Source organism: Saccopteryx leptura, chromosome 6, assembly GCF_036850995.1.
Source record: "Saccopteryx leptura isolate mSacLep1 chromosome 6, mSacLep1_pri_phased_curated, whole genome shotgun sequence".
Lineage (NCBI taxonomy): Eukaryota > Metazoa > Chordata > Mammalia > Chiroptera > Emballonuridae > Saccopteryx > Saccopteryx leptura.
Window position 1 is genome coordinate 94,199,893 of NC_089508.1, and position 72,089 is coordinate 94,271,981.

Here is a 72,089-nt window from a genome sequence, read left to right on the forward strand (position 1 = left end):
CATAAGAATAATAGGTATATCAGAGGGAGAAGAGAGAGAAAATGGAATGGAGAACATACTCAAACAAATAATAGATGAGAACTTCCCAAGCCTGTGGAAAGAACTAAAGCCTCAAGTTGAAGAAGCAAACAGAACTCCGAGTTTTCTTAACCCCAACAAACCTACTCCAAGGCATATCATAATGAAATTGACACAAACCAACAGCAAAGAAAAAATTCTCAAGGCAGCCAGGGAAAAGAAGAGTACAACATATAAAGGAAGGCCCATTAGATTTATCATCAGATTTCTCAGCAGAAACTCACAAGCTAGAAGAGAGTGGACCCCCAATATTTAAAGTCCTGAAAGAGAGGAACTTTCAGCCACGAATACTATACCCATCAAAGCTATCCTTCAAGTACGAAGGAGAAATAAAAACATTCACAGATACAGAAAAGATGAGGGAATTTATCATCAGGAAACCCCCACTCCAGGAATTACTAAAGGGGGTTCTCCAATCAGATACAAAGAACAAAAAAAAAACAGAGCCACAAGTAAAAACCCCAAGAAGAACACAATAAAACCAAATTTAAACTGTGACAACAACAAAAAGAAAGAGGGGGGAGAAGATGGAGATTAACAGTAGCAAAGGACGATAGAGTGCAAAAGTACTCACAAAATAGTTCACTACAATGAACAGGGTAGGGACCCTTTTCATTACTCAAAGGTAACCACCATTAAAAAAACCACCACAGAAGCACATGAGATAAAAAAGATAGCAACAGAGGAAAGATGTATGGAATACAACCAAATAAAAACAAAAGATAGAAAAACGAAAGAGAAGGATCAAACAAGACATAAAACTAACAGAAAGCAAGATATAAAATGGCAATAGGGAACTCACAAGTATCAATAATTACACTAAATGTAAACGGATTAAACTCACCAATAAAAAGGCACAGAGTAGCAGAATGGATTAAAAAAGAAAATCCAACTGTATGCTGCCTACAGGAAACTCATCTAAGTAATAAGGATAAAAACAAATTCAAAGTGAAAGGCTGGAAAACAATACTCCAAGCAAATAACATAAAAAAAAGCAGGTGTAGCAATACTCATATCGGATAATGCTGACCACAAAACAGGAAAATTACTCAGAGACAAAAATGGCCATTTCATAATGGCTAAGGGGACACTGAATCAAGAAGACATAACAATTCTTAATATATATGCACCAAACCAAGGAGCACCAAAATATATAAGACAGCTACTTATTTTTTTATTTATTTATTTTTTTAAAGATAGTTCTAATTTCTTTTTTTATTTTTTTATTTATTCATTTTAGAGAGGAAAGGGTGAGACAGAGAGAGAGGAGAGACAGAGAGAGAGAAGGGGGGGAGGAGCTGGAAGCATCAACTCCCATATGTGCCTTGACCAGGCAAGCCCAGGGTTTTGAACCGGCGACCTCAGCATTTCCAAGTCGACGCTTTATTCACTGCACCACCACAGGTCAGGCGACAGCTACTTATTGATCTTAAAACAAAAACTGACAAAAACACAATCATACTTGGAGACTTCAATACACCGCTGACGGCTCTAGATTGGTCATCCAAACAGAGAATCAACAAAGACATAGTGGCCTTAAACAAAACACTAGAGCACCTGGATATGATAGACATCTAAAGGACATTTCATCCCAAAGTGACTGAGTACACATTTTTCTCCAGTGTACATGGATCATTCTCAAGAATTGACCATATGTTGGGCCACAGAAACAACATCAGCAAATTCAGAAAAATCGAAGTTGTACCAAGCATATTTTCTGATCATAAAGCCTTGAAACTAGAATTCAACTGCAAAAAAGAGGAAAAAAATCCCACAAAAATGTGGAAACTAAACAACATACTTTTAAAAAATGAATGGGTCAAAGAAGAATTAAGTGCAGAGATCAAAAGATATATACAGACTAATGAAAATGACAATACGACATATCAGAATCTATGGGATGCAGCAAAAGCAGTGATAAGAGGGAAGTTCATATTACTTCAGGCATATATGAACAAACAAGAGAGAGCCCAAGTGAACCACTTAACTTCCCACCTTAAGGAACTAGAAAAAAGAAGAACAAAGACAACCCAAAACCAGCCAAAGAAAGGAGATAATAAAAATCAGAGCAGAAATATATGAATTAGAGATCAGAAAAACTATAGAAAAAATGAATAGAACAAGGAGCTGGTTCTTTGAAAAGATCAACAAAATTGACAAACCCTTGGCAAGACTTACCAAGGAAAAAAGAGAAAGAACTAATATAAACAAAATCCAAAATGAAAGAGGAGAAATCACCACGGAACCATAGATATACAAAGAATTATTGTAGAATACTATGAAAAACTTTATGCCACTAAATTCAACAACCTAGAAGAAATGGATAAATTCCTAGAACAATACAACCTTCCTAGACTGAGTCAAGAAGAAGCAGAAAGCCTAAACAGACCTATCAGTAGAGAAGAAATCGAAAAAACCATTAAAAACCTCCCAAAAAATAAAAGTCCAGACCCTGACGGCTATACCAGCGAATTTTATCAAACCTTCAAAGAAGACTTGGTTCCTATTCTACTCAAAGTCTTCCAAAAAATTGAAGAAGAAGCAATACTTCCAAACACATTTTATGAGGCCAACATAACCCTCATACCAAAACCAGGCAAGGATGGCACAAAAAAAGAAAACTACAGATCAATATCTCTAATGAATACAGATGCTAAAATACTAAACAAAATACTAGCAAATAGAATACAACAACATATTAAAAAAATAATACATCATGATCAAGTGGGATTCATCCCGGAATCTCAAGGATGGTTCAACATACGTAAAACGGTTAACGTAATACACCATATCAACAAAACAAAGAACAAAAACCACATGATCTTATCAATAGACGCAGAAAAGGCTTTTGATAAAATACAACACAATTTTATGTTTAAGACTCTCAACAAAATGGGTATAGAAGGAAAATATCTCAACATGATAAAGGCCATATATGATAAACCATCAGCTAACATCATATTAAATGGCACTAAACTGAAGGCTTTCCCCCTTAAATCAGGAACAAGACAGGGGACAGGGTTGTCCACTCTCTCCACTCTTATTTAATGTGGTACTAGAGGTTCTAGCCAGAGCAATCAGACAAGACAAAGAAATAAAAGGCATCCATATCGGAAAAGAAGAAGTAAAGGTATCACTTTTGCAGATGATATGATCCTATACATCGAAAACCCCAAAGAATCCACAAAAAGACTACTAGAAACAATAAGCCAATACAGTAAGGTTGCAGGATACAAAATTAACATACAGAAGTCTATAGCCTTTCTATATGCCAACAATGAAACATTTGAGAACGAACTCAAAAGAATAATCCCCTTCACGATTGCAACAAAAAAAATAAAATACTTAGGAATAAACATAACAAAGAATGTAAAGGACTTATATAATGAAAACTATAAACCATTGTTAAGGGAAATCGAAAAAGATATAATGAGATGGAAGAATATACCTTGTTCTTGGCTAGGAAAATAAATATAATCATGATGGCTATATTACCCAAAGCAATATACAAATTTAATGCAATTCCCATCAAACTTCCAATTATGTTTTTTAAAGAAATAGAGCAAAAAATCATCAGATTTATATGGAACTATAAAAAACCCCGAATAGCCAAAGCAATCCTAAAGAAAAAGAATCAAGCTGGGGGCAGTACAATACCTGACTTCAAACTATATTATAGGGCCACGACAATCAAAACAACATGGTATTGGCAGAAAAATAGACACTCAGACCAATGGAACAGAATAGAAAGTCCAGAAATAAAACCACATATATATAGCCAAATAATTTTTGATAAAGGGGCCAACAACACACAATGGAGAAAAGAAAGCCTCTTCAATAAATGGTGCTGGGAAAACTGGAAACCACATGTAAAAGAATGAAACTGGAACTCAAAATGGATCAAAGATCTAAACATAAGACCTGAACCAATTAAGTACATAGAAGAAGACATAGGTACTGAACTCATGAACCTGGGTTTTAAAGAGCATTTTATGAATTTGACTCCACAGGCAAGAGAAGTGAAGGCAAAAATTAATGAATGGGACTACATCAGACTAAGAAGTTTTTGCTCAGCAAGAGAAACTGATAACAAATAAACAGAAAGCCAACTAAATGGGAAATGATATTTTCAAACAACAGCTCAGATAAGGGCCTAATATCCAAAATATACAAAGAACTCATAAAACTCAACAACAAACAAACAAACAATCCAATAAAAAAATGGGAAGAGGATATGAATAGACACTTCTCCCAGGAAGAAATACAAATGGCCAACAGATATATGAAAAGATGCTCATCTTCTTTAGCTATTAGAGAAATGCAAATCAAAACTGCAATGAGATACCACCTCACACTTGTTCGATTAGCTGTCATTAACAAGACAGGTAATAGCAAATGTTGGAGAGGCTGTGGAGAAAAAGGAACCCTCATACACTGTTGGTGGGAATGTAAAGTAGTACAACCATTATGGAAGAAAGTATGGTGGTTCCTCAAAAAACTGAAAATAGAACTACATTATGACCCAGCAATCCCTCTACTGGGTATATATCCCAAAAACTCAGAAACATTGATACGTAAAGACACATGCAGCCCCATGTTTATTGCAGCATTGTTCACAGTGGCCAGGACATGGAAACAACCAAAAAGCCCATCAATAGATGACTGGATGAAGAAGATGTGGCACATATACACTATGGAATACTACTCAGCCATAAGAAATGATGACATCAGAACATTTACAGCAAAATGGTGGGATCTTGATAACATGATACGAAGCGAAATAAGTAAATCAGAAAAAACCAGGAACTGTATTATTCCATACGTAGGTGGGACATAATAGTGAAACTAAGAGACATTGATAAGAGTGTGGTGGTTACGGGGGGGGGGGGGAGGGGGCAATGGGAGAGGGAAAGGGGGTGGGGAGGGGCACAAAGAAAACAAGATAGAAGGTGACAGAGGACAATCTGACTTTGGGTGGTGGGTATGCAACATAATTGAACGACGGGATAACCTGGACTTGTTATCTTTGAATATATGTATCCTGATTTATTGATGTCACCCCATTAAAAAAATAAAATTATTAAAAAAAAAAAAAAAAGACTGCAAAGACTGCTACATGCATACGTCGAGCCAAACATTGTCAGTAGTGCAATACTCACAGGCTGCAGTGTGTGATATGTGACAGGAAGCACATTCCAAGTTTTGACAATTAGCTGGTCTGCAGGTTGGAGTTTTTTCATTTCTCCCCACTTGTGTTTGCTCGCCAATTCTGCTTGATGTTGTGCAAGTCTTTCCAAATCTTCATTCAGTGACTTGAACTTATTCACCCACAAGTCTGAGGCCTTCAGGTCAGCAGCTTCTAGCTCAAAATCTCTGACAGAGACACTGGGGATGTAACTCAGGTCGGTGCTGTCCACTGCACACTCATATGGATGGGTGATGAACTTAAAAAGACAAGTGCGCTCATGAAATTCTCCAAAGCGTGCTTTAAATGACTACAGGAGATTAGATGTGAAGCCCGCTAGCTGCTGGAGATCAAGATGTTGAGCAGGGTCACTTGCTGTGCATGCATCTTTAAACTCTCCCAGTTTTTCAAAGTGTAGTAAATGACCTGTTTCAATGTCGGCGATGAAGAGTTCCAGCTTTTTTTCAAATGCAAACACTGCTTTTTGAAGGCATAAGACTGTATTTCCAATGCCTTGCATTTTCATATTGAGCTGGTTCAGATGTTCAGTCATGTCCACGATATAGTACTTTAGAAGCCACTCAGTGTTAGCTAACTCAGGATGCTCGACATTATTTTATTTCAAGAAAAGTCTGGATTTTGCTCAAGCAAGCTGCGAAACGGCTGAGCACCTTCCCTCTTGACAACCAACGCACATTGCTGTGCAGAAGCATACCAGGATAATTATTCCCAACTTCATCCAGCAGTGTTTTAAACTGGCAATCATTTAAAGCTCAGGCAACAATAAAGTTGACCACCCAAATGACCAGTGACATCACCTCATCAAGCTGCTCGCTACACATCTGAGCACAAAGCGCCTCCTGATGTAGGATGCAGTGCAAACTTAAAATGGGTCTCTTTTCATGTTCACAAAGAAGTGCTATGAATCCTCTGTTTTTTCCCACCATGCACAGAGCACCATCAGTACACATCGAAATAAGTTTATCCATCGGTAGATTTTTTTCTTTAGCGAACTCAGTGAAAGACTTGAATAAGTTCTCCCCTCTTGTTGTTTCTTTCATAGGCAAAACAGCAAGACTTTCCTACGTAGTGTGTCACCGACAGCATACCTTGCAATCTCACTGAACTGGGATAAATGGCTTATGTCTGTTGACTTATCCAAAGCTAGAGAAAAGAATGGTGCTGCATTTATGTCCTTCACTTGTGTTGCCTGAATTTGATTTGCCATCATGATGGTATGATCGTGAACAGTTCTTGCCAACAGAGGCATGTCTTTTATTCATTTGATTATCTTGTCTTTATCAGAAAAGTCATCAAAAAGTTTATTGGCAACATCAAGCATGAATGTTTTGCCATACTCCCCATCTGTGAATGGCTTTCTGTTTCTCACAATTGCTAAAACACCAGCAAAGCTAGCCAAATTCCAGTCACCTTGTTGGGTCCAAACACAGAGTTGCTGCTGACCAGCTTGCACTCTGCACAGTAGCTCTTGACATGCTTTCTTCCTGCTGTCTCCCGCTGGATATTTTGATACAAATGTAGTATGGCGAGTGTCAAAGTGCCACTTTATATTTGACCATTTCATCGATGCAATTTTATCATTGCATATTAAACACACTGCAGATTCTGCTTTCTCCACAAAGGCAAATTCCTCTATCTATTCCTGCTGAAAAATACGATACTTCTCATCTTTTTTTTCTTTTAGCCATCTTTTTTTGTCAAAGGGTTTCTGCAATTAGCTAGCTGACTACTTGATTAAAAGAAGGAAAGTTTACTTCCTGACCTCACAATGACCTGTGTACATTATGCATTATCCAATAAAAATTTGGTATTGTGTCGGAGGACAGCTGTGATTGACTCCAGCCACCTGCAACCATGAGTATGAACAGTAGGAAATGAATGAATTATAATATATAAGAATGTTTTATATTTTTAACGTTAGTATTTTTTCTATTAAATATTTGTCTGAAAGCCAGATGCAGCCATCAAAAGAGCCACATCTGGCTTGTGAGCCATAGGTTCCCAATTTCTGCCCTAACCCCTGGGCTTAATCATGCCCCATATCTAAAGTGAACATTTTTTCTTGAAATAGCAACACCAACAAAGGGAAGAAATTACCCCCCCCCCCCCACAGGCTCTCCTGCTCTAGTCAGAACAAAGAATGGCTTAAAGGCAGGCAGCAAATTGGAGGCACAGGTAGTGAGCACTGAGGTCCGAGCTACACCACCTCCCCACGCTGCTGAGTACTCTCTGGGGGTGGACAGGCCAGTGGTGGAGGGCCTCGGTTGCAGGAGCCAGGGCGGTCCAAGCAAGCGCACACAGGCCTACCCGCGAAGGTGGAAGCCACCAGGGCTACTGCTGAGGTTGGGGCAAGTGCATGGGCCTGCCCAGTGCTGAGCCTGGGAGACTGCAGACGCAGTCCAAATGGGCACACAGAGGCCAGCCTGTGGAGCCAGGAGCCACAGTGGCTGCTGTGGAGGTGGGAGCTTGCACACAATTCCACCAGCCCTTGGAGGCAGAGGGGGCCTAGACAACAGTGGACGTGGTCTGAGTGGCTGCATGCAGGCCCGCCCATGAATGGAGAGGTTGCGGTGGCTGCTGCGGAGATTGGATTCCACATGCAATTATGCCTGTGGTGCGGGCTAGCCCCTGGCAGCAGCTGAGGCCGAGGCAACAACAGAAGCAATCTGAACAGGTGCATGAGCCTCCCCGTGGCGGAAGCCACTGTGGGCCCCAGCAGAGGTCTGAGCTTGCACGCAATATAGCCCCGGGGCATAAACCCACCCTAGGCTGTAGCTGGGGTCCGGGCGATCTCAGGTGCAGTCCAAGCAGGCATGCACAGGCCCGCCAGGGTTGGTGGAAGCAACAGAGGCTGCGGAGGCAGGCTGGCACCTGCATTGCAGAGCCCAAACACCCAAGGTGGCAACAGCAGTGGGGGAGGTGGGGCGCGGTGGACAGACCACGCTTCAGGAGCACAGAGGCCACATTCACTGGTCCCCTGAGACCACACCCTTCTGAGTGCTGAAAAAGAAAAGAAAACAAAATAAAATAAAATAAATAAAAAGTCTGGATAGAAAGACATCTGAGGCTAAGGGGCAAACTACATCCAATACCATACCTAATCACTGAATTATAGTATTAAACACAAAAAGCAGCCAGCAATAAGAGGCAGCAGAAAGTGGATCTCAGGGGAACTTGAACTTTTTTTTTTCTTCTATTTTTCTGAAGCTGGAAACGGGGAGAGACAGTCAGACAGACTCCCGCATGCGCCCAACCGGGATCCACCCGGCACGCCCACCAGGGCGCGATGCTCTGCCCCTCCAGGGCGTCGCTCTGTTGCGACCAGAGCCACTCTAGCGCCTGGGGCAGAGGCCAAGGAGCCATCCCCAGTGCCCAGGCCATCTTTGCTCCAATGGAGCCTCGCTGCGGGAGGGGAAGAGAGAGACAGAGAGGAAGGAGAGGGGGAGGGGTGGAGAAGCAGATGGGTGCTTCTCCTGTGTGCCCTGGCCGGGAATTGAACCTGGGACTTCTGCACACCAGTCCGATGCTCTACCACTGAGCAAACCGGCCAGGGCCAGAACTTGAATTTTTTTTTATAATAATAATTTTATTTTTTTAATGGGGTGACATCAATAAATCAGGATACATATATTCAAAGATAACAAGTCCAGGTTATCTTGTCGTTCAATTATGTTGCATACCCATCACCCAAAGTCTGATTGTCCTCTCACCTTCTATCTTGTTTTCTTTGTGCCCCTGCCCCTCCCCCTTTCCCTCTCCCATTCCCCCCTCCCCCCCGTAACCACCACACTCTTATCAATGTCTCTTAGTTTCACTATTATGTCCCACCTACGTATGGAATAATGCAGTTCCTGGTTTTTTCTGATTTACTTATTTCGCTTCGTATCATGTTATCAAGATCTCACAATTTTGCTGTAAATGTTCCGATGTCATCATTTCTTATGGCTGAGTAGTATTCCATAGTGTATATGTGCCACATCTTCTTCATCCAGTCATCTATTGATGGGCTTTTTGGTTGTTGCCATGTCCTGGCCACTGTGAACAATGTTGCAATAAACATGGGGCTGCATGTGTCTTTACGTATCAATGTTTCTGAGTTTTTGGGATATTTACCCAGTAGAGGGATTGCTGGGTCATAAGGTAGTTCTATTTTCAGTTTTTTGAGGAACCACCATACTTTCTTCTATAATGGTTGTACTACTTTACATTCCCACCAACAGTGTATGAGGGTTCCTTTTTCTCCACAGCCTCTCCAACATTTGCTATTACCTGTCTTGCTAATAATAGCTAATCGAACAGGTGTGAGGTGGTATCTCATTGCCGTTTTGATTTGCATTTCTCTAATAGCTAAAGAAGATGAGCATCTTTTCATATATCTGTTGGCCATTTGTATTTCTCCCTGAGAGAAGTGTCTGTTCATATCCTCTTCCCATTTTTTTATTGGATTGTTTGTTTGTTTGTTGTTGAGTTTTATGAGTTCTTTGTATATTTTGGATATTAGGCCCTTATCTGAGCTGTTGTTTGAAAATATCATTTCCCATTTAGTTGGCTTTCTGTTTATTTTGTTATCAGTTTCTCTTGCTGAGCAAAAACTTCTTAGTCTGATGTAGTCCCATTCATTAATTTTTGCCATCATTTCTCTTGCCTGTGGAGTCAAATTCATAAAATGCTCTTTAAAACCCAGGTCCATGAGTTCAGTACCTATGTCTTCTTCTATATACTTAATTGTTTCAGGGCTTATGTTTAGATCTTTGATCCATTTTGAGTTAATTTTTGTACAGGGGGATAAACTGTAGTCCAATTTCATTCTTTTGCATGTGGCTTTCCAGTTTTCCCAGCACCATTTATTGAAGAGGCTTTCTTTTCTCCATTGTGTGTTGTTGGCCCCTTTATCAAAAATTATTTGGCTATATATATGTGGTTTTATTTCTGGACTTTCTATTCTGTTCCATTGGTCTGAGTGTCTATTTTTCTGCCAATACCATGCTGTTTTGATTGTTGTGGCCCTATAATATAGTTTGAAGTTAGGTATTGTAATGCCCCCAGCTTCATTCTTTTTGTTTAGGATTGCTTTGGCTATTCGGGGTTTTTTATAATTCCATATAAATCTGATGATTTTTTGCTCTATTTCTTTAAAATACGTCATTGGAAGTTTGATGGGAATTGCATTAAATTTGTATATTGCTTTGGGTAATATAGCCATCATGATTATATTTATTCTTCCTAGCCAAGAACAAGGTATATTCTTCATCTCATTATATCTTTTTTCGATTTCCCTTAACAATGGTTTATAGTTTTCATTATATAAGTCCTTTACATTATTTGTTATGTTTATTCCTAAGTATTTTATTTTTTTTTTGTTGCAATTGTGAAGGGGATTATTCTTTTGAGTTCGTTCTCAATTGTTTCATTGTTGGCATATAGAAAGGCTATTGACTTCTGTATGTTAATTTTGTATCCTGCAACCTTACTGTATTGGCTTATTGTTTCTAATAGTCTTTTTGTGGGTTCTTTGGGGTTTTCGATGTATAGGATCATATCATCTGCAAAAAGTGATACCTTTACTTCTTCTTTTCCGATATGGATGCCTTTTATTTCTTTGTCTTGTCTGATTGCTCTGGCTAGAACCTCTAGTACCACATTAAATAAGAGTGGAGAGAGTGGAAAACCCTGTCTTGTTCCTGATTTAAGGGGGAAAGCCTTCAGTTTAGTGCCATTTAATATGATGTTAGCTGATGGTTTATCATATATGGCCTTTATCATGTTGAGATATTTTCCTTCTATACCCATTTTGTTGAGAGTCTTGAACATAAAATTGTGTTGTATTTTATCGAAAGCCTTTTCTGCGTCTATTGATAAGATAATGTGGTTTTTGTTCTTTGTTTTGTTGATATGGTGTATTACATTAACCGTTTTACGTATGTTGAACCATCCTTGAGATTCTGGGATGAATCCCACTTGATCATGATGTATTATTTTTTTAATATGTTGTTGTATTCGATTTGCTAGTATTTTGTTTAGTATTTTAGCATCTGTATTCATTAGAGATATTGGTCTGTAGTTTTCTTTTTTTGTGCCATCCTTGCCTGGTTTTGGTATGAGGGTTATGTTGGCCTCATAAAATGTGTTTGGAAGTATTGCTTCTTCTTCAATTTTTTGGAAGATTTTGAGTAGAATAGAAACCAAGTCTTCTTTGAATGTTTGATAAAATTTGCTGGTATAGCCGTCAGGGCCTGGACTTTTATTTTTTGGGAGGTTTTTAATGGTTTTTTCTATTTCTTCTCTTCTAATAGGCCTGTTTAGGCTTTCTGCTTCTTCTTGACTCAGTCTAGGAAGGTTGTATTGTTCTAGGAATTTATCCATTTCTTCTAGATTATTGAATTTAGTGGCATAAAGTTTTTCATAGTATTCTACAATAATTCTTTGTATATCTACCGGTGTGCCGTGGTGATTTCTCCTCATTTCATTTTGGATTTTGTTTATTATGAGTGTCTTTCTATTTTTTCCTTGGTACGTCTGTGGCAAGGGTTTGTCAATTTTGTTTGATCTTTTTCAAGAATCAGCTACTTGTTCTATTAATTTTTTTCTATAGTTTTTCTAGTCTCTAATTCAGTATATTTTCTGCTCTGATTTGTTATCTATTTCCTTTCTTCGGCTGGTTTTGGGTTGTCATTGTTCTTCTTTTTCTAGTTCCTTAAGGTGTGAAGTTAAGTGGTTCACTAGGGCTCTCTCTTGTTTGTTCATATATGCCTGAAGTGATATGAACTTTCCTCTTATCACTGCTTTTGCTGCATCCCATAGATTCTGATATGTCGTATTGTCATTTTCATTAGTCTGTATATATCTTTTGATCTCTGCACTTATTTCTTCTCTGACCCATTCATTTTTTAAAAGTATGTTGTTTAGTTTCCACATTTTTGTGGGATTTTTTTCCTCTTTTTTGCAGTTGAATTCTAGTTTCAAGGCTTTATGATCAGAAAATATGCTTGGTACAACTTCGATTTTTCTGAATTTGCTGATGTTGTTTTTGTGGCCCAACATATGGTCAATTCTTGAGAGATGATCCAAGTACACTGGAGAAAAATGTATACTCAGTCACTTTGGATGAAATGTCCTGTAGATGTCTATCATATCCAGGTGCTCTAGTGGTTTGTTTAAGGTCACTATGTCTTTGTTGATTCTCTGTTTTGGATGACCGATCTAGAGCCGTCAGCGGTGTATTGAGGTCTCCAAGTATGATGTATATTTTTGTCAGTTTTTGTTTTAAGATCAATAAGTAGCTGTCTTATATATTTTGGTGCTCCTTGGTTTAGTGCATATATATTAAGAATTGTTATGTCTTCTTGATTCAGTGTCCCCTTAGCCATTATGAAATGGCCATTTTTGTCTCTGAGTACATTTCTTGTCTTGTAGTCAGCATTATTCGATATGAGTATTGCTAAACACCTGCTTTTTTTTGATGTTATTTGCTTGGAGTATTGTTTTTCCAGCCTTTCACTTTGAATTGTTTTTATCCTTGTTACTTAGATGAGTTTCCTGTAGGCAGCATACAGTTGGATTTTCTTTTATAATCCATTCTGCTACTCTGTGCCTTTTTCTTGGTGAGTTTAAACCATTTATATTTAGTGTAATTATTGACACTTGTGAGTTCCCTATTGCCATTTTATATCTTGCTTTCTGTTAGTTTTGTATCTTGTTTGATCCTTCTCTTTTGTTTTTCTATCTTTTGTTTTTATTTGGTTGTATTCCATACATCTTTCCTCTGTTGCTATCTTTTTTATCTCATGTGCTTCTGTGGGTTTTTTTCAATGGTGGTTACCTTTGAGTAATGAAAAGGGTCCCTACCCTGTTCATTGTAGCGAACTATTTTGTGAGAACCTTTGCACTCCATTGTCCTTTGCTACTGTTAATCTCCATCTTCTCCCCCCCTTTCATTTTGTTGTTGTCACAGTTTAAATTTGGTTTTATTGTGTTCTTTTTGGAGCTTTTACTTGTGGCTCTGTTTTTTTTGTTCTTTGTATCTGATTGGAGAACCCCCTTTAGTAATTCCTGGAGTGGGTTTTTCTGATGATAAATTCCCTCATCTTTTCTGTATCTGTGAATGTTTTTATTTCTCCTTCATATTTAAAGGATAGCTTTGATGGGTATAGTATTCGTGGCTGAAAGTTCCTCTCTTTCAGGACTTTAAATATTGGGGGTCCACTCTCTTCTAGCTTGTAGAGTTTCTGCTGAGAAATCTGATGATAATCTAATGGGCCTTCCTTTATATGTTGTACTCTTCTTTTCCCTGGCTGCCTTGAGAATTTTTTCTTTGCTGTTGGTTTGTGTCAATTTCATTATGATATGCCTTGGAGTAGGTTTGTTGGGGTTAAGAAAACTCGGTGTCTGTTTGCTTCTCAACTTGAGGCTTTAGTTCTTTCCACAGGCTTGGGAAGTTCTCATCTATTATTTGTTTGAGTATGTTCTCCATTCCATTTTCTCTCTCTTCTCCCTCTGATATACTATATTCTTATGTTATTCTTTTTGATGGAGTCAGATAATTCTTGTAGGGCTATCTCATTTTTTTAATTTTTGAGTCTCTTTCTTCTTCTCCTCTGTTGTGCCTCAAGTTACTTGTCTTCTATTTCACTAATCCTCTCTTCTATCTGACCTGTTCCATTAGCTAGCTTGTTACTTCGTTTTCAGCTCGTGAATTGAGTTTTTCATCTCTGTTTGATTTGTTTTATAGTTTCAATTTCCTTGGACATATATTCTTTGTGTTCATTGAGTTGTTTTCTGAGCTCCCTAAATTGCCTTTCTGTGTTTTCTTGTGTATCTCGGAGGATTTTTAGGATTTCTATCTTGAATTCTCTGTCATTTAGCTTTAAGGTTTCCAATATATTAAATGTTTTCTCCATAGATTTTTCCTCATCTAGCTGTTACCTCTCTTTCTTTTGTATCCATGATATTCGATTTTCTCTTCCTTAATGGCATCTGAGGGTGGTTTTGTTGATAGTATTAATGAGATTTAATAAAGAATAAAAAGTTAAAAAAAAAATCGAAAAGAGTTTTTTTTTTTAAAAAAAATTAGTAATGAAATAAAGAAAAATAAAATAAAATAAAAATTTTTAAAAAAGGAAATTATTCCCTTCCTCCTTTTTTCCGCTCCTCTCCTCTCCCCTCTTTCTTGAGAAAATCTTGTGGTGAACTGTGAATTATAAAACAATGCCTGTAATGGGGGGCCTGAATTGGGGAAAAGTAATAAAGGGGCAAAAAAAAAGAAGAAAAAAGAAAAGAAAAAAGAAGTGGTTATGGACCCACAAAAAGCAAATAAGGAAAAAATTTGGTTCAAGAATAAAATGATTTGCTTTTAGGTGTTGGTTGACTAAGAGTTATGATGAGAGGAATAAGAGGAAAACAAAAAAATGGGGAGACAAATTAAAAAATTACTATTGTATTTAGTGGAACAAGAACTAGATAAAATGGAGAGCCATGGATGGGAGCACTGCTAGTGAGTTAAAAAGGTGAAGTAAAAACTCCCCAAAATGCCACAAACATAAGTTTGAGTCCCAGATAAGATAATTTGTTTGTTATTGAGGTTTGAATGAGAGGAGACGTAAAGGAGAAAGGAAGAAACTAATATAGAGGGAGAAAAGAAAGAGAGAGAGAGAGAAAAAAGAGGGAATCACTAAAAGAAGAAAAAAGAAAAAAGAGGAGAGAGAGAGAGAGAGAGAGTTAAGGGTTTTGGAGTGCAACCCTAATAGAGAGAAAGGAAGAGGAGAGAAAAGATAATTTGAGATGTAATACTTATGGGTAGTGTAGTTCAAGAAGAGGAGAGAGTAAGACCGGCAGACAGTTAATCGGCCAAATTGGAGGAGGAAAGAAAATATCAAGAATGAAGATAAGAGAAACAAACGAACAAATATAATAAAATGGGATAGGTTATAAAGTCTGCAGATTATTCTTGATTTTGAGAGGTTATCTTCTTGCTTTTTCTCTTCTCTCCCTCTTCCTGATCGGTGACTCAGTACCCCGGGTTCTGCCCCTTTGGCACGCTCAGGTAGAGGTTTGCAGTTGATAAGTCTCTATGGTGATGTCATGTATTGTGCTTTAGTCTCATTGGCAGTCGAGGCTCATTAGCATTTATAGGCTCCGACAGTGAGAGAGTCCGTGTTCCTGGAGCCTTTCTCCTAGTCTTTCCTTCCTCAATTAGTAGTCTGATAATCCAGCTATGGGGTTGCTGCTGCCTCTGCCTGGATAGTAAGAGGCTCAAAGAGCTGGCAACTCCCCACTCTATTTCCACTCAGCACAGGGCTCTGGGTAAGGCTCAGTCAGTCAGAGCTGCTAGCATAATCAGGCGGGGTTTCCGCCCACTCAAATAACTCTGGTTATGCCACTCTGTCTGGTAACACAGGCGGGCGCCAACTTCTGGGGCGCTTGGAGGAAACTCTTTCTCACTATCTGCGTGCGCAGACCAGGATATCCGGCCAGCAGTCTCACACTCTGAGTGAAACCCCCAACCGCAGGGAAAAGTTGCAGCGTTGGAATTGGCTCTCACTCCGTCCCCGTGCGTGGCTTTTGCAAGGCGCTGGGGCGGCCTGAGATTCTGCTTTGGCCCACACAAAGGCCCCTGACTCTGCCCCTCTGTGCGATAACACAGGCGCGCACTGCCGAGGCACTCGGAGGAATCTCTCGCTCAATATCTGCGTGCACAGACCAGGATATGAGGCCGGCCGTGTTTCCCTCTGAGTGAATCCCCTACCAGCACGGAAAAGTTCTACCGTTGGAATTAGTTCTCGCTCCCTCCCTTTCGCAGCTTTCCCAGGGCGCTGGGGCTGCCCAGAGATTCTGCTTTCGGCCCACAGAAAGGCCTCTGACTCTGCCTCTCTGTGGGGTAACACGTAACACGGGAACCCACTCTCGGGACTTAGGAAGAAATCTCTCGCCTACTATCTGCGCATGCCGACCAGGAGATTGGGTAAAATGGCTGCCCCACTTTTCTTTCTTTGTTTGGGTTTGGAGCGAGTGTTAGCTTGTATTGCTCAGGTTGCCACAGGATCAGTTTTTCCTCGTCTTGGATCTCCGTGCCACAGCCTGGTTCGGCCGTTTGTGCTGCGGCCTGGATCTATTCACCCCCTTTGCCCACCTCAGTTTCTATATTCACAGATCCCAGAGAAAGCCACCCTGTTTAGGTTAGTGAGGAAGGTGGAGCATTTCTTACTCCCTATTTCCTTCGGGGTTTGGTTATATATTTAGCCAATTTTTCGCTCTACCATACCTTCGGGTGTATTGCAAAACATATGGAGGCTCCAAGGATAGGTTTTTCTGTTTCTGGTTGAAGATCTTGTTGAGTTTTGGGGGAGATTTATTGGTATCGCTTCCTACCCCGCCATTACTCTGACATCATCTCGTGTGCTTTCTGTTGGAGACAAATGTTGCCATCTTTTATCCCACCTCTTTTCTCAGGTGGCATCCAGACGGCAGTTTGCCTACTGCCCGCAACGAAGAAATTGCATTGCAAACTTCCTACCTCGGAACCCTGCTGCTTGGAGTGCTGGTTGGAGTGCTCATCTTCTGCGCTAGCGGCCGCCAGGAGGCTGTTATTCCAGAACTTGAACTTTTAAAGGATCTTCCCCCAGGCCAAGAGTAGATAAAAGCTAGCCTAGGAGTGCAGCTGATATTTACAATGGCACCTGGGCCCAGCAGAGGCAGCCAAAAGATCTGGATCATCTGTAGCTCCAAAAAGGTAGATAAGAGCCAGTCATAGGCAGTAACCCCACTGATCAGAGTCAGGCTCTGGCCAGGAAGGTTCCAGGGCAGACACATCCATCAGCCAGATATGGAGAGCATCAGTTCATGATCAAACAACCCTTATTGGAGTGGTAGCTTAAGGAAGGGCTCCTCACAACTGACCCAGCTGAGACAGAAAATGCCAACACAAATAGCAAAAATAGTAGTGATAGCAGATAAGCAGATTACAAACAACAGCTGATACCAACCCAAGAAGACCTAGAAATAACACAACTAAAAATTGGAGGCAGACAATACCAACCTTAGACTCAGCTAGCTACACAAACAACACACCCAAAGGAAGAGTGTATATACAACAAAATGGGAAGACAAAGAAATGCAATCCAAATGAATCAACAAGAAAAATCCTCAAAAAACTGAATGAGGTGGAAATAACCAAATTACTAGATGCAAAGTTTAAAATAATGATTGTTAGAATGCTCCAAAATCTTAGAGCAACAATGGATGGACATAATGAACACCTAAATAAAGAGAAAACAAGCATCAAAAAAGATATTGAAATCATAAAAAAGAACCAGACAGAAATGACAAACACAATATCAGAAATGAAGACTACACTAGAAGGAATTAAAAGCAGGCTGGATGAAATAGAGGATCAAATCAGCAACTTAGAGGACAAAATAAGCAAAAGCATGGAAGCAGAACAGCAAAAAGAAAAAAGATTGGTACCCTGTTGCCAACTTAATTCTGACCCTGTGAAGTTTCTACCAGGCTTTCTTCTTCTGAATTGTAAGACTATAAACAACTCATTAAAGATATCTTGATTTTTTCCATATTTAAATGGAACCTGGCGGTGGCAAGATGGCGATGGAGTAGGAGGATGTACCAACTTCCACCTCCCAGAACCAGAGTGGATTACAACTTAATTTTAAGAACAATCATCTGGAAAAACCAACTTTGGACTAAACTAAGAAGACTCTTTTACCAAGGATCACTGAAGAAGCCACACTGAGACTGGTAAGAAAAGGGGAAATGTAGAGAGGGCTGCCTAGCTAATGGGAGCGAGTGGCAGCCCAGAGGGACTTGAGTGGCAGGAAGTGAGTTTAATGGAAATGGGAGGGTCCTGGGCCCCAGGAATGAAGCCTCAGCCTGCAGCCACAGAGCCTAGAAGAGGTCTACAGACAGTATTTAGCTGCAAAACAAGCTAGGATACTGTTTGTGAGAAAAAGACAGATTTCTCAGATCCAGGATTCATCTTAAAAGGTCCGTGCAGAAAACCTCTTTCACAACCACTCACCTGGGGCTCTGGGGGACAGGGAGAGCTGAGAGGACTGGAGTAGCAGGAAGAGAGTATAATCTAGGAGGCACAGGGAGCAACATTTTGAGGGACAGCCACCCTAAGCCCTGGACTGAGTCACTTCCCAACTCTAAGGTGAATAATTTTCCTGGAACCAGCAATGAGAAGCAGGTCACCAGCCAAACAGAAACTCTTCTGCTGCAGTCAGAGCAAAGAATTGCTTAGAAGCAGGGAGCCATCAAGGATACAATATTCAGTTCTAAGGTGTGAGCAGCATCACCACCCCCACACTACTGAGTGCTCACTGGAAGGTGGGTGACAGCGGAGGAGGGGAGCAGGAGCACAGTCCCACTGGCAGGGGTGGAAGCCAGGGGCTGGCCACTGCTGTGGCCTGGGCATGAGGGCAGTACCGCCCAGCTGGGCTGGAAGCTGAGGCTGGGCATATGAGAACGGTCCTACCTGCAGTCTCACCTGCAGGGGCAAGGTGAAAGCTGGGGATCCAGCTGAGACTTGTGGTTGGGCATAGGAGTGCAGCCCAGCCCATGGGGCCAAGGCTTGTGGCCCTGGTGCAAGGACACATTCTAGCCTGCAGCGGTAGGAGTGAATGCTAAGGTCTGGCCAAGATTTACAGCCCAGACATAGGAGCACAGTCCAGTCCATGAGGGCAGGGTGGAGGCAGGGACCTGGCCAGGACTAGCAGCCTAAAAGAGCGAATACAGTCCCACCCAAGGGGGTGGGGCAAAGGCTGGGGGCTAGCTGGGGCTTGTAGCCCAGGCACATGAGTGCAGTCTAGCTTAAGAGGGCAGTGCGGAGGCAGGGTTGGCCAAGGCTTGTAGCTTGGGCATGCAAACACAATCTTGCCCACGGAGGTGAGGCAGAAGCAGCAGCAACCACCCCAGTGGACTGACACTGGCAATGCTGTGCCCAAAAGCCAGATGTGGCGGCAGAGGGGGTGGAAGGCCTGCAGACAGACCACACCTATGGAACACAGAGCCACACCCATCAGACTCCTGTGACCACATCCTTCTTATACACAGACAAAATGGGAAATGCAACCCAAATGAATCAACAAGAGAAATCCCCAGAAAAAAATTTGAATGAGACAAAAATAACCAAATTACCTGATGCAGAGTTTAAAATAATGATTGTTAGGATGCTCAAAGATCTTAGAGCAACAATAGATGGACATAATGAGCACCTAAATAAAGAGATAGCAAGTACAAAAAAAACATTAAAATAATAAAAAAGAATCAGTCAGAAATGTTAAATACAATATCAGAAATAAAGACCACACTGGAAGTATTAAAAGCAGGATGGATGAAGCGGAATATCGAATCAGCGAGTGAGAGGACAAGTTATACGAAAGCACGGAAGCAGAGCAGCAAAAAGAGAGGCTCAAAAACTCAGAGGAAAATCTAAGAGAGCTCTGTGACAGCATGAAGAGAAATAACATCTGTGTCATAGGGGTTCCTGAAGGAGAAGAGAAAGAACAAGGAATAGAGAATCTGATTGAAGAAATTATAACTGAAAATTTCCCTAAATTAATGAAGAAAAAAGTCACACAAGTTCAAGAAACACAGATTTTCATTAAGGATGAACCCCAAAAGGCCAACACCAAGACACATCATAATTAAAAAACATAAATTAAGAGATTAAAAAAAAGAATACTAAAACTTTAAGAGAAAAGCAGTCTATTACCTACAGAGAAGCTCCCATAAGGATGACATCTGACTTCTCAACAGAAACACTTGAGGCCAGAAGGGAATGGCAAGAAATATACAAAGTAATGCAAAACAAGAGCCTACAACCAAGACTTCTCTATCCAGCAAGACTATCATTTAAAGTTGAAGGAGAAATAAAAAGCTTCTCAGACAAAAAACAAAAACAAAACTTAAGAAATTTATTACAACCAAACCAATGTTACAAGAAATATTAAGGGGCCTGCTGTAAACAGAACAAAGGGGGGGGGGGAAATCTAGTAAAAGAGAAATGTATATTTAAAGAATTAAATGGCAATAAACAGCTACATGTCAATAATATCCTTAAATGTAAATGGATTAAGTGCTCCTATCAAAAGACATATAGTGGCTGTGTGGGTAAGAAAACAAGACCTATATATATGCTGTCTACAAGAGACACAACTCAAAACAAAAGATACACATAGACTGAAAGTAAAGGGATGGAAAAATATTTCATGCAAGTGAAAATGAAAAAAAAATTGGGGTGGCAATACATACATCAGACAAAATAGACTTTAAAACAAAGCCTATAGTAAGGACTAAAGAAGATCACTATCATATGTAATGATAGTATGTTGGAGCAATCAAACAAGAAGATATAACCATTGTGAATATCTATGCACTAATATAGGAGCACATAAATATATAAAGCAGATTTTGATAGGCATAAAGGACGAGATCAACAGCAGTACTATAATAGTAGGGGATTTTAATACCCCACTAACATCACTGGATAGATCCTCAAGAAAGAAAATTAACAAAGAAAAAAGCAGACTTAAAGAACACACTAGATCAACTGGATTTAATAGATACCTTCAGAACCTTTCACCCTAAAACAGCAGAATATACATTTTTTTTTCAAGTGCTCATGGTACATTCTCTAGGAATGATCACATGCTAGGACAAAAAACAAGTCTCAACCAACTTAAGAATATTGAAATCATACCAAATACTTATCTCTGATCACAATGGCATAAAACTAGAAATCAACTACAATAGAAAAACTGAAAAACACTCAAACACTTGGAAACTAAATAGCATGTTATTAAATAACAAATGGGTTAACAATGAGATCAAGGAAGAAATAAAAAAATTTCTTGAAACAAATGAAAATGAACATACAACAACTCAAAATTTATGGGACACAGCAAAAGCAGTACTGAGAGGGAAGTTCATAGCACTACAGGCATACCTTAACAAGCTAGAAAAGGCTCAAATAAACAATTTAACCCTGCATCTAATAGTAATAGGAAATGAACAGCAAGTAAAACCCAGAGAAAGTAGAAGGAAGGAAATAATAAAGATCAGAGTGGAAATAAATGGTGTAGACCTAGAGGCTAAAAAACAATACAGAGAATCAATGATACCAAGAGCTGGTTCTTTGAAAAGGTAAACAAGATCAATGAATCTTTAACCAGACTCACCAAGAACAAAGAAAGGATTGAAATAAATAAAATTAAAAATGAGAGCAGAAAAATTCCTGACACAACAGAAATACAAAGGATTATAAGAGAATACTGTATGCCATAAACTTAGGCAACCTAGGTGAAATGAAAAAATTCCTTGAGAAATAAAATCTTTCAAAAATTAATCTAGAAAAACCAGAAAACCTAAGTAGACTGATTACAACAAATGAGATCAAAACAGGTATCAAAGAACTCCCAACAAACAAAAGCCCTGGTCCAGATGGCTTCACAGGTGAATTCTACCAATCATTCAAAGAAGAACTAACACCTATCCTTCTTAAGCTATTTCAAAAAATTCAAGAGGAGGGAAAACTTCCAAACTCCTTTTATAAGGTGAGCATAATTTTGATTTCAAAACCAGGCAAAGACAACACCAAGAAAGAAAATTATAGGCCAATATTTCTAATGAATTTAGATACTAAAATACTCAACAAAATATTAGCAAATTGGATATAGCAGTACATAAAAAAATCATACATCATGATCAAGTGGGATTAATTCTTGGAGGCAAGGCTGGTACAACATTTGCAAATCAATCAATGTGATTTATCACATAAACAAAAGGAAGGATAAAAACCACATTATAATATCAATACATGCAGAAAGAGCATTTGATAAAATCCAGCACCCATTTATGATCAAAACTCTCAGCAAAGTGGGAATACAGGAAACATACCTCAACATGATAAAGGCCATCTATAATAGACCCACAGCCAACACTATATTCAATGAGCAAAAATTAAAAGCAATCCCCTTAAGATCAGGAACAAGGCAGGGGTGTGCCCATTTACCACTCTTATTTAACTGGACCTGATAAATAAGGTGGCTGGATATTAAATTAATATTCAGAAATCAGAGGCATTTTATACACCAACAATGATCTGTCTGAAAGACCAATTAAGAAAACAATCCCCTTTGCTATAGCAACAAAGAAAATAAAGTACCTAGGAGTAAATTTAACCAAGGAGATTAGAGACTTGTACTCTGAAAATGATAAAACATTGATAAAAGAAATCAAGAAAGATACAAACAAGTGGAAGTATATACTGTGTTCATGGTTAGGAAGAATAAACATCATTAAAATGTCCATATTACTCAAAGCAATTTATAAATTCAATGCAATTTCTATTAAAATACCAATCACATACTTCAAGGATATAGAAAAGATATTCCAAAAATTCATGTGGAATCAAAAAAGAACACGAATATCCTCAGCAATCTTGAAAAAGAAAAATAAAGTGGGAGGTATCACACTTCCTGATATCAAGTTATACTACAAGGCCATTATACTCAAAACAGCTTGTTACTGGCATAAGAACAGGCATATAGATCAATGGAACAGAACAGAGAACCCAGAAATAAACCCGCACCTTTATGGACAGGTGGTAATAGCATAAAATGGAGTAAAGGCAGTCTCTTTAACAAATGGTGTTGGGAAAATTGAACAGCTACCTGCAAAAAAATAAAACTAGACCACCAACTTACACCATTCCCAAAAATAAACTCAAAATGGATAAAAGACTTAAATTTAAATGTAAGTCGTGAAACCATAAGCAACCTAGAGGTAAAATAAACATAGGCAAGAAGCTCTCTGGCATTACTCGCAGCAATATATTTGCTGATTTATCTCCATGGCCAAGGGAAATAAAGGACAAGATGAACAATTGGACTATATCAAACCAAAAAGCTTTTCCTTTTGCACAGCTAGACAATATGAACAAAATTAAAAGTCAAACCACACAATGGGAGAACATATTCGACAACACGTCTGATCAGGGGTTAATAACCAAAACTTATAAAGAACTTGTAAAACTCAACACCAGGAAGGTAAACAATCCAATCAAAAAATGGGCAAAATGTGATGGCAACAGGGGCGGGGGGTTGGGGGAGGGGGGATGGGGTGAAGAAGGAGAGAGGGGTTAGGGGAGGGGAGGGGCACAAAGAAAACCAGATAGAAGGTGACAGAAGACAATTTAACTTTGCGGGAGGGGTATACAGCACAATCAAATGTCAAAATAATCTAGAGATATTTTCTCTCAACATATGTACCCTGATTTATCAATGTCACTGCATTAAATTTAATAAAAAAATAAAAATTAAAAAAAAAGAAAAAAGAAAAAAAAATGGGCAAAAGAAATGAATAGACATTTCTCCAAAGAGGACATACAGATGGCCAATAAGCATATGAAAAAATGTTCAACATCACTAGTCATTATAGAAGTGCATATTAAAACCACAATGAGATATCAGCTCACACCAGTCAGAATGGTGCTCATCAACAAACCAATACATAATAAGTGCTAGCGAGGATGTGGAGAAAAGGTAATCTTCCTGCATTGCTGATGGGAACGCAGATTGGTGCAGTTACTGTGTAAAAAAGTATGGAGATTCCTCAAAAAATTAAAAATGGATCTGCCTTTTGACCCACTTTTAGGAATATATCCAAGAACACTACATCAATGATTCAAAAGGGGAAATACACCCCTCTGTTTATGGCAGCATTGTTTACAATAACCAAGATCTGGAAACAGCCCAAGTGCCCATCAGTGGATGATGGATTAAAAAGTGTGGTACATATACACAATGGAATACTATGGGGCCATGAAAAGGAAGGAAATTTTACTTTTTGCGACAACATAGATGGACCTGGAAACTATTATGATAAGTGAAATAAGCCAGGCAGAGAAAGAAAAATATTGTATAACTTCACTCATTTGAGGAATCCAATGAACAATATGAACCAAGGAATGAATTAAAGACATAGGTGGGATCAAAGTTTCCAGAGAGAAAGTGGACAAAGGGAAAGGTGGTGATAGGATGGGATGAGAGTAGAAAAGCAAAATCGGGGGGAGGGCATTGTGGGGAGTAGGGCAAGGGGGATGTGGTGGGGAACAATGGGCAGGGGGAGAGGTATTCGGGGGAACATTAGAATCTATATACACTCAATAAATTAAAATAAAATTAAATAAGAACCCCCAGAAAAACAAAAAACCCCAAATAGAAACAGAAGGTTATTTGTGGATGGGGTAAAGATACTTGTTAACACACATAACTAGCAAAGCACTGATATTCAAATTATGAAAAAGATAATCAAGTCAATAGAATAATGGGCAAAAGACTTGAACTGCCTCATCTCCAAAGAGGAAATCCAAGTGTCCAATAAATATATGAAAGTGTGTTATTCTCAATAGTTAGAACCTCCTCCTCAAATCACTGTGAGATACAGTTACAGTCACCAGGTTGGTCCTTGCCCCACTCCTAGGTATATACCCTAGAGAAACATGTGCAAATTTCTATCAAATGCATTTCAAGGAGGTCATAGAAACATCATTCATGATAGCCCCAAACCAGAAACACTTGGAAGGTCCATCAGCAGCAGCACAGATAATCAACTTGTGACATAGTCGTATAATGGAATATTGCATAGCAATGAAAACAGATGACGACCACCACATGCAGAAACTCATGAAACTCACAAACATGATGTTGAGTAAAAGAACTCATGAAGACTGCATTCAGTATGATTCTCTTTATGTAAAGTTGAACACTAGCAAAAATGAAATTACATTGTATAGAATGCATGAATAGGAGGAAATAATGAAAATCCAAGAAGTAGTTGTCATAAAAGTTACAATACTAGTTAGCTCTGAGGTTGGAGAGCACTGAGTACATTTGACCAGGAGGAGAAATATTGAGGATTCTGGAATGTTGACTATGCTCTATTTGACATAAATTTTGGCACTTGCTGTATAATTATTCTTTAAACTATATAGTTATGTTTTATGTACTTTCATATCTGTATATTTTGCAATAAAACTTTATAAGAAAGGTTTGTTTGTCTAAGGGTAGAGCTAAAAAATTATTTGACTGGAGAGGGGCATATATGAGAGTAGATGGGAACATGTACATTTTTAATGATTTATTTTCTATTTTAATAAAATTGTAATATTTGTACTAATAAGACCATGATGTGTATCACAATATCTACAGCTGGTACACATCTACTTTGGACTGTTTTATTACATTTCCATCAGTTACAATATTTTCTCCTCTGGGATGTTGGGACATTGAAGTAGGCCGTTTCCCACTTCCTCCCTGCACTGCATTGGCCACCAACAATGCAGCCCTTCAGGGCAGGCAGTCCCCCTTTTGAGCTGCTGTAGTCAGTCACCATCTAGTTGTTCTGGGCTCTGTGGGAGGCTGGGTCGTGTGCTACTGAGGGATCCTGGACATCCTCAGGGCTGCCCTAATATCACTCTTAGAAGGATGTTTTGAGAGATTCTTGGGAAATGGATATTTTAGAGTGTTCTTTTTCTACCTATTAAAAGAAAGTTTGCTATAAAACTGTGCACCTAAAGGCCCACAGTAGCCTCATACAACTCATATTTATCATGTCTCCTGATTGCATCCCTTTGTCTTATGCTTGATTTAATCTTGTGTGGTTTTGTTAGGTGTGTAGTAGGCTTTACTATTTAGGTTTGTGTATGTGGACCTATGATGTTCACAAAATCACCTAATGACACATTTCTCAGAACACATCTCTGTCACTAAATGGTGCATGACTGTGTACTTCTCTCTAGCCTGCTTTTGACTTAAATGTACCAGATGTACATTCTTCCCTGTGGCAAAATGTGATTCATGTCATGTCACAACTTTAAAGGTTCCATAGTGTTTAATCATATGTAAGTTTATAAGGTAATCCCTCAATTAGTGCTAGACATTGTCATTGTTTCTAGGATTTTATTTTTGTAACAAAATCTATAAGAAATAATTGTGTCCAAATTTTTGGTGTGGATGATGACTTGCTAAAAGAGCTTTTTAATAATGTGCTATTTAGTTTCCAAGTATTTGAATGTTTTTCAGTTTTTCTATTGTAGTTGATTTCTAGTTTCATGCTCTTATGATCAGAGAAGTTGCTTGATATGATTTCAATCTTCTTAAATTTATTGAAACTTGTTTTGTGTCCTAACATGTGTTCTATCCTAGAGAATGTACCATGAGCACTTGAAATAATGTATGTTCTGCTGCTTTAGGGTGAAAGGTTCTGAAGATATCTATCAGTATTAAATCCAGTTGATCTAGTGTGTCCTTTAAGGCTGCTGTTTCCTTGTTAATTTTCTTTCTTGAGGATCTATCCAGTGATGTTAGTGGGGTATTGAAATCCTCTACTATTATAGTATTGCTGTTGATCTCACACTTTATGCCCATCAAATCCTACTTTATATATTTAGGTGCTCCTATATTAGGCATATAGATATTTATAATGGTTATATCTTCCTGTTGGATTGCTCCCTTTATCATTATGTAGAGACCTTCTTTATCCCTTACTATATATAGCCTTTGTTTTAAAGTCTATTTTGTCAGATATAAGTGTTGCTACCCCAGCTTTTTTAAAATTTCCATTTGCATGAAATATTTTTTTTTTATCTCTTTACTTCCAGTTTATGTGTATCTTTTGTTTTGAGGTGGGTCTCTTGTAGACAGCAAATGTACGTGTCCTGTTTTCTTATTCACGCAGCTATGCTATTTCTTTTGATTGGAGCATTTAATCCATTTACATTTAAGGTTATTATTGATATGTGGTTGTTTTATTGCCATTTTATTCTTTAAATCTACATTTTTTAAAAAAGATTCCCCCCTGCCTTTGTTCTGTTTACAGCAGGCCCCTTAACATTTCTTGCAGCATTGGTTTGGTTGTAATAAATTTCTTGAGCTTTTTTTTTGTCTGAGAAGCTTTTTATTTTTCCTTCAATTATAAATGATAGCCTTGCTGAATAAAGAAGTCTTGGTTGTAGGCTAAGTTCTTGTTTTGCATTACTTTCAATGTTTCTTGCCATTTCCTTCTGGCCTCAAGTGTTTCTGTTGAAAAGTCAGATGTCATCCTTATGGAGCCTCCTTTGTAGGTGATTGACTGCTTTTCTCTTGAAGCTTTTAGTATTCTTTCTTTATCTCTTAGCTTTGGTATTTTAATTATGATGTGTCTTGGTGTAGGTCTCTTTGGGTTCCTCTTTAGTGGAACTCTTTGTGCTTCTTGAACTTGTGTGACTTTTTTCTGCATGAATTTTGGGAAGTTTTCATCTATGATTTCTTTAATCAGATTTTTTATCCCTTGTTCTTTCTCTTCTCCTTCAGGAACCCCTATGATGCAAATGTCATTTCTCTTCATGTTGTCACAGAGCTCTCTTAGAGTTTCCTTGGACTTCTTGATACTTTTTTCTTTTTGCTGCTCCACTTCTGTGTTTTCATTTATCTTGTCTTCTAAATTGCTGACTCAATCCTCTGCTTCATCCAACCTGCTTTTAATTCTATCTAGTGTATTCTTTATTTCTAATATTGCTTTTGTCATTTCTGACTGGTTCTTTTTTATGATTTCAATGTCTTTTTTGATGGTTGTTATCTCTTTATTTAGGTGTTCATTAGGACTATCCATTGTTGCTCTAAGATCTTTGAGCATCCTAACAATCATTATTTTAAAATCTGCATCTGGTAATTTGGTTATTTCCATTTTACTCAATTCTTTTTCTGGGGTTTTCTCTTGTTGATTTATTTGGATTGTATTTCTTTGTCTTCCCATTTTGTCTGTGTATACATTCTTCCTTTGGGTGTGTTGTTTGTGACCCTAGCTGAGTCTAGGATTGGTTTTGTCTGCCTCCGGCTTTCAGTTGTGTTGTTTCTAAATCTTATTGGGTTGTTCTCAGCTGTTTTTTGTAATCTGCTGTGGGCTACTTGTCTGCTGCTACTGCTCTTTTTGATATTTGTGTCAGCATTTTCTATGCCTTAGCTGAGTTAGGTGTGAGGAGACTTTCCTTAAGATACCACTCTAACTAGGGTTGTTAGGTCCTGAGCTGATGCTCTCCATATCTGGCCACTGAATGTACCAACCCTGGACCTCCCTGGCTGAAACCTGTCACAGACCAGTGGAGGTCACTGCTTATGACTGGCCTTAGAAATCTTCTTGGAGCTACAGGCGATCCAGTATTTGTGGTTGCCTCTGCTGGGCCCTGATGCCATTGTAAATATCAGCTACACTCCTAGGCAGGCTTTTATCTACTCTTGGCCAGTGTGTGTGGCCTTTTTATTCCCAAGGTGTTGTCTTTTATCAACCGCCTGCTGCCGCTGCCTCCTTGGGAACTTGGGCACCAGTACTGCCAGCATATGGGCTTGCTGGTGGCAGCTTGGGCTGCTCTGTGGGTGCAGGGGACTCCTCGCCTGGCCAGGCTCTGCTCCCTGCAAGTGCATGGGCTGGCTCTGGGTTCCACCTCTCGCCACCACTGCATGGGCCACTGGGCTCCACCCCCCACCCCCACATGGGCCAAGTGCCACAGCCACCACTTCAGCAGGGCCCTCCCGCCTTTCTGAGGGTATTCAGCTGTTTGGGAGGGGCAGTGTAGCCCAGACCTCAGCACTCAGAACTTGTGTCCCTGATGTGCCCCCTGCTTCTAAGTACAGTGGTACCTTGAGATACAAATTAAATTTGTTCTGTAACCGAACTCATAAGTCAGTCAACTCGTATATCAAACTGCCAATTCTGGACCCTTGTGCTAACGCACCAACTAGCTGCAGCTTCCCGAATCATGACTTGTATCTCGGAATTTCGCTTGGATCTTGAACAAAAATACGAACCGAGTCGCAGCTCATATCTTAAAAAATTTTGTTTGTTGGTCTGTTCATATCTCACAGTACCACTGTATCTCTTTGCACTGACTGGAGCAGGAGAGCCTCTGGTGAGTGGGGTAATTGCTTCCCTTTGCTGGCTTGGTTCTCCCAGAAAAAATGGTCATTTTAGGTTTGGGGAGTGACCCAGTATAGGGGTCAGGGTGGCTGTCTCCCACAGTCTCTCCCTGTGCCCCTGAGACTACACTCTCCTCTCGCTACTCCAGTTCTCTTGGTGCTTCCCGCTCCTGGACCCCTGGGTAAGTGGCTGTGAATGAGGTTTTCTGTGAGGTCCCTTTAACACAAAGCCTGGGTCTGAGAGTTCTGTCTCCCTCTCGCAAACAGTAACCTGGCTCTTCTTTCAGCTAAATACTTCCCTTACACCTCCTCTAGTCTCTGGGGCTCCAGGCTGGGGTTATGGTCCTGGGGCTGAGGATCCACAACTCTCTGGGAAACCCACCCCACTGTGAGAGACCATCTGGACCACCTCTTGCTCCTGGGAGTGGGGCTTCCCTTTCCGCATCTCCACCCTTCCTACCAGCTCAGTGTGGCTTCTTCGGTGATGCTTGGTTATAGATTTCTTTTACTTTAGTCCAAAGTTGGATTTTCAAGATAATTGTTCCTAAGTTAAGTTGTAATCCACTTTGGTTCTGGGAGGTGGGAGTTGTAACATCTGCCTACTCTGTTGCCATTCTCCCTCTCTAAAAGAGTTTTTTAATACCTTTTTCTTAGGAGTCTTTGTGTACATGGTGTGAAAATGTCATTATCTCAATGTCCATTCTGAATCTGAGTATTATTATTTTGTAATGCTTTCTGATCAGATAAGCAAAATTATTACTATTTTAATTTTTTTTTTGTACTTTTCTGAAGCTGGAACCAGGGAGAGACAGTCAGACAGACTCCCGCATGCGCCCGACCGGGATTCACCTGGCACGCCCAATAGGGGCGACACTCTGCCCACCAGGGGGCGATGCTCTGCCCCTCTGGGGCATCGCTCTGCCGCGACCAGAGCCACTCCAGCGCCTGGGGTAGAGGCCAAGGAGCCATCCCAAGCACCCGGGCCATCTTTGCTCCAATGGAGCCTTGGCTGCGGGAGGGGAAGAGAGAGACAGAGAGGAAGGAGGGGGTGGGGGTGGAGAAGCAAATGGGCACTTCTCCTATGTGCCCTGGCCGGGAATCGAACCCGGGTCCCCCGCACACCAGGCCGACACTCTACCGCTGAGCCAACTGGCCAGGGCAAAATTATTACTATTTTAAACTGCAGTGATTAGTTATTGAGCTTTGACTGTTTTCAAAATATTTATTTTTTCTTATAAGTTGTTTTTCTTTTATTACCATATCCTAGTTTTCTAGAGAAGTGGATAAGGTAGGTTTGAATAACTTGCATAATAAATACATAATGTGATGTATCATATTATACTTATTCTATTGTTGGATCTTGAATTTGGAATCTATTATTAAATAATTATGTGATAAGTACCCTTTTGTATAACCTCTACCCCAGCTTATAAACACACATGCACACATACACATTTAGACATTAAATAGAAAATAAAACCACTAGATCAAAAGAGGGAGAAATAAATGTACTTAGAAGTCATTTTAAAGAACATTCATTTTTCAAAGCAGCCCAGTCCTCATGATGTGCAGCCATTATAATTATTAATTTTTCTTCATAATGTATGTCATCTTGTGCTAAGTTTTCCTATCAGGTGTAAGGGGGAGGACCAACACATCTGGTGCTGTCTTTTGAGGCAACATACCTGTGGTGGATATTCTGTCCACTCTGCTGCTGCCTCTGGCTCACACCCTGGGGCTCTGTGGAGCACCTCATGGCTGACTCTCTGGGTCTCTATGTCTATGTGAGATGTCTTCCCCTGAGAGCTGTGTTTTACTGCTGGGACTGGAAGTTGAGCCTTGGCTCGAGCATGTTCTGCCTTCACCTGCACATCTCACACACACACATCCAGCTTTTCTCTCCCCTGTGCTTCTGCCAAGGCCGTGGTCCCAGGGAGCACAAGGCATAAGGAGGTAGGGACAGTCCTGTGTAAAAAACAAGCTTGTATTTGCTTTTTATCTTACATTTAAATGTGCAGGATTTTGCTTCTTCTATCCCGATAACTTATTTGTTCTTCTTTTTAGGGAAGTTGCATCTTTTTTGATGTGGGTCCCCCTTGATTTATTGTTTGTCCAGTTGTAATTTTTTTGTGTCCTGTCACATCCAGTCTCTGGTGTTTCTGTTTGAAGGATACAGGACTATATATCAAAGTTGTCTGAGTCATAGTAAAGTGTATTGCACTTGACATGTTGCATTTTGTGGTTTTTTGAACTGAGACTAATGTCTGCTACATGTCATATAAGTAAACATAAGTATGTCCATGTTGCCTCCTCCCTCTTTCCTCACCTCTGAACATAGACTTTACTGAGTGGACTGGAACCTCAGAACATGTACTTATCAATTTAACACTGTCATTCTGGAATCAAACACGACCATGCATGTGAAACTGTAATATGCAAAGAATAAAATACTGATAATTTAATTATTTTCAAGACAAGATTTATACATTTATTTGTGCTAAACTGATCTGTCTAGTGGAAATAGAGAAACCAAGACAATTTAGAGAAAATTTCTCATTGCTGTATTTCTCCAATAGCAGATACAAAGCCTGTTATGTGCCTGATAGAAAGAGAGAGATGAACATTTGATCTATTGGTGGATGACGAAGTGCTTTCTAGCCCTGCAGTTTGGAGCCCTCTGGCTCACAAAGCTGCCATAACCCAGCTTGCCAGCATGGGGAGGCGGGACCTGAAGCCAGGCCAGACTGAAAGATGTGGAGACAGATCAGTGGCTGAGCTCCTGGAGGATGCTGGTTTGGAAGGAAGGACTGAACTGGCCCTGCCCAGGAGGTAGGTGAATTCTAGCTCTTGTGATTGACATTAGGTGGGCTGGAAGTTCAGGTCTGGTGAGGAAACAATAGAGGAGAATTCACACTGGACATTGGGAGCTGTGTTAGTGAAATGAGAGAGAAGCTGGTTCGAAATAAGGTAGGCCTTGAGGGAAGAAGCTGGTGGCCAGGTATAGGGTCAATGTTGGACACGGTCTTTCCCCCTCCCCCATTCTTGGTGTCATGGTCACAGATCCTGGCCATGAACTGTGGAAGTAAGGGTATAAATCTGCAGCTGAAGTTTTACTAAGGAGAAGGGAAGTGAGTCACCAGATGTTATCAAAAAGAAACAGCACAGAATGACACGTATGCTTCCCCCTTATTCCCTGTTTGTCTTCTTGCTTGCAGGCCGGCTCATAGATAAAGAGTCTCACTTGAGCAGTTTCCCAGGGTAGGTATAAAAAATGTGGCCTCCTTCAACAGGTTGCGGAGCTTTCACTAACCCGCCACTATTGGTGCTGCCCTGTATGGAAGTAATAAAGGCTCTGTCTGCTCCATCTGGTCCTCCTTTGCTGTCTTTGGTATCTTGCAACAACACCAGATTGATTTTCTGGATTTGGGCCTCCTGGGTTACAGCAGGGCACTGGGATGGAAAACAGGGGCTGGTGTGGGAAGGCCAGCGGGGAGGAAGGAATTTGACTGAGCAAGAGGAGGAAATAGGACCTGCGTAAGGCCGAGCATCTCATCCTCCTAAACTACAGTCCATGCTATGGGAGAATTCAGCCCCTACTGGAGAGAAAGGCCCTGGAAACAGGAAAATGAGTGCCCAAGGTATGGTCTTCTGGTCTCTGGGTCCTTGGACTTATTCCCCTTCTATTGACCTATTCTACCCTTTGCCAGATTGTTGGGTGTTGGTGACAGTATCTGGCTTAGAGAAGATAAGAACTTTCTTGAGCTCAGAAAAGACCCTATCTGGGGAGAGATGATTGTCCTTTAATAATGGAGTTTAGACTCAGTCCTTGCTGAGGGTTAAGCACCAAAGACAATCTTTGGTGCCAAATGGGTGAAAAACTATCATATATTTAGGGAGGACAGAGGACTAGGGAACAAAGGAGGAAGCAAAACTCACAATTGCCAGCAGATGGCGGCCTGGAGCAGTATTATTGCTTGTTGTCAGTGGTTCACAGAATAAGACTTCAGTGGTATTGGCTGTAGAGAAGTATTATGACCCAGTACTCCCAATTGTCTGCCCATGGAATTCTTGACTCTGCTCCAGTAAAGATGGTTAGGCCAAGAGGATGCTGAAGCTTACTATCGTATATTAGAGGCACTTCATTGCTCTTTTTATCCAGGAGTGGAAGTATGAGATGTTCATGAAGACTCCTAGAGTTTCTTTTTTCCACAGGAAGAAATACCTTGGGCCGTATTCACACTAGAAAGGCCCCACAGTTCTCTTGTGGCAGAAAATGTAAGAGATCAGGGCCCAGTGAGGCCTTGTTGTTTCCCTTTGTCCCAGGGCTTCAGTCTGGCTTTGACTGTTTTTTTTCCAGCGTTTGATCTAAGCCAAGCCTTTCTTTCTAACCTTCAAGACACTCTGTTAACAGCACTGCCATGCGGTGACCAATTCTTCCTTACCTACCACCCTGATCCACCCATGGGAAAACACTAAAGACTGGATTTGTGGATCATGCTGTCCAAACTCTCAAGCCGAGAAACGAAGAAATGGCCACTCCCACACTGCAGAGCTCCCCAAGTTTCTCTCTCCTGGGACCTGTCAAGGTAAATGCTGGAAACCTGTCCCTGAAGCATATATTCTTCTTCTCTGGATGTCCTACCCAAACATGGTATCCCTGCTTAGTGTCTGGGAAAGCGGGATTTACGTTCTTGATTTTCCTGAATGGTCTGTTTCACGTCCTGCAGAGTGGTAGCTAATGTGCCCATCACCATGGGCCTCCAGCCGGCCACAGTGCACTTCAGATCTGGACTCATACAGTCCTCACTCTTGGGCGGGTGCAGGGGCTTCACAACTTTAGATGATTGAATGTTTCTTTCCAGCTGACGGGGAAGAGGCAAGAGAGCTCAGGTCAGCCAGTGGCCTCTGGGCCTGGACACCAGCATGAGGCTGCACTGTTGTTCTTCTGCCCTGAACCACTGGGACTGGTCAGGCAGCCAGGATGGAAGGGAAGGATGGAACAGGGCACAGTGAGAGGAGAAACAATGAGAACCCAGAACTGCAAGAGCAACAGGAGGTTCCTGACCTGCAGTAATGCGATGTCATTGGAGAAGTTGTTAGAATCATAGCCTGGATGAGAGATGGCTTCTGTCACATGAAAGACTGCTGGGTGTTCTGCTCCTCGATGCTGTGGTCCCCATGGTGACACTGATTGACCTGATCATGGAGCAGAGTGGGTGTGTGGGGTGGTGGGGTCACAGAGATAGATGCCAGGAGCTGTGAAGGGCAGGTGACAGTTGGGGAGGGCAGGGCTCAGCTAGGGAAATTTGAGGCCACTAGAGGCAGGGTCTGAGTGTCTGCTTCTCGATGACAAGGAGTTAGTGTGCTGGTAGTGCTCTCTTGCCCTCAGGCAACATTGTGAAATTCCTTGATTTAACATTGTGACCTTAATGTATGCATTTATCATCCACCACTGCTTTATTTGCTTTGTGTGGTCTCTCTTCCCAACTGTGTCACTTACTGTTACCTCTGACTTTCTAAGCCCATCTGTCATATTTCTCAGTCTTTCAGGATGCCAGTTTTGATCTCAGAGGACCACTCTGATAACCTCTCATGACTTGACTTATTAGGAACCTGGGGAGCTGTCCTGGGCTTTAGGTCCTGGGAAAATAGCAGGTTCCCTGTTGGGGTCTCAGGAGATGTATGCTGACTTTGGTTCCTCACCTTTCACTGCAGTGAGCAGCTGTCAGAACAAAATTGTCTCTCACAAGGACACACCACACCGGGTCTTCCACATCTTGAATGTGAAATTAGTGCCTGTTGGGCTGGGAGTGGGGCTCAGCTTCGTGTCCCTTGATGAACTCTTCTGAAGGGCAAGGCTTGACTGTGGTGACTGCCAGTGTCTGTTGTCAAAAGGTAAGCCTGCAGAACGTGATGGTTGAGGTATGGTGGTCTATGTGATGTAGAGGCGGTGGAGGGAGGCTCTCTTAGGTCTTCCTGTAGTCGAATAAACATTTCTGAATCTCAAACCTCAAAATCACCCTCAAAGAAAGGGGGGCAGTGTTTTCTTTCCACGTCCTTCTCATACACATGTATGAAGAGATAAGTCCTATTGTGGATTGGTGGAGCCCCAAGGGATTTGAGCAAGACTGTGAGTTTGCCTGATACTCAGAGCCTGTGCTCACACCCTGCTCTGTGCTATTTCTAATATCTACTCATGAACTTATAAATTTAGATTTTCTAAAACCCTCATGTTCTAGGGCCTAACACTTCCATGTTCTCAGTGGACAGTTTTGGCTGCATGAATGCATGGACTCCAGCTGGCATTTGGCTGACCTTTGGTGGGGTGCAAGCTCCCAGGGATGGGGAGAGGGCACAGCTGTTCTGACAGCTGCTCACAGTGGTGGAAAGAGAGGGCTACAGCCAGCCTACACCTCCAGATATTTATCTGGTTCTGAAGCTGGGTCCATGATAATTTCTGCTACTGTACCGTTTTGTCTGAGGTGCCCTTTCCTGGGACAGAGTGAGGGGTTTTAATGACATGTCTTTTGTAGCTTAACGTCTTTTGCCCGATGTTTTTCCTTAACAATCCACATTCCAGGTGATAAGACAAGCCCACAGTTGTTAAATCTTTTAGCACCCACCCTTCCCCCGTCCATCCTGTTGAGTGTCTATCTGGCATGGATTTTAGTCTGGGGTTGATATGGGAACTGGTGTTCAGAAAATTCCTGGCTCAAATGGTGAGAAAGTCCCTGTCTATGCTGGGCTGAAGGGTCAGAAGTACAGGGCATTTTGTGAGATAGACTCAGCCTCTGGAATGAGGTGGTCACTCACCAGTCTCTGCCTCCGAGGGAAGGGGGTTGGGTGATAGAATGACCAGCGAGAGCAGGAGTGGGTGTATCTTTCCAAAGGTTGGCCCAGGTCAGAGCTGCTGGTGTTTTTTCTTTTCAGACACAATGTCCCTGAGCAGAGGCCAGGGAAATGTGGCTCAGTGACCTCACATACTTTCTAGCCGTGCCCCTCTAGTTTTGCAGGCTGTTATCACGAAAGGTGGTTTTCAAGATTCTTTGGCTTAGTTAGATGACAATGGCACTGTGCCCACATTTACACTCCACTGCCAAGCCACAAGGCACAAGCAAGATAAAGAGTAATAAAGTAAAGGCTATCGCTGCAGCCAACAGAAGGGTTAGAACCCCAGAAGTTCCTCAGTGCTTAAACAATGTTTCCATTTTTGGTTTCTGTATGTTTTTCCATTCTGATGAAATCAAGAGTAATTATTTAGCAAGCCAGGTCCAGGGATATGGGTGACATGGAGCCCGCCCTTAAGAGCAGACATTCAACTAGAGTCAACTGAGAATCTGTGGATGGAGTACAAGAAGGTCAGGGATATGGCGAGTGGTCTGCTTGGTGGTGTGAGGTGGAGGCTGGACTTGCCTGAGGACCAGGTAGCCCTGGACACACCCAAATACTCCAAGTGGTAACCCCATTCTTATCTTACTACTCCTGCAAACTCATATTTTTGGAATGTATAGAATCTTCTCTTTAGATATAAGTACTGTATTCTGTGACATAGAGAGCTTCTTTTATCCCACAATTTAAAATAAAAGTCTTAGAACTTTGTTCATTGGATCCCATGTTCAGAGAACTCTGTATCTGATGCCCCTGGTTTGATCTTTATAAGCAATTGCAAACAGATTATCTCAACGCTCTGTCCTGTGTGACAGCTGAAGAAAGAGTAATGGGAAGGAAGGCATATGAGCTCTAACCGGCGCAATCCCAATTCTGTGCAGGGACAGCATCTTCTGAACACAGAGAGGAAGAGTGGGAGGAAACATGCTTAAACATCAGTTATGATGGCCCTGGGCAGTTTACTCAGTGGTAGAGTGTCTGCCCGGGGTGTAGAAGTCCCAGGTTTGATTCCTGGCCAGGGCACACAGGAGAAGCGCCCATCTGCTTCTCCATCCCTCCCCCTCTCCTTCCTCTCTATCTCTCTTTTCCCCTCGCACAGCCAAGGCTCCAATGGAGCAAAGTTGGCCTGAGCGCTGAAGATGTCTCCATGGCCTCCACCTCAGGTACTAAAAAATGCCTCTGGTTGCAGCAGAGCAACTCCCCAGATGGGCTGAGCATTGCCCCTTGGTGGGCGTGCCAGGTGGATCCCTGTCAGGTACATGCGGGAGTCTGTCTCTCTGCCTCTCTGCTTCTCACTTAAGAAAAATACACACACACACACACACACACACACATACACATACAGACACACACACAAAATCAGTGATGATGACCTCTGGATGGTGGAATTCTTAGTAGTTTTTATTTTCTTATGTACAAGTTCTGTGTTTAACTATTTTCTATGATAAATATGCATTACATTTTTTTTTTGTATTTTTCTGAAGTGGGAGAGGGGGGCAGTAGACAGACAGATTCCCACAGGTGCCTGACCAGGATCCACCCAGCATGCCCACCAGGGGGCGATGCTCAGCCCATCTGGGGAGTTGCTTTGCTGCAACTGGAGCCATTCTAGTGCCTGTTGCAGAGGTCATGGAGCCATCTTCAGCGCCCAGGCCAACTTTGTTCCAATGGGGCTTTGGCTGTGGGAGGGGAAGAGAGAGATAGAGAGAAAGGAGAGGGGGAAGGGTGGAGAAGCAGATGGGCACTTTTCCTGTGTGCTCTGGCCAGGAATCGAACCTGGAACTTCCACAAGCTGGACCAACACTCTACCACTGAGCCAACCAGCCAGGGCCAAATATGTATTACTCTTACACTCAGAACTCTTTCACACAGTTGAAGTACACTCATGAATACTACATAGTCTTTTTTTTTACCCTCCCCTTCTCTTAAGTTGTATGTATTAAAATAAGATCCCTTTTCTGAGTCCAGACTTATAAGAAAGAATAAAAAAATTGTTAAAAAAATAGAGGATAAATTTACTCAACAACCTTTAGACTTAGAACACTTTTGAAACAATAGATGAATATCCTTGAATGAATACTTTTCATTATATTGAGCTTCCTTTGGTGACAGACAGACAGACACACACACACACACAAACAATGGGAAGTATGGCATGTCTAACTCAGATCCAAATGAAGAGCACCTTCAAGGTCTCTTCATGCTGCAGGTGGATGGCCTGCAGAACACCTGGGGCTTTACTGCACTCTGGGCCCAAGACAGGGCTGAGACTGACTCTTGAGCTGGGCCTGCGGGGACTGAAGGCCCTCCTGAACCTTCTCAGGCTCTCAAGCTGCTCTGACTGGTGGGTGGAGTGCTGCATGGGGTGGGCTACACCTTTCCACAATCTGCCCACCCATTTCTGTTAATGAGGAGAAGTAGCCCCTTACCCAGTGCTTCTTGGGGAATCTCCATTCCATTTCTGGATTTCGTTATGTTGTTATTGGCACTGGGCTGTGTGGGTCAGGGCTGTAGCTGTGACTGAAGGAAGGATGGCAATATGGATGAGCTCAGACAGTCCTCTAGGAAGGTCACTTTTCCCTGGGGAGATGACTCCCTTCCCTGATGGAGCGTACAGTCAGCCTGGCAGGGGGAGCCGGCACTGAGGAGGCGCATTGGAAGGAGCTGGTATCACTCACATGATGTTTTATTCTAGGGGTGGAAGGGGCAGTGCCCTGAAGGGAAAGCTGCTAACAGACCAGAAATGTGAACAGATGGATGCAGGACACACAGTGGCAGTGGTGAGATTCAAATAATTTAACAACCAGTTCTCTGCCCTAAAGACCGTTTTAAGTAAAAAAAAAATGATATACCATAGTTTATTATTTCATGTATTTAATACTTAAATAAGAACAATAAAAGAGGTACACAGAACTAGATTAGGATATGTTTAAAATGTTAATGAAAAAGTATTAAATAATACCTGAAAAAACCCCAGTAAAACTGGTATTTAAGGTATTTTCAATGACAGCTTGTCACACCCTGGTTGTTTGGCACTTTTTCTCTCTATGTTGTATGTTGGTTTCGTGAAGTGACAGATAAGAGGGAATTAAAATGTAATATTTCATCAAAGGTATAATGAGTTTTATGAAATGAATAAATAAATATTATAAGCATAGTTCCATAAAATCTTTTTCACCTATGGACAGAATGAATATTACTACCAGCTCTTAGAACACGCTGTTGCACAGATGAATGTTAAAAAAGAGTGAGGAATGTAAATTTTTTATTTCAACACAGTACGGCTGCCCATGTGCCCACCTTAGAGAGAACCCTGATTGCAAGTGCCATTTTAACAACCAGTTTGTCGAACTCAACAAAAAATTAAGTATTGGTTCTGCCAATCAGCATGAACCACCTAAATCCCACCACGGCCAATAGGTAACTAAAAAGATTAGTGAAAAAGGAGGATCACAGTTTTCCACTGTAGACATGCAAATTTATTAAGTGTCCGGCACTCTCCCCTCCACCCCCTCCGCCCGACGCAGCTCTGGCCTGTTCCCCAGAGAAGATGGATGGATCAGTTCCGGGGTGCCTCAGTCTGGTCTCTGCAGTTGGAAACGTCTCATTGTTCTTTTTATCCAGGGAAGAAAGCTGGAGATCCTAGTTTCCACACGTGGAGGTTTCCCATTTTCATTTCCAAAGGAGACAATGCCCTGGGCCAGGTTGTCACACACGAGGGGGCCCCCGGAGTCTCCCTGTGGGCAGAGGAAAGAAGGACTGAGCTGGGCCTCTCCAGGTCCTGTCCTCCCGCTGCCCGGGGCTGGGTGGTCTCAGTTAGGGGGGCTGCATGGGAGGTCAAGTCAGGGCAGGTCAAGTCACCGCTCTAGTCTTGGGTCTTCACCCTGACCCTGACCGCCTTTCTCCCTCCCCCAGGAAGCCTCTGCCCATGAGTGGCTGTGGGACGGCCTCTCATCTGCTGCAGGGGGACAGGACCAGAGCCTGGATTGGTGAAAATGTGAGGACATAGGGCTATGGCTGGTTCCCCCACACCAGCTCCCCTCTATGTAGTTGTGCCCTGGGTTGGGTATGGACAAGGCTGGGGGTCTCACCAAATAAGTAGACTGAATCTTGTTTCGATTCCCCACACATATCTGTGTGGTCCTGTTATAAAGGCTTTCATAGAGAGAGATGCACAGCTCATCCTTTTGAATTTCCAGCTCTGCCTCGTGCAGTTTATTTGTTCTGGTGTTCAGGTCGAGGCGCCCCCATCCGACCACCCTGCACACCATCCCTGGCTTCACCATCACCCTTCTGTTGGGCAGTCTGAGGACGCTCACGGCAGCAGTGAGTTTGACCTCTTTCTCCAGCTGCAGAAGACAAGAATTCTAATTTACCAAGGGCCCATAGGCTCCAGGGACAGTCGTCGGGTTGCCTTCTTCATAGCCCTGGGAGAAGTAAAGAGGTCATACTGAGAAGGAGGTTACAGGAATGCAAATCCCAAGGTTAAAGGTGTGCAAAAACCAGAGGAGTGATGAGCCCTACCTGCAATAGCATGATGTCATTGGCTTTAGTATCAGGATCATAGTTTGGGTGGGGGATGGCCTCCTTCACTTTGATGACCTGCTGGGTTCCCTCCTTCTTCTTGATGTTGTGGGCCCCCAGGGTGACAGTGATAGTACTGCAGAGAGAGTACAGAGGGACACAGAGTCACAGCAGATATAGCCCACGGTCCGTGAAGAAAATAGGTTGGTTGTAAACAGGGAAGACCAGAGTGGAGAGGAATTAATAAGAAATAGGGCTTTGGGAGAACGTCGCTGTGTGCTCTGCTTCTTGTCAGCTCAGGCTGTGGGCAGTTCCTGGAGCAGATGAAGGGGACTCAGCCATGCGCTGAGCATAGCTGTGACTCTTATATTTGCACCCTGGGCTCCAGGGCATAACTTCAGTCTCCTTTCTATGCAACCTTTGTCCAGTCCTTTTGTCCTCAAGACCATTTGCACTGAACTGTCCCTCTGTCCCCAAAGCTTACCTGTCCCCAGAACTTCTCTGTGTACTAGATCTGCAGCCCCTGGGAGGAGGCTTCCCTGTGTGACGTCTGCAGATGGCAGCCTGGGTCAACTACTTACCATCCCTGGCAGTGAGCTGCTGTCAGCACAAAGTCCTCACGCACAAGGAAACCTCCACACTTGGTGCTTTTTTCTGCCCTCTTGACTTGAAGAAATGCCATGTAAGGGCGAGAGTGAGGCTCAACCTCATGCCCCCCGATGATTTTCCCTGAAAGAGAAATTCTCTCCTGCCTCCTGTGTTCATGGAGCCAAAGGCTGGAGGGGGGAGACAGGGAGAGACAGGGGCCGGGCTGGGAGGTGTTGGGTGGCAGACAGTGGGGTCTCTCGCTGGCAGCAATAACCCAGAAGGGGTCCTGCAGGTTCCCTGGGCAACAATCCTGGCTTTCCATGTGACCACACGTCTCAGACTCCCCCTGACTAGGAGGAGAGCAGTCCTGGCTCTGTATTCCTGTTGCAATCACGCATGTGCGCAGACAGGGTTTGTGTTTGGAACAAGTGAAATGCCTGTAGATCCTGGAAAATCCTCCCTGACGCTCCCTGGTTTCTCTCTACCTGCTTGTCCCAGAATCCCTGACTCTGCTGGTCTGTGATATTCGGAAACTTGTGACTGAAAAATTACCTGAGAGACCTTGAGAGTGAACCAGACAAACACAAGTGTTAAGGGACCAGGGTGCCACCAACCCTGGGATCGACTGGGTCCTCAGCATCTGCTCAAAATTTGGAGAAAAGGAGGAGTTTTGGGGTAGGATTTAAGACACTGAGTTAAGATCTTAGGGAGCCTTACTTTGATCACAGAAGCCAGTTCCTTCTCCATTTCCTGGGGAATTATTTCTCATTTCCAGCTTCTACCTTCTTGTAGAAGTCTTAGTAAAAGGGCCCACTTTGGGGGACAAGGAGGGCTGCCAGCACTGGCCCTCCTGGAGAGCACCTTCTGCTGACACCTGCTGGGTGTTCATTCTGTATCAGACCTGCTGGTCTGAGGGAGGTGGAATCTAGAGTAGAGAAAGTCCTGGGGTGGACCAGGGCCAGGATGTGTCTGAGTGTAGCAGGTCAGCTCGGCTGTGCCGGTGTGGCATGGGATTGGGCTTCTGTCGTGGGGACAGTCACTCACCTGCCTCCGCCTGGGGGGCCAGAAGAAAGGCCATCAGGAGCAGGAATGGCTGCATCTCCTCAGGACAGCTGGGCAGGGCAGGTCAGAGCTCTGGCACTTCTCCTGGACCTCTGAGGGTACCCTGCTGTTACGGCTTTTATCACACAGGGTCCCTCTGAGGGTCACACACCTGGCTGTCAAGTCTTTAGGTCTGATTGGAGTAAAAGCTGATCAATTACCATATAAGCAACTGTCACTCTTTACTGAGTGCTGGCCAGGTCAACTGAAAAGAGAAACCACAGGCTACAAATAAGGCAGTTGGAGAGGTTGCATCAGCCAATAGCCAATCTCTGAGCCCCAGAAACCCTAGTCTCAAAGTAAGACATAGGCCTATGGCTGGTTCCCCCTGCACCAGGTCCCCTCTGTGTAGTTGTGCCCTGGGCTGGGCATGGACAAGGCTGGGAATCTCACCGGAAACGTAGAGTGATTCTTCTCTGGGTCCCCCACACATATCCGTGTGGTCCTGTTATAAGGGCTTTCATAGCGAGAGATGCACAGCTCATCCTTTTTGATTTCCGGCTCTACCTCATGCAGTTTATTTGTGCTGGTGTTCTGGTCGAGGCGCCCCCATCCGACTGCCCTGCACACCATCCCTGGCTTCACCATCACCCCTCTCTTGGGCAGTCTGAGGATGCTCATGGCAGTAGTCAGTCTGGCCTTTCTTTGTAGCTGCAGAACACAGATGTTCTAATCTAGCCAGGTCCTACAGACTCTAGAATGGAGCTGCCATTTTCATAACCTTGAGACAAGTGAAAGGATCATACTGGGAAGATGGACAGGAAGGAGTTCATGAGAAATGAAAATCCTGAAATTTAAGGTGTGCAAGAATCAGTAAGCAATAAGTCCTACCTTCAGTAACATGATATCATTGTCTTTAGGATGATAGTTTGGGTGGGGGATGGCCTTCCTCACCAGGATGACCTGCTGGGTCCTTTCCCTCTTCCTGATGTGGTGGGCCCCCAGGATGACCGTGATTGACCTGCCTGGAGAGCAGAGAGGGCCATGGAGATGCAGCACTTATAGCCCAGGGGCCATGAAGAAAAGAGCTCAGCTGAGGACAGGGCAGATTGGAGCAGATAGGAATTAGAGGGTGTGGGGTCGAGCGTATCTGTCCTTTCTGCTTCCTGTCAGCTTGGGCTGGGGGCTGTTCCTGGGGCAGATGAAGGGGGCTCAGCCATGCACCAGGCTTGCATGTGTCTATGCAAAACCGTGGATTTCTCACATTTGTACCATGGGCTCCAGGGCACAACCCCAGCCTCCTTTCTATGCCACTTTTGATCAGTCTGTCTGTTTTCAACAGGGCACTTGCCTTGAACTGTACTTCTGTCCCGAAAGCTTACCTGTCCCCAGAACTTGTCTGTGTACTAGATCTGCAGTCCCTGGGAGGAGGCTTCCCTGTGTGATGTCTGCAGATGGCGGCCTGGGTCCACTCCTCACCTTCCAGAGCAGTGAACTGCTGTCAGCACAAAGTCCTCACGCGCAAGGAAACTCCACATCTTCTCATTAAGTTTTCATTCCTGATCCAAAGAAATGCCATGTAGAGATGAGAGTGAGGCTCGACCTCATGCCCCCTGATGATTTTCCCTGAAAGAGAAATTCTCTCTGCTATGTTCATGGAGCCAAAGGCTGGAGGGGGGAGACAGGGAAAGATAGGGGCCGGCTGGGAGGTGTTGGGTGGCAGACAGTGGGGTCTCTTGCTGTCAGCAGTAACCCAGAAGGGGTCCTGCAGGTTCCCTGGGCATCATTCCTCACTTTCCATGCGACCACATGTCTCAGAATCCCCCCCTGACTAGGAGGAGAGCAGTCCTGGCTCTGTATTCCTGTTGCAATCACGCATGTGCGCAGACAGGGCTTGTGTTTGGAACAATTGAAATGCCTGTAGATCCTGGAAAATCCTCCCTGACGAACACTGGGTCCTCTCTCCCTGCTTGCCCCAGAACGCCTGACTCTGCTGGTCTGTGATATTTGGAACATTTTGACTGAAAAATTACCTGAGAGACCTTGAGAGTGAACCAGCCAAACAGGAGTATTAAGGGGTCCAGGATGCCACCAACCCTGGAATTCATTGGGTCCTTACATCTGTGGAAAGCTTGGAGACGGGGGAGGAGGTTGGGAGTAGGATTTTTTTTCTTTTTTCTTTTAGTGAGAAGCGGGGAAGCAGAGACAGATTGCTGCATGCTCCCAGACCAGGGTCCACCTGGCATGCACCCTGGGTGTTGATGCTCTGTCCATCTGGGGCTCTTGCTCTGTTGCAACTGGAGCCAATTTTTAGCACCTGAGGTGGAGGCCATGGAACAATCCTCAGTGTCCAGGATCAACTCACTCTAATTGAGCCATGGCTGTAGGAGGGGAGGAGAAGAGAGAGAGAGAAGCAGAGAGAGAGAGAGAAGCAAGAAGACAAGGGGGAGGGGCGGAGAAGCAGATGGGCACTTCTCCTGTGTGCCCTGGCCAGAATCAAACCCAGGACATCCACACGCTGAGCTGATGCCCTCTACTACTGAACCAACTGGCCATGGCCGGGGGTAGGATTTAAGACACGGAGTTAAGATCTTAGGGAGCCTTACTTTGTTTACAGAAGCCAGTCTCCTCTCCAACTGCCATTTCCCAGGGAATTATTTCTCATCTCCAGTTTCTACCTTCTTGTAGAAGTCTTAGTAAAAGGTCCCACTTCCGGGGGACAGGGAGGGCTGGCAGCACTGGCCCTCTTGGAGAGCACCTTCTGCTGACACCCCTGCTGGGTGTTCATTCTGTATCAGACCTGCTGGTCTCTGAGGGAGGTGGAATCTAGAGTAGAGAAAGTCCTGGGGTGGACCAGGGCCAAGATGTGTCTGAGTGTAGCAGGTGAGCTCAGCTGTACCGGTGTGGGATTGGGCTTCTGTCGTGGGGACAGTCACTCACCTGCCTTCGTCTGAGAGGCCAGAAGAAAGGCCATCAGGAGCAGGAGTGGCTGCATCTCTTCAGGACAGCTGGGGTGGGCAGGTCAGAGCTCTGGCACTTCTGATCCCAGAGTGCACTGGGTTTGTGGCCTCTAGCACTCAAAGTCCCTCTGAGGGGCTCACACAGGAAGTGGGCACTGGTGGGTGTTCGAAATCACATAAGGCCTCCTGCTGGCTGGACTGCCAGGGGATCTGGGCTCAGTTAGGATGTCTTAACTCTGTGGTACCTTCTTTCAGTCACCACCTCTCCTGGGACTTTTTTTCCTTCTCATGTTTCAAAAGAGAGGAGGACTTATATCACAATCTCAAACTTGTTTTAAACCACAGAATCTTTTCTTCAAAGCGAATGTTGTACCTAAATCGGTATGTAGTTCAGCGATTAGTATCATTTTTTGGACTACTTTTAAAAATACAATTTTTGCTTTGTTTTCCATTTTTATATTTTTTTAATAAAGAAGCCAGGTCCTTAGTACATCTAAGGTGCAGGGATTATTTCCATCTCCAAGGCAGTGGCTGTGTGACGATCTGCTCTTTACTGGTAAGTGTTGCTCACTGAGGGGTCATATTGCTGTGTGCTTTGTGTACAACAAGATGTGACAGGCCATGACTTTGAAGGTTTTGTGAGCCCAGAGTACTGGCCTCATGTCACAGAGTAGAGCTGCGTGTATTTGGGGCAGGAGGATGCTCAGCTCCCAGGCAGGGCCCATAGTAGTGGCAAAACATGATGGAGATGCAGCTGGGAGTGTCTGGTGAGTGAGCCCAACTCAGGGAGACCCTTACTCAGCAGAAACACCCCATTCTCTGTGTGTGGCCTTCTAGAGAAGAACTTCCTAATGTTGCAAAGTCTAGGCCGTCTTGGAAGCTAAATGGAGCAGTAACTATGCTGCCTAAAGAGCAGAGGCTTTTCTCCTTTTTATGGACCATGTGAGCCTCCCTGGGTCCAGTCTGGGTGTGCACAGGATGAGCTTGCAGCAATGACAGGGCCATGCAGTGGCCCGTCTGACTGGATGATGTTTAGAGTTAGGCTCTGCTGGAACCTGGGGACACTGAGGGTCCTAGATGGGAGCGATATGAGGAAATGGCGAGCGCAGATGATTGTGTTCTGGAGGGCAGGATCTGAGGGGCTGAGAACTCTCACTGGTTAGCAGGGCTGAGGAGAAGGGGCAGCCTGCAGACAGGAGGCCAAACTGGGCCTTTAGGTCAGAGGGGGAAGTGAAAGGACAAGAAGAGAAATTCAGCCCAGGAGAGAATGAGGCGCTTCTCAGGCCTTGGGTTCCTTCACCACCCCCAGAACTGCCACCTCCCAGCATGAAAGAGTGTCCTGCTCTGAAGGTGCCCTGTCCCCAGTGTGGTGGGACCCTGTCCTTGAGCTGCACCCCAGGCTGTCCCTGCTTGCTGTCCCGAACCCAGCACCCACGTGTTCCCTCCCTCTCTGCCGTCCAGCTCAGGGAAGGAGGTAAGACATTCGCGCTGAGCCTGGGACCTGATAGATTCATGTTTCTCCTAATGCTGCTCAGCTCTGTCCGGGCAAATGGGCAGGCCTTGCACGTACAGGTGCGCTAGGAGGTGCTGGTTAACAGCTTGGCATGGGGCTTGGACAGGTGGTAGGGGAGGGGCAAGGCGGAAGAACGCAGCAGAATTGTCCCTTGGCCTTCTAAGCACAGAGCTGGTGTCTGTGCATGAGGGTCAATGATAAAACAAACACCAGCTCTTCCTGCTCAGCTGAGAGACATTTATTCAGTGACTGGCACCACTTCCTTCCCCCAGAATGATTCTGAACTTGCTCCCGAGGAGACAGTCTGGTTCCACAGTTAGGGGTCCTTCATGGTTTTCTTTATCCAGGGCAGGAATCTTGTGACTTTGGTGCAGGCCCGTGGTGATGTCCCATTTTTAAGTCCATAGGAGACAATACCCTGGATCCCATTTTTACACAGGAGCGGGCCCCCGGAGTCCCCCTGTGAACAGAGAGAAGGAAGTACTGAGCCAGTTCTCTTGGTCCTGCTCTCCCTGCCACTCCAGGGCCCCTCTCGGAGAGGGCTGGCTTACACGGCCTCCATACGGGAGAGAAGAGGGCAGGCAGGCCCCTGTGGGCCCCTCTATCTGGACATCACTTCACCCCAGGTGTGGCTCCCTCTGCTCCCAGGGTTCCGGATCCTCTCCCTATGGAGCGCTGTGGCCTGCGGCTCCAGTCTGCTGAGTAAGGACAGGAAAGCAGGGGCTTCCCTTAGCGTGGAGGACCAGCCATTGTATTAACCGAGGTGAGTGCCTGCTCTGAGGAGTCACCTGGGTGGAACATCTGCTCATACAGGGGACATTTCTGACTGCTGTGCCCTGGCATGGACAGGGGGGTTGTAAATTCAGCCTTCTGGGGAGACCATGTTAAGATTGACCCTAGGCCCTTGGTAGGCTCTCAGAGGCCCTATTTCTCCCCAGCTCTGGCTTCTCCTTTCTTTCTTCCTGGGGAGAAAGATCAGAGCCTAGAGGATGAAGGAGTCCCCCACTGCCTGGATGTCCAAGTCTCAGTTCTTACCCAAGCATCCCTCTCCCAGAGCTAAGCTACGCAGATGCTCAGTATTACCTGAAAGAAAGCCTTCTCTTCTGTCGAACTCCCCACGCACAGTTGAGTCTTCTTGTCGTAACAACGGCGTAGGTACTGTTCACACTCTGAATCATTCTGCACCGTGAGCTGTACCTCCTGCAGTGTGTCTGAGTATGGGCCATCCAGGGCGACCTTGCCCCAGCCGGCCACGGCGCACTTCTGTCCAGGCCTCGGCCAGCTCTTGCCCTTTGGCAGGGAGAGGGGCTTCACGGAATTAGTCAGCCTGACGTTTCTCTCCAGCTGATGGGGAAGAGGCAAGGAAGCCCAGGTCAGCCAGGAGCCTCTGGGCCTGGACACTGTGATGGGACCTGAGTCACTGGGATGGTCTGGTGGTTGGAAGGTAGGAAGGAAGACAGACAGACCTCAGATGGAAGGGAACAAGATGAATCAAAGAGCAAGAGCAGCAGGCGGAGTCCTTACCTGCAGCAGCATGATGTCATTAGAGTGGTTCTTGGAATTGTAGCCTGGGTGACGAATGGCCTTTTTTACCTGGATGACCTGCTGGGTCTTCTCTTGCTTTTTGATGTTGTGGGCCCCCAGGGTGACACGGTATGAGCTGCACATAGAGCAGAATGGTGTGTGTGTGTGAGGGGTAGAGTCAGAGAGATACAGAGCAGGAGCTGTGGAGGGCGGGGACCACCAGGGCCGGGCAGGGCTGCAGCTAGGCCACAGGAAGGCAGGGCTGAGTGACTGCTTCTCCGTGAGACCGAGGTTAGGGTGCAAGGAGCTCTTTCCTGCCTCAGGCAGTATCAAGAGATTGCTAGAGTGTGCATTTTGACCCCAATGCATGTGTGCATGTACCACTGCTGCTGTATTTGCTCAGTGTCATTTCTTTTCTTTATTTCCCTCCATAACTTTGAAAGAGAGAGAGAGAATGAAAGAGGAGGGTAAGGAAGAGAGAGGAGAGAGAGAAGCATCAACTTGTTTCTATTTCATTGTTCCTTATATTTGTGTACTCATTGATTGCTTCTCCTATGTGTCCTGACTGAGAATTGAACTTGTGACTTTTTTGTGCTAGAACGATGTTCTATCCATTCAGCCCCCTGGCCTGGTTCTGTCAATGTGGTTTCTCTCTTCCCAACTATGTCTCGTAGTATCACCTTTGACCCCCTTGGCCCAAAGCTTACCTGTCCTGTTTCTCAGCCTCTCATCACCCCACTCACGATCTCAGTGCTCCTCTGAAGTGCTCTCCTGGGCTTGAGTCACCAGGAGGCAGAAATTTGCCATGGCTGCAGCCCCAGGGAAAAGGATAGGTCTCTGGAAAGGTCTCAGGAGGTGAGTGCTGACTCTCACCTTCCCTTGCAGTGAGCAGCTGTCAGAACAAAGTTCTTTTGCACAAGGACACCGCCACACTGCAACTCCCTCTCACCCTGAACGTGAACATAGGCCATGTAGGGGCGGGAATGGGGCTTGGCTTCATGTCCCCCGATGATCTTCCCTGAAGGAAAAGGCTTTTGAGCTTTTGTGCAACCACTGAGTCTACCAGACAGACATGGGCTCAGTGACTCAGGACAGCTGGGCACTTGGGAGCCAGAGCTGGTCTGGAGCTGGAAAGAGGTAGGGACTGGCCCCAACTTTCCAATCTGGAAAAGGGAAGAGCAATAGGCTTAGTTCGTGACTTTGCCGCCACATACACTTGGAGGTAAGCATACCTCTCTCTGGCCAGTGAAGGCCTCGAGCCTCTGAAAATTTCTCTCCTGTCTTTGCCTCATTTCACGTGAGTCTCTAAGCTCCCAATGGTCCTGTGATGTCAGGACAGTGCCCTTTCAAGTGGCCAGGACTTAAGTTATGGATCTAGAAGTTGCAGAGCCTGTCCTAGGGCCTGGCAGGTAGTGAGTGCCCGGTAAGTGATGTTTGGTGGCTGCCCAGAGATGTTTGGGGTTGCCAACCACAAAGACTCATCTTCTAAAGAGGGAAACTGCTAAAGGCCTGGGAAGAAAAGCAGAGCTGGGGGAAGGAACTGAGGGGCTTTGGGATGGAGCAAAGGCCAGAGCAGTCTTCTGGTGACAGTGATCCATGACTCTTCTCCTAAGCAGATCTTGAGGACGACATCTGTCTCATCACAGACACAGAAGACAGGACTGCTCTGCCCTCTGCAGCGTCCCACCCTCGGCCTTGCAGTTCTAGGACAGTTCCACTCTCCGGATGGCAAAGGTAGGGCCTGGGGAGGGACAGTGTTCTCTGGCTGTCCTTGAGAATAGCCTTCTGCCCTGTTGTTTCTGCTGGTAGCTTATCCAGCATCATGCTGGGGGTCTGAGATGGTAGAGAGCTGGGGCTCAGAACAGTCCTGGTGGGTAGTGGATCAGGCTGGGCAGAAGGGACAGGAGGTCTGTGCCCACTCTGGGATGGATTGGGCCTGCAAGGGTGGGGGTTTGATCACTCACCTTCTTCGGCCCTGGTGGGGAGTAAAACAGCCAGCAGGATCAGCAGCAGGAGTGGCCCCATCTTCTTAGAAAGACTGTTCAGTTTGAAGTTACTGGTGTCTCTTTGCCTTCTTGTATCTCCCTGAAGAAGAAGGAGGTGCAGGTGGGCTCAGTGATGTGAGTTCCCTCTGGTTTGAAGTGCCTCATTCTGGAAGGCTTTCTATGAAAGCTTCCCCGTCCCCACACCTCCTGCCTGATGATGATGTGTGGGTGGTTTTGTGAGAAGCAGGCAGTGACCACATCAGTCCCCACAGCTGATGACTCAGAACAGAAACCTTGTCCAGCCAGAGCAGAAGGGCTCAAGGTGGGGACTGTAGGATGTGGTATCAACCAGTAGCGGTACTGGACCCAGTAAGCTGAGTCCCCAGTGTCACATCCACCAATGCCTCATTTCCATGCTACTAAGTCCATCATTTGCACATAGTTGCTTTGGCCCTTCTCTGTCTTGTGGCCAAACATATTGGAGATGTTCCTCCTTCCTGTGAAATAGTGATTTTCAACCTTTTTCTTTTATTTATCTCATGGCCATATCCTCTAATTATATAATTTTGCAGCACATCAAAGAATACTTTTTCCTGATCTGACAATAAAAAAATAGGTATAATTTTGTTTGAGTTCCTGAAAGAAATAATATTAATTACTTTTTGCTCCAAAGTGACTTAAAAAAAAATCGGGTGTCTATACTTGTATATAAGGATTACTGCTACAAAGTATTAACCAATCAGATGCAACCTTATTAAGTAACGTGACCAATAAGATGTACCTTTATTTTAAGGCCTGCATATTTATAGTTCAAAACAGGGCATTCACACCATGAGTTTTGTGTATTGGCTGTTGTTATGTTTTTATTTGATGATCTAAGGAAAAGAGGTAAATATCTCTGACTAAATTTTCAGGTATCGCATCTTTTAAAAATTCTTGTGCACACCAATGTGCAGTGACACACTGGTTGAAAATTGCTGCTTTAGAGAGTTGACTCTCTAGTGGGGAGAAAGGGACTTCAGTGAGCAGACTAGTGTAAGGGAAGGGCCATGGTAGAGAGATGCACACAGGAGTATCAGGGATAGCTACCATCTGCTAAAATGATATAGAAGCTTATTCATAATCACAGCTTCTGCTCAGGGGATTTTCAACATCTCATTTTACTTTACAAATACTCAGAGTGATACAGTCCATCACTCTTTTCAATATTTTTTAGAAAGTGAACTTCACTTGACATGTATTGACCTAACACAGTGGTTCTCAAAGTGTGTGCCAGGGTGCACTGGTGCGCCCTAGAAGATTTCCAGAGAAATATGTGCCTGATGGGGACCAAAAACCAACAGGGTTTTTGAAGTTTAGATTTTTGGGGGACAGAGGTGTGGGGAATTAGCTGTAAACTGACAGTCTGCCCAACTCCCCACCTCACTTTCCTGATTAGGTTGCAAAAGGCTGTTAAGCTGTGGTGCTGGATTGTTTACACTACCCCCATGTTCTCCAGAAAGACTGGAGGCAAGTTTTTTCTATCCTTTGTTTGGTGTAAAGTTAAGATGATATGTATGGTTGGGGTTTTGGATTGATAATTAAACATAAAGAATTTTCTCTTGAAACTTTTTGGATTTCTTTTTTTTTTTTTTGTATTTTTCTGAAGCTGGAAACGGGGAGAGACAGTCAGACAGACTTCCGCATGTGCCCGACCGGGATCCACCAGGGGCAACGCTCTGCCCACCAGGGGGCGATGCTCTGCCCCTCTGGGGCGTCGCTCTGCCGCTACCAGAGCCACTCTAGCGCCTGGGACAGAGGCCAAAGAGCCATCCCCAGCGCCCGGGCCATCTTTGCTCCAATGGAGCCTTGGCTGCGGGAGGGGAAGAGAGAGACAGAGAGGAAGGAGGGGGGGTGGAAAAGTAAATGGCAAATGGGCACTTCTCCTATGTGCCCTGGCCGGGAATCGAACCCGGGTCCCCTGCACGCCAGGCCGACGTTCTACCGCTGAGCCAACCGGCCAGGGCCATAGAGTGGTAATATATACTCATTAAGAAAAATATCACTTGTTTGCTCATCTCCCAGAGACAGTGTCACCATAAGAAGTGCACCTGAAATACTTGGGGTCATATTATACATACAATACAGTAACTTTACTTAAGCCTATGAGGTAAGAATTTCCCCTATGTTCTTAAAAATCTATTATTCAATACCACTATAACCTCTTTTTCTTAGTTGAGAAGCTGAAATGCAATTCATTTTTGAAATTTTCAAAAATTTTAAAATTAAAGGGAGTGGTATTTCATTTATCAAATATTTAATTTGATATTAAATGGTATTAAGTGGTATTTAATTAATCAAAGGGAGTGGCTTTGGTTTACATTTCCTTAATGACTAATGACTAATAGGTTTAGCATGTTTTCCTGTGTTTTCTGGTCATTGTGGATCTTCTTTGGAAAAGGTTGACCTTTCCTGCCACCCTCACAATGTGGGTAAATTTTTCAAGAGTTTGTCTGGGATCCTGAACACAGCCACCTTGTCATACGATGCCTAAGCTGAAAATGAAAGGAGAGGGGAGTTCAGGGAAACTTTTCTTTACCTCCAATGGTAAGGCAAATAGCTAAGGCCATGCAGGGAAGTTCTTGCAAATCCAGAGGTAGGATTACCAAAGGAAGGGAGAGGAAAGCGTCCTGAGGTGGAAGACATATGGAAAAGAGTGTGAAACAGGTTCCTTCTTAAGAAAGAACCTCATGTGAGAAAAACCTCACTGAAGAGACTGAATTTCTTTTTTTGATGTGACCAAAGTTGAGCCAAAGTAAAAATTGGTGAGATTCATTTGTGACTTATAATTTTAAAAATCTGTGTCTAAGTAAAAAATAATAATATAAATCTGGAAAATATGCAATGATTAGTCAGATTGTTGAGCAAATGAAACAATAATGTCTAATGTGTTAACACTGGCTAATATTTATTGGTTTCTAACCATACATTCTCACTTCACCTTTGAGTGAGGTATTGATATATTTTTCATTTCACAAACGATAAAGCTAAGATGTGAGAAGGGGAGGGGTTTGTTCTATATCACTCAGCTCATAAGAATAAAGGCGGAACTGTGATTAGAATGCAGGGATGTGATTCCATAGTCTGATCTTATCCACAGCTCTACAAACATCATCATTTCTTAAACTCAAGGAACCTGGAGAAAATGAAAGGGGTATTGAAGAATTAAATTTCCTGTCTATATCTCTAATGTGGGACTCTGGTTCTCTCAGAAGAGAATGGTTTTTCAGTGGTGACCATATTGTGATGACAAAGTTCATTTGGATCACATATTTCCTTTACTCTTATCCTTTATTCCCCTGATGTTCTTCCCCAGCATGCAGAAGAATTCCATATCTGGCCCATGACAGGCAAGTTCCTTGGGTCTTGGGCCTTAGCCTTTACCAAATCACACCTAGTACCTATTGCAAGTGGGCAGGGCCATTCTTTTTAGACACAACAAGGGCAGATGACATGACATTCTGACACTCATATATGCATTTGAGACTGCTTCTATAAATCAACTTCCCTGAGCCTGATGATTCTCTTAAGTTATACCTAAAATCAGAACCTATAGGCATAAGAGGTCAGAACTTGACTGATTGCATTTGACCATGGGACTCAGCCATACTGTTGAGAAGAGATTTCTGCTTCAGTTAGGGGTTATCCCTACATACCTATTAGGAGGCTGGGATGACAAATTTATGGAGTGTTTACATGACATCCAAAAGAATTTTGAGGGAAAGACCTGTCGGTTAAGGAGAAGTTGGGTCATGTGTTGGAGTGAGGAAGATTGTACTTCCATCTGTTCTCTGTAGTAGTAAAGATGGGGAGAGAGGGCAGGGATGGAGAGAGAGAAACATCTCTAGGACACATGTACATCTATGAGATTTGCAGAGGTTTTGTATCCGCTGGAACACTCTTTTTCTTATTGCTCTCTAACAATAAAGAGGAAGGATTGGGTGTTGGGTTGGGGATAATTCAGAAACACTGTGGAGTGGGAGAATGTCTGGAGGATGAGTAGAGAGAGGACTACAGAGAAAGGGGGAAAAGAAGTGGGCTTGGGTGAAGGCAGTGTGCCCTCCCCCACCAAACTGGCAATAAGTGTAACAATAGAGGTCCCCTCCCCAAATCTACTGATGTTGAATGCCCTTCTGGGTGGGAGTGAGTTGGGATGGAGTGATGTTCTGTGTTGTGATTTTGTCTTTGATGTGACTTTGAATCATACTCAACACCCTCCCAAGCCCCGCACTCCCCACCTAGCTATCTTTATCTCCCCAGAGACTTTGTTCACCAAGCCCTTTTTTCCCCCAAAGCACTTCTGGCCTCATAAGGCCAGAAGATCACACCTCATCCTTCTAGAGTGAATGGGTTCTTTCTCTTCACCTCGCTCAGGGCGTGCACTTTCTTACCACATCTGCATGGGATGTGGCAAAGGGCTTGGTTTGGGGTTGGTAAGAGAGAAGCTACTGAATCATTTACCAGAACCTCTGACATATGAGCAAACTGGTGGGTCTTTCTTCTACTTCATAGTTCAGGGCTGATGGAACAGAGTCTTGTGTTTGGAAAATCTAAATCACGAGATAGGAATGCTTGCATCCTATCCCTATCTGTCCCCAGTCTTGGTATGCCATCTTCTAGTTGTAGATACTTCCCTGCTGTTAAGTTCCTTTCTTTCTGACCAAACACTAGGAAGTAACACAGGAACTATATGTGAACAATGTAGAAGATCTAGACCAGCCAGCCAGCCCTCAGGGTCCACCCAGGAGAAATCAGGCATCGCAGTAAGTTGCTGGCCCTGAGAGCATCTCACTGAGGGAACTGTGGCAGGATGATTTGCTGTGATATCAATGACTGTACAGTTCCCTCTTTATTCTCTATGCTCAGTCATGTAACATTTTTAATGTTCTCCTTTCTCACGTTTCTACACCTGGAGGACTGAGGATTCATTTGTTACTGGACCACGTTTAATTCATTAAGGCGTTGAACTCCACACTTGAGCCTACTTGGAGTCAGCTCTCTGGCCCCCTTTGACATTACATGCTAAGACTTTGGCTGTACAGCTACAACCATTTAAAATACCTACCAGTATGTGGTACCAATAATTCCTGGGGAAATAATGAGTACCAGAATCAATGAGATCAGCATTGGTTTGTGTTTATAACTAGGCTCCTAACGCCCAGAAATCTCATCTTTGTCACAGTCTCACAGGAGCAGAAGGTCGGGCTTATTTCTTGGCCTTATATTGATTATGAGGGTGTTCACCCTGGGATGTACTGAGTGTCCCAGGGAAGAAGGCTTTCACTGACAAATGAGCCCTCAGGGACTCATGCAGGGATCCCCTGGGGGTGGGGTGAGTGTGCATCCTAGGTATCTTTAAGTAATTTAGGCTGTCATTTGGGAGTTCTTTTTTTCTTAGCAAGTATAGCATAGGGGAAGTCAGGAAAGAGGGGAGAGAAAGAGCATTAATATGAATCGTACCTTACTATGTTCCAAAACATATATAATTTATGTATGCTATCCCATTAAATTTTCTAACTTCTACATTGGCATTATCATTAAGCATATTTTCAAATAAAATAAACTCAGAGATGTTAAGTTATGTGCCCAAGGTCACATGGTTATAGCGGTGTTAAACACACACACACACACACACACACACACACACACACACACACTCAATTTTTTCCTGTCAAATGGCAAATGGTCCTTTATACCATTCTAAGACCTGGTGGGAGCCACAGCAGGAAGATATTAGCTCAGCAAAAATCTTGTTCTGACAATTAGAGTTTTCTTGAAATGGTGGCTCTGGTCGCCCAGGTGCTTTCTCTCTAGGGAATTGTTACCACAGAGGCTAGCATATCTCTTAGTCAGGGGCCCTGTAAGGTTATCATAGGTGTGGGCATAAAACGACTTTTAGGACCCTTTGTAGGTCTGATCTTTTATTTCTCAGTTGGAAGAGACCAGTCCTTGGGGTTAGGAGCTCTGGGCTCCTACTTATTTATGTGGCTCAGTTGCTAATCTTGCACCTCATTATCCTCATCTTGCAAGAAGATTGGGCTATGCAGAGGCTTTTAAAACATTGTTAACATAGAACCCTTTCCTTGAATGGATTATATATGTATCAAATGTAACTTTTTTTTTTAAAGTCTTTTTTTTTTTTTTTTTGTATTTTTCTGAAGCTGGAAACAGGGAGAGACAGTCAGACAGACTCCCGCATGTGCCCGACCGGGATCCACCCCGCACGCCCACCAGGGGCGACGCTCTGCCCACCAGGGGGCGATGCTCTGCCCCTCCGGGGCTTCGCTCTGCCGTGACCAGAGCCACTCTAGCGCCTGGGGCAGAGGCCAAGGAGCCATCCCCAGCGCCCGGGCCATCTTTGCTCCAATGGAGCCTTGGCTGCGGGAGGGGAAGAGAGAGACAGAGAGGAAGGAGAGGGTGGGGGTGGAGAAGCAAATGGGCGCTTCTCCTATGTGCCCTGGCCGGGAATCAAACCCGGGTCCCCCGCACGCCAGGCCGACGCTCTACCGCTGAGCCAACCGGCCAGGGCCTCAAATGTAACTTTTTGAAATCATATATCTATATCTATCTCATCTATATATCTATCTATATCTATCTATATACCTGTCATCTATATCTATATATATCTATATCTATATTTATAGCTATGTACATAAACACATGCATCCATATTTTTATATGTACACATTTTATATGGTTGCATGCACACATATGTATTTATGAGTACATGTATTTCTGTGTGCTTGTGTTTATAGTTGTATGATTTTTTTTTGTTTTGATCTCTTCATTTCATTCTCTGAGGATGGTCTTGGTGCACCTTTGTTTCAGAGTTTCAGCCCTCAGAAGCTATGTGAAGTCAGCTGTTCTCTCCTCATGACAAACGTGCCAAGATCTCTAAGACATTCTGCTTAGAGGTCTTTGTGGTCAACAAGATGTGTGAAGACACATCCTCGAAGGTGACAGAAATGCAGAGGAGATATTTTCCCTTTGTGAAAATGAATTTGTTATTGGTGTATATGTGTTTTTGTTGAGGAGTACTCATCTACAACTGCTATTGAATTTAAGTCCAAAGCAGTACCCTCGATTGGCATCAAGACCTGGGAAGGGATGGCGGCTGGGCATGCCTGTGTGTGGTTCACTGTACAGAGGCAACATGGCTCCAGCAGCAGAGGCATCTGGGAAGTGTGGTGCTCTCAGTGCTGAGTTCTCTGTGATTCTCTGCAACCTCATGCTGGGCTCCCGGCCCCAAAGCCAGAACGCTGCCACCCAAAGACACATAATGTCCCAGAAGGAGGTTAATGAATGTATAGTGTGTAACAACCACCTGATGATGTCTTTTTTTTTTTTTTTGCATTTTTCTGAAGCTGGAAACGGGGAGAGACAGTCAGACAGACTCCCGCATGTGCCCGACCGGTATCCACCCGGCACCCACCAGGGGCGATGCTCTGCCCACCAGGGGCGATGTTCTGCCCATCCTGGGCATCGCCATGTTGGGACCAGAGCCACTCTAGCACCTGAGGCAGAGGCCACAGAGCCATCCCCAGCGCCCAGGCCATCTTTGCTCCAATGGAGCCTTGGCTGCAGGAGGGGAAGAGAGAGACAGAGAGGAAGGCGCGGCGGAGGGGTGGAGAAGCAAATGGGTGCTTCTCCTGTGTGCCCTGGCCGGGAATCGAACCTGGGTCCTCCGCACGCTAGGCCGACGCTCTACCGCTGAGCCAACCGGCCAGGGCCTGATGATGTCTTTAACTTAGAAATGCATTGCTCCTTCAGTTGGTCTACATGACTAGCCACCATATATATGGTTTTGATAGTAACCTCCTATAAAAAGAGGATGCAGTTCTGGAAGGGTGTGGACTGGCCTGGCCCACCATCACTGGGGAGAAGCAGGTGCTCTGCTTGCATATGTAAGTTTCTCCTATTGAAGTTCTTATGAATTTGGATAAGGCTATGTGTCAGTTCTTCATAATGGATTCTGATATTAGACTTTTGGGGCTTTCTCCCACTTCTGGCTGGGCTGACCCCAACACAAGGACACCCAGTGTCACAGAGAGTCTCATATCATATGTGAGTCCTGCCAGCTAAGACTGTAAGGGTCATTGTGCATTTGGACACTAAGGATGTAGCAGGAACCATGACAGCCTGTGGGTAGAGGCTGTTCGTCATTGTTTCTGGCACCCTGTGCACCTGCCGGATCTGATGTGATTTAAGGAAGATGAGGAAGGTGGCATCTCTCCATGTCAGGTTATTACTGAGTTCATACTCATGAGGCACCCTATATGCAAACCACAAAGCAGTGGCTACCCCACTTGTGTTTCACTCCCCACATCTTTCCTCCACCCGGAGGGGGCTCCACTGATCACAGAACTGTAAGCTCATATTCAGTCCCATAGACTGCGGCTCAGAAGTCAAATGTGATGATGCATGTGGAACCTGGAAGTTGTAACACAAGAGAATGTTATTATCCTCTAAGGAGATGCTGTACATTGTGTGGATTTCCATCACAGATTCAGGCCACTCTGACTGACCCAGACAAGGAAGGAGACTTAGGGGAATTCTAAGGAAATCCTGTAGGTTGTCAGTCTCATGAGGGCATGGCTGGTGACTGCCATATTCACTTCTGAACTCCCAGTGCCCGGCACACCATGGGTGCTCAACATCTATTTGTTTGCTAATTGATGGCAATGTAATGACTTCTGGTCCTGCTGCAGAGACTGCCTTTCTTACTCACCTGGTAGATACGGGACAGGTGGGCAGCACAGGTCTCAGAGGAGAAGCAGGGACGACTGAGACACCTGCTGCATGGGGCTGAGGCTGAGAGTGAAAGGCCTATCAGGGAGCTCAGAGCCCATGGGGATGTGGGGTTGGATGTGAGGGGCTCAGCACAGCAGCTGTGGAAAGAGGTCAGGCTGGGTCATCTCACAGCATGAGTTTGTGAGAGGCTGGTGGGAGGTGGGCTGGGGGAAAAACTGAAAACAGGACAAGTGTGAGCAGAGGGATCAGAGGCAGACCTGGCCCACAGCCGGTACCAAGTGACTGTCATTCAGTCATTCAATAAAGGAGAAATAGTCCTTTCCATCTAGAAACGAACATTTATTATAACCACGGCAGCCTCCACACAGGGAGGTCTGCTCTCTTCCCTAAAGGACATTGTCATTCAGAGAGGGGCGCAGCGGAGTCACTGCTCTCACTGATCCCCTTCTCCAGGGCAGGAAGCGCAGGGTGCTGGTGAAGACCTGGAGGTGCTCCTTTCTTCATCCAAAGAAGGCAATACCTGGGCCATGTTCCAGAGCCTCCTAAAAGTGGAGAGAGGAAAGACAGAGCTAGCTTCTTCATGGTCTTGCACTCACTGCCTTCCTGGGGGGGCAGTCTCCTTTACAGGGTTGTATGGGGTCCAGGGATAGTCCTGGGGCCCTGGCCTTGAGTGTGCTCCCCACTCCACCCTGATCTAGCTGCCGCCCAGCGAGCTTCCGCGTGGCGGACACTCAGAGCTGCTCACCTGCACTGTTGGCCATGGTCTCACACAGGTGCAGGACGGCCTCGGCCTTGGTCTAACACAGGTACAGGATCCCTGGAAAACCCAGGCTGAAGGCTGAAATGCCCTGAGGGTGGCCAATTTTCTCCATATAAAGGCTCCATTCAACAACCAGTAGCCACACTAGTGACAACCCTGAGAGTGTCCTTATCTCTATTCACTTCTCACAGAGGGGGTGGCCTTTTGTGAAACAGCCACCCCACGGGACAGAATTTTCAAATGTAAACTTCCAGATAAGATGCTATAGTATTTCTTGTGCCCACTGTAACAAGTCAATGCCAACTTTAAGGCTTACAAACACAGAAACTTTTTCTCTCACAGTTCTGGTGGCCAGCAGTGTGACATCAGCTTCATGGGAATGATATCAGAGTGTCAGCAGGCACGTTTCCTCTGGAGGTTGTAAGCAGAAGTTTGTTTTTTTCTCTTCAAACTTTAGGAGCTCCATTCCTTGGCTCATGGTCTCTTCCTTCATCTTCACAAGATACAAACATATAATTACAGGAAATACCAATAAGCCATGATAACAGGCAAAAATTAACAATATTTGATATTCACCACCTAGTTACAACCAATGACTTGGTGTATATTTTCTATGCAAATGCAGGGGTCCTCGGGTTACAACAGTCTTGACATATGATGTTTTGAGTTTATAACACTCACTCCCATAAAAACTTTAAAAATATTTATATGTGAGTGTTTCAGCTTATGCCATTAGTATCATACTTATGAACTATGTGGGTGAACTAATTTGGTTGCATGTGGTGGAAGAATACGCAGTAAGGTGGCATTTAATTGAGGGAGTTGGCATCCCAGTATGCTTACCTATGCCGTTTTGGATGGTTAAAAGCGCAAGTGTTCTGTTTGTGTTGTTTTGTTTGGCAACTTTTTGTCCCTCATCATGGCTCTTAAACAAAAGTCAGAGTCTTCAGATGGTAGTGTTTCGAAGAAGAGGAAAGCATCACGATGGCTGTCACAGAGCTACTGGCATCACATGGAGAGGAGCTGTCTGCTGAGGACCTCATTCAGCTGGAGAAGCAGCTGGTTAAAGATGAAGAGAGAAACCCCAGAATCCAAGAGATCTACTACCAAGGGTTTGGCAGAAGGTTTTTCTATGGTAGAGAATGGTTTGCAAGTTTCAGGCTGAGAGCTCCAGCAATAACAGACTCAGTAAGGTCTACAGAGCTATTATAGATGCCTTGCAATGCTATGGGCAGGTTTTGGAAGAGAAGAAATCATTAACCTTTCAAACAAGCCTGGAATAATTCTTTAAGAAGGTAGAGAGGCCTGCAATAGATCCTGTACTCTCTACATCAGCTGCATCTCGAGATGAAACACCTGTAGTACAGGTAGAATCATCACAGCGTCTCCTGCATGTTCCTTAGGCAATCCTGATTCACCTGACCCAGTATCTCCAGCACCTTCTGCAGGTTCTCCTGCCTCTACAGCTTCCTCCTCCCAACAGGATACCCTCTCCCACTTTGCAATGCTCCTTCCAGTGTGCAAGCCAACCATAGAAATAAAGGTAAGGAATTTTTTTACATTCATTTTCTTGTCATTTTTTTGTTACTACAGGATAGTGTACAGTACAGTATTTGTATGTCTTTTTCCTTTTTCTGTGGCTTAGTTGTGTTTTTATGTTATATATTATAATTTTACAACTATGTTAAGTGACTTAGGCTAGTGTGTGTTTTGACTTACACCAAAAATCAGGTTAATAAATGTTGTAAGAACATAACTGTGTCACAACCTGAGGACCTCCTGGATGTATACTGAGAAAAAAAAATTTAGAGAATGCCATACATAGGCTCAGCCTCATAGTTTTTTTGAGATATAACTAGGACAGCACTATATAACTTTAAGGTGTACAGCATAATGACTTGACTTGCATATATTGTGAAAATATTACCACAACAGTTTACTTAGCACACAACATTACTCTAAAGAGATTTGTCTTGGTCCCAGTGGCACTTGGGCAGGGGGAGCTCACCTCACCCTGTATTCTAGGATATTTTCAGTGATGTCTTATTCATGCATTGTGGTTAGTTGTTCTTGTGATGGGGAGGGAAGTTGGGAGTGACTTGTGTGGCCTTATTGGTGACATTACTCTTCTACACAAAATATTTTGTAACCTGCTTTTGTTACTTAGTCAACATGACTATCAGGAAGTAGTGATCATCATCTTCACTGCTGCTGCTATTTTGTGATTTGTATATGATATGAACCTACAACAGTTTACTTACTCATTCTTCTTTTGCTTTATATCAAGATTGTACCCACTATTTTAGCAGTATATACAGCACTGTAATGAATAATCTTCATGTATAGTTGTCTCATATTCTGAGCCTAAGTCCTTAAAGTGGGTTTGCTAATTCAAAGCACACTTGGATTTTTATTTTTACCTTTTTTTTTTTTGTATTTTTCTGAAGCTGGAAACAGGGAGAGACAGTCAGACAGACTCCCGCATGCACCCGACCAGGATCCACCCAGCACGCCCACCAGGGGCGACGCTCTGCCCACCAGGGGGTGGTGCTCTGCCCCGACCAGAGCCACTCTAGTGCCTGGGGCAGAGGCCAAGGAGCCATCCCCAGCGCCCGGGCCATCTTTGCTCCAATGGAGCCTTGGCTGCAGGAGGGGAAGAGACAGAGAGGAAGGAGGAGGGGGTAGAGAAGCAAATGGGCACTTCTCCTATGTGCCCTGGCCAGGAATTGAACCCGGGTCCCCCACACACCAGGCAGACGCTCTACCGCTGAGCCAACCAGCCAGGGCCACACACTTGGATTTTTAAAAACTTATTGTACACATTAGTAATCACGATCTGAAATATAAATTGTACCAATTTATATATTCGCTATCAGAAATATATAATATATGACCTACAGTGGTGCAGTGGGTAGAATGTGGACCTGGAATGCTAAGGTTGTGGGTTCAAAACCCTAGGCTTGCCTGATTAAAGCATATATGATGAACAAGCAATGAACAACTTAAGTGAAACAGCTATGAGATAATACCTCTCGCTCCCCATGCTTTCCTTTGTCTGTAAAATCAATAAATAAAATCTTTAAAAAATACATCAGGAAATCAGTATGGTAGTTCCTCCACACTTACGCCTGTACTGAATATTGTCATTCTTTTAAATCATTGCCAGTCCAAAAGGCTATAGTGTTATCTTGATATTTAATGATTTTCTTCTTTGGTAGTGAGAGGGTGCAAACAGCCAGTTAATATTTTAGCCTGGTTTCTATATGGTTTAAAATAATATTATTTCACATTCTTTTATGTGAAAATACCATATATAATATTTTTTATTTTGTTATTTAGGCTGTTTCTAATCTTTGATAATTTTCAATAATGTTGTGATAAACATCTTTATGCTCATAGTTTATTGTTAATAGCAGGTGTATGTATGTTTGTTTCAAGTTCTATTTTTAGAACATACTCCTAGTGATAGAGTTATGTGTCATATAATACAAACATTTTAATTGAATTATTTAATCTTTTCCTCTTGCTGCTGGGAAACTTACTAAGGAGAGAATACATCCAGGATCCTGGTCATCACAACTCCGTGGTTCTTACCCAGTCATTAATACAGTGCAATATCATTTCATCATTGTGTTTCCCATTCCTGGAATCTTAACATTATGGCCAGGGTTCCTATCAGGTGCTAGTAATTCATGAGAAGAAAGAGGCTTAACCCACCCTTGTGAGGATCAAGGGGGTAGGTGAGGATTTCCATCCCCTCTCTTGCTGCAGCTTTGGCCCCAATAGCCATATTTAGTACATTGCAGCCATCTAGTGCAAAATATGTACTTTTGTACATGAACTGACCATTTAGGTAAATCTTAGGAATGTTTTCTGGCCACAAGATAATTAAATGAGAAATCAACAAAATGGTAACTAAAACAATCCTTGTAAATAGAAATTCAAATAACTCACAAGTCAAAACAAAAGTTGAAAAGATATAGAAAATATTTTGAATTGAATAATGACAATAATAGTACTTAAAAATTGAGGAATGCAGCCAAAGCAGTTGGAGGAAAATTTAGTCTTAAAACATATATATATATATATATATATATATATATATATATATATATATATATATGGAGTAACGTCAGAGAAATGGTGCCGTGAGGAGAGCGACTGACAAATCTCCCCAAAATTTCAACAAGTTCATCAACCAGAGACAGAAAAATCTATCCTTGGAGTGTCCGGGAGTTCCACACACTGAAGGCAAAGCACTATCAACAAGACCACCCTCAGATGCCATTAAAAAAAAGGAAATCGAATATCATGGATACAAAAGATAGAGAAGTAGCACAGATAGATGTGGAAAAATCTATGGAGAAAAAATTTAATATATTGGAAACCTTGGAGCTAAATGACAGAGAATTTTAAATAGAAATCGTAAAAATACTCAGAGATATACAAGAAAACACAGAAAGGCAATTTAGGGAGCACAGAAAACAACTCAACAAACACAAAGAATATATTACCAAGGAAATTGAAACTATAAAAACAAATCAAACAGAGATGAAAAACTCAATTCATGAACTGAAAAATGAGGTAACAAGCTTAGCTAATAGAACAGGCCAGGTAGAAGGTAGAATTAGTGACATAGAAGACAAGCAACTTGAGGCACAACAGAGAGAAGAGAGAGACTCAAAAATTAAAAAAATGAAAAAGCCCTACAGGAATTGTCTGACTCCATCAAAAAGAATAACATAAGAATAATAGATATATCAGAGGGAGAAGAGAGAGAAAATGGAATGGAAAATATATTCAAACAAATAATAGATAAGAATTTCCCAAGCCTGTGGAAAGAACTAAAGCCTCAAATTCAAGAAGCAAACAGAACACCGATTTTCCTTAACCACAACAAACCTACTCCAAGGCACATTATAATGAAATTGGTACAAACCAATGACAAAGAAAAAATTCTCAAGGCAGCCAGGGAAAAGAAGAATACAACCTATAAAGGAAGGCCTATTAGATTATCATCAGATTTCTCAGCAGAAACTCTACAAGCTAGAAGAGAGTTGACCCCAATATTTAAAGCCCTGAAAGAGAGGAACTTTCAGCCATGTATACTATACCCATCAAAGCTTTCCTTCAAATACGAAGAAGAAATAAAAACCTTCACAAATACAGAAAAGATGAGGAAATTTATTATCAGAAAACCCCCACTCCAGGAAATACTAAAGGGGGTTTTCCAACCAGATTCAAAGAACAAAACAAAACAAAACCACAAGTAAAAGCTCCACCAAAAACACAATAAAACCAAATTTAAACTGTGACAACAAAAGCAAAAAAAAGGGGAGAGGATGGAGATTAACAGTAGCAAAGGACGATGAAGTGCAGAAACACTCATAAGATAGGGTACTACAATGAATATGGTAGGTACCCTTTTCATTACTTAATGGTAACCACCCTTGAAAAAACCACCACAGAAGCACATGACTTAAAAAAGGTAGCAGCAAAGAAAAGAGATATAGAATACAAACAAACAAAAAAAATGATAGAAAAACAAAAAAGAAGAATCAAACAAGATACAAAACTAACAGAAAGCAATTTATAAAATGGCAATAGGGAACCCACAAGTGTCAATAATTACACTAAATGTAAATGGATTAAACTCACCAATAAAAAGACACAGAGTAGCAGAATAGATTAAAAAAGAAAATCCAACTGTATGCTGCCTACAAGAAACACATCTAAGCAACAAGGATAAAAACAAATTCAAAGTGAAAGGCTGGAAAACAATACTTCAAGCAAATAACATAAAAAAAAGCAGGTGTAACAATGCTCATATCTAATAATGCTGACTACAAGACAGAAAAAGTACTCAGAGACAAAAACAGTCATTTCATAACGATTAAGGGGATATTGAATCAAGAAGACATAACAATTCTTAATATATATGCACCAAACCAAGGAGCACCAAAATATATAAGACAGCTACTTATTGACCTAAAAACAAAAACTGATAAAAATACAATCATACTTGAAGACCTCAATACATTGCTGATGGTCTAGATCGGTCATCCAAACAGAAAATCAATAAAGATATATTGGCCTTAAACAAAATACTAGAGCACCTGAATATGATAAACATTTACAGGACACTTCATCCCAAAGCGACAGAGTATACATTTTTCTCTAGTGTACATGGAACATTCTCAAGAATTGACCATATGTTGGGCCACAAAAATAACATCAGCAAATTCAGAAAAATTGAAATTATACCAAGCATATTTTCTGATCATAAAGCCTTGAAACTAGAATTCAACTGCAAAAAAGAGGGGAAAAACCCACAAAAATGTGGAAACTAAACAACGTACTTTTAAAAAATGAATGAGTCAAAGAAGAAATAAGCACAGAGATCAAAAGATATATACAGACAAATGAAAATGACAATACAATATATCAAAATCTCTGGGATGCAGCAAGAGCAGTAATAAGAGGGAAGTTCATATCACTTCAAGCCTATATGAACAAACAAGAGAGAGCCCAAGTGAACCACTTAACTTCACACCTTAAGGAACTAGAAAAAGAAGAACAAAGACAACCCAAAACCAACTGAAGAAAGGAAATAATAAAAATCAGAGTAGAAATAAATGAAATAGAGAACAGAAAAACTATAGAAAAAAACTAATAGAACGGGGAGCTGGTTCTTTGAAAAGATCAACAAAATTGACAAACCCTTGGCAAGACTCAAGGGAAAAAAGAGAAAGGACTCATATAAACAAAATCCAAAATGAAAGAGAGAAATCACCACAGACATCATAGATATACAAAGAATTATTGTAGAATACTATGAAAAACTATATGCCACCAAATTCAACAACCTAGAAGAAATGGATAAATTCCTAGAACAATACAACCTTCCTAGACTGAGTCAAGAAGAAGCAGAAAGCCTAAACAGACCAATTAGCAGGGAGGAAATAGAAAAAACTATTAAAAACTCCCCAAAAATAAAAGTTCAGGCCCAGACGGTCATACTAGTGAATTCTATCAAATATTCAAAGAAGACTTGGTTCCATTCTACTCAAAGTCTTCCAAAAAATTGAAGAAGAAGCAATACTTCCAAACACATTTTATAAGGCCAACATAACCCTCATACCGAAACCTGGCAAGGACAGCACAAAAAAAGAAAACCACAGATCAATATCTCTAATGAATACAGATGCTAAAATACTAAACAAAATACTGGCAAATCAAATACAACAACATATTAAAAAAATTATACATCATGATCAAGCAAGATTCATCCCAGAATCTCAAGGATGGTTCAACATACGTAAAACGGTTAACGTAATACACCATATCAACAAAACAAAGAACAAAAACCAAATGATCTTATCAATAGATGCAGAAAAAGCATTTGATAAAATACAACACAACTTTATGTTTAAGACACTCAACAAAATGGGTATAGAGGGAAAATATCTCAACATGATAAAGGCCATATATGATAAACCATCACCCAACATCATATTAAATGGCATAAAACTGAGGACTTTCCACCTTAAATCAGGAACAAGACAGGGTTGTCCACTCTCTCCACTCTTATTTAACGTGGTGCTAGAAGTTCTGGCCAGAGCAATCAGACAAGAGAAAGAAATAAAAGGCATCCATATCGGAAAAGAAGAAGTAAAGGTATCACTTTTTGCAGATGATATGATCCTATACATCAAAAACCCCAAAGACTCCACAAAAAGATTACTAGAAACCATAAACCAATACAGTAAGGCCACAGGATACAAAATTAACATACAAAAGTCCATAGCCTTTCTATATGCCAACAAAGAAATATTAGAAAACAAACTAAAAAAAAAATAATCCCCTTCACGATTGCAACAACAACAACAAAAAAATACCTAGGAATAAGCATAACAAAAAATGTAAAGGACCTATATAACAAAAACTACTAAGCATTGTTAAAGGAAATAAAAAAAGATACAATGAGATGGAAAAATATTCCTTGTTCTTGGATAAGAAGAATAAATATAATCAAAATGGCCATATTACCCAAAGCAATTTATAAATTTAATGCAATTCCCATAAAAATTTCTATGACATTTTTTAAAGAAATGGAACAAAAAATCATCAGATTTATATGGAACTATAATAAACCCTGAATAGCCAAAGCAATCCTAAGGAAAAAGAATGAAGCTGGGGGCATTACAATACCTGACTTCAAACTATATTATAGGGCCATGACAATCAAAACAGCATGGTATTGGCAGAAAAATAGACACTCAGACCAATGGAACAGAATAGAAAGTCCAGAAATAAAACCACATATATATGGTCAAATAATTTTTGATAAAGGGGCCAACAACATACAATGGAGAAAAGAAAACCTCTTCAACAAATGATGCTAGGAAAACTGGAAAGGCACATACAAAAGACTGAAACTCGACTACAGCTTGTCCCCTTGTACTAAAATTAATTCAAAATGGATCAACAACCTAAATGTAAGACCTGAAAAAATAAAGTACATAGAAGAAAACATGGGTTCTAAACTCAGCGGCCTGGGTTTTAAAGAGCATTTTATAAGTTTGACTCCAAAGGCAAGAGAAGTGAAGGCAAAGATAAATGAATGGGACTACATCAGACTAAAAAGTTTTTGCTCAGCAAGTGAAACTGACAACAAAATAAACAGACAGCCAACTAAATGGGAGATGATATTTTCAAACAACAGCTCAGATGAGGGCCTAATATCCAAAATATACAAAGAACTCACAAAACTCATCAACAAGCAAACAATCTAATAAAAAAATGGGAAGAGGACATGAACAGACACTTCTCCCAGGAAGAAATACAGATGGCCAACAGATATATAAAAAGATGCTCATCTTCATTAGTTATTAGAGAAATGCAAATCAAAACTACAATGAGAGACCACCTCACACCTGTTAGATTAGCTATTATCAACAAGACAGGTAATAGCAAATGTTGGAGAGGCTGTGGAGAAAAAGGAACCCTCATACACTGTTGGTGGGAATGTAAAGTAGTACAACCATTATGGAATAAATTATGGTGGTTTCTCAAAAAACTGAAAATAGAACTATCTTATGACCCAACAATCTCTCTACTGGGTATATACTCCCAAAACTCAGAAACATTGATACGTAAAGACACATGTAGCCCCATGTTCATTGCAGCACTGTTCACAGTGGCCAAGACATGGAAACAACCCAAAAGCCCTTCAATAGAAGACTGGATAAAGAAGATGTGGCACATATACACTATGGAATACTACTCAGCTATAAGAAATGATGACATCGGATCATTTACAACAAAATGGTGGGATCTTGATAACATTATACGGAGTGAAATAAGTAAATCAGAAAAAAACAAGAACTACATGATACCATACATTGGTGGGACATAAACATGAGACTAAGAGACATGGACAAGAGTGTAGTGGTTACCGGGGTGGGGTGGGGGATGTGGGAGGGAAGGAGGGAGAGGGGAAGGGGGAGGGGCACAAAGAAAACTAGATAAAGGGTGATGGAGGACAATCTGACTTTGGGTGATGGGTATGCAACATAATTGAATGACAAGATAACCTGGACATGTTTTCTTTGAATATATGTACCCTGATTTATTGATGTCACCCCATTAACATTAATAAAAATTTATTTATAAAAAAACAAAAAAACATATATGACAAAAACTGACAGTATCTAGCTGATCATATATCCCAATAGTTACAAATTAATAAGCAAAATAAACTGAATGAAGTAAGAGGAAGAACTCATAAGAGTAACAGAAGTTAATGAAATAGGCAAGTATACATGGAGTCATTCAATAAAGCAAAGATTAATTATTTGAAAAGGTTAATCAAATTGACAAACCTTTGGAGACTCTAATCAAGGAAAAATGGAAGAAGGTGCTAGTATTTATTAATAGGAGCAAAAAAGCAAATATTATTTATTAATGCTGCTGACCATAAAAGATAAGCCAAGAATATTATTTAAAAATCATACATTAATAAATTTCAAATTTAGACAAAAAAGAAGCATCAGCATCTACTCAGGAAAATATTGAAAACTTAGGTAACTCTAGAACTGTCAAAGAAAGTATCTTAGCAATAAAATAATTTCCACATAAATAACTGACTTAGATGACTTTGCTTTTAATTTCTACTTAAATTCAAGAACAAATTCTTACAAAATATTTCAGAAAATAAAGAACTCTCTCTCATTTGATCAGGCTGGCATACCTTTGATACAAAGAGAATAAGAAAGAAATTTTACAGATCAATCTCATTACAATTTATAGATACAATGCCCTATATAAAGTTTTAACAGTCACAATCAGCCCATCAATATGTAAAAAAGTTAATACAAAATGAGCAAGTTATGTTTACTTTAAGAATGCAGATCTAATTTAATCCTAGAGAGATCAAGTCATGTAGATTGCTACAGAAATTGGAAAAAAATCTTATCTCAATAAGAGAGACATAAAAGAGAAATCTTTTTTCTTTTTTATTAAAACTTTTTAATGTACTGTGTTAACATGGATTCAAGTGTCCCACTCAATATAAAACCCTCATCCCCCAACAATGTGCCCCCAATTACACCTTCTTTGCTGCCTTTCCCCTGACTCCCTCCCTGCCTTCCCCGTGGGATTTGCTGTCCTGTTATCTGCATCTATGTGTTATGTATATATAATTTCACCAATCCCTTCACTTTCTCTGATCCTGTCCCCTCATCCCCCTTCCCTCTGACAGCTGTCACTCTGCACCCTGTGACCCTGCCTCTGCCTCTATTCCATTCCTCAGTTCACTTTGTTCATTAGATTCCACATATAAGTAAGATTATATGATATGTCTTTCTCTGTCTGGCTTATTTCACATAGCATAATAATCTCCAGGTGCATCCATGCCATCAAAAAAGGTAAAATTTTCTTATTTTTCAAGGCCATGTACAATAGTATTCCATTGTGTATATGTAACATAGCAATTTAATTCACTCATCCATTGACGGACACTTGGGCTGTTTCCATAACTTGGCTATTATAAACAATACTGCAATACATATGGGAGTGCATATCTTCTTTTGAATCAGTGATTTGGTATTCTTAGGATATATTCCTAAAAGTGGGATAGCTGGGTCAAAAGGCAGCTGATTTTTAATTTTTTGTGGAAACACCATACTGTTTTCCACAGTGGCTGCACAAGTCTGCATTCCCATCAGCAGTGCAGGAGGGTTCCCTTTTATCCACACCCTCAGTAGCACTTATTGTGTGTGGATTTGTTAATGAGTGTCATTCTGACAGGTATTATGTGGTATCTTATTGTGGTTTTAATTTGCATTTCTCTGATGATTAGTGACATTGAACATTTTTTCATATGCCTATTGGCCATCTGGATGTCCTCTTTGGAGAAGTGTCTATTCAGTTCTTTGCCCAGTTTTTAATTGGATTGCTTACCTTCCTCATGTTGAGTTTTAGAAGTTCTTTATAAATTTCGGTTATTAACCCCTTATCAGACGTATTCGCAAATATGTTGTACCATTGTGTGCATTGTCTTTTTATTTTGTTAATGGTGTCTTTTGCTGTGTAAAAGCTTTTTAGTTTGATATAGTCCCATTTGTTTATTTTGTCCTTTATTTCACTTGCCTATGGAGATATATCAGCAAAAATATTGCTATGCTATGCAAGATATTGGAGAGTTTACTGCCTATGTTTTCTTCCAAGATGGTTATGGTTTCACAACTTACATTTAAGTCTTTTATTTATTTGAGTTTGTTTTTGAAAATGGTGTAAGTTGGTGGTCTATTTTTTGCATGGACCTGTCCAATTTTACCAACAACATTTATTTAAGTGACTGTCTTGACTCCAGTATGTACTCTTGCCTTCTTTGCCAAATACCAATTGACCCTAAAAGTGTGGGTTTATGTCTCAGTTCTCTGTTCTGTTACATTGATCTGCATGGCTGTGCTTATCCCAATACCAAGCTTTTTTATTATTATTATTTTTTTTATAAATATTTTTTTATTTTAATGGGGTGACATCAATAAATCAGGGTACATATATTCAAAGAAAACATTTCCAGGTTATCTTGTCATTTAGTTCTGTTGCATATCCATCACCCAAAGAGAGATCGTCCTCCATCACCCTCTATCCAGTTTTCTTTGTACCCCTCCCCCTCCCCCTCCCCCTCTCCCTCCACCCCTCCCCCCACCCCCCGTAACCAGCCCACACCTGTCCATGTCTCTTAGTCTCGTTTTTATGTC

At 42.5% G+C, this 72,089-nt stretch overlaps 1 protein-coding gene and 2 pseudogenes across 1 annotated transcript; all 3 read right to left on the bottom strand.

The window, feature by feature from the left end:
- Window positions 1-39,599: 39,599 nt before the first annotated feature.
- LOC136407804 (granzyme H-like) lies at window positions 39,600-42,545 on the bottom strand. Its single transcript, XM_066388299.1, has 5 exons — window positions 42,292-42,545; window positions 41,241-41,388; window positions 40,660-40,795; window positions 40,227-40,484; window positions 39,600-39,872 (listed from the first exon to the last, which is right to left on the bottom strand). The coding sequence occupies exons 1-5, from the start codon at window positions 42,344-42,346 to the stop codon at window positions 39,711-39,713; spliced, it is 759 nt and encodes a 252-aa protein (XP_066244396.1). The 5' UTR covers window positions 42,347-42,545; the 3' UTR covers window positions 39,600-39,710.
- Window positions 42,546-42,660: 115 nt separating this feature from the next.
- LOC136377137 (granzyme B(G,H)-like) lies at window positions 42,661-45,283 on the bottom strand (annotated as a pseudogene).
- A 1,701-nt stretch (window positions 45,284-46,984) lies between these two features.
- On the bottom strand, window positions 46,985-50,435 carry LOC136375989 (granzyme B-like; annotated as a pseudogene).
- Between the last annotated feature and the right edge of the window lie 21,654 nt (window positions 50,436-72,089).

Excerpts from the sequence above, each read along its gene's own strand:
- LOC136407804 (XM_066388299.1), bottom strand. The coding sequence starts at position 42,346 with ATGCAGCCATTCCTGCTCCTGATGGCCTTTCTTCTGGCCCCCCAGGCG. Across the intron at positions 41,389-42,291 it reads GGCCCCCCAGGCGGAGGCAG|GGAAAATCATCGGGGGGCAT; the intron begins GTGAGTGACTGT and ends TTTCTCTTTCAG. Across the intron at positions 39,873-40,226 it reads AGATTCAGTCTACTTATTTG|GGAGACTCCGGGGGCCCCCT; the intron begins GTGAGACCCCCA and ends CTCTGCCCACAG.